General features: G+C 29.0%; 2 protein-coding genes across 3 annotated transcripts; both read right to left on the reverse strand.

Moving 5' to 3' along the window:
• Positions 1–1650: 1650 nt before the first annotated feature.
• LOC113550032 (potassium voltage-gated channel protein Shab) lies at positions 1651–50717 on the reverse strand. 2 transcript variants are annotated; one of them, XM_026951628.1, is made up of 10 exons: positions 50095–50717; positions 29423–29938; positions 26957–27241; positions 18786–19632; positions 17355–17402; positions 16567–16739; positions 13756–13836; positions 8499–9014; positions 6724–6889; positions 1651–2763 (listed from the first exon to the last, which is right to left on the reverse strand). In XM_026951628.1, the coding sequence occupies exons 2-10, from the start codon at positions 29888–29890 to the stop codon at positions 2186–2188; spliced, it is 3162 nt and encodes a 1053-aa protein (XP_026807429.1). In that variant the 5' UTR covers positions 29891–29938; positions 50095–50717; the 3' UTR covers positions 1651–2185. The 2 variants fall into 2 exon arrangements, with proteins under 2 accessions (XP_026807429.1, XP_026807430.1); XM_026951629.1 differs by lacking the exon at positions 13756–13836.
• A 6017-nt stretch (positions 50718–56734) lies between these two features.
• On the reverse strand, positions 56735–61265 carry LOC113550357 (casein kinase II subunit beta-like). The gene is made up of 2 exons (XM_026952114.1): positions 60920–61265; positions 56735–57207 (listed from the first exon to the last, which is right to left on the reverse strand). The coding sequence occupies exons 1-2, from the start codon at positions 61263–61265 to the stop codon at positions 56735–56737; spliced, it is 819 nt and encodes a 272-aa protein (XP_026807915.1).
• Positions 61266–72089: the final 10824 nt, after the last annotated feature.

A 72089-nucleotide genomic window follows, 5' to 3' on the forward strand; every position in this document is an offset into this window, starting at 1 on the left:
GCCCAGGGGCCCCCAGAAATCGGGGGCCAAGTGCAAGTGCTCCATCTGCACTTGCTTAAATCAGGGCCTGGTTCTAATCAGACTGCATAAACGCATTTTGTCGTATGTCGTACGTGTATAAGACGGAGACAACACATGCGGGTGCGACGTCTTCTTAATCTGTGTATTTATTATTTAAAATTTAAATATATTTATTTTACCAAATATTAAACATAAACTCTTTTTTATTTTTAACTAAAATAATCACCATTGTTTAAAATGTCTTATTATTTTATCATATTTTTTTATTTTAACCAGTTTCACTGGACACTTACTTTTAGCCATTAAAGGAACCACAATATTTGATTTGAACAAACATTATTTTCTGTATTCAATATTAATTTTTAAATAATAATAAATAAGGAAAAAGGACATCAAACTAAAAACAAAATGCTCAATAACATTGTTATGTATATTGTTGCACATATACATACACATATTTTATAAACTTAACAAAAGATAAATCACAGGCGAATTAAAAAACGGAAACTATAATTTTGTTCATATATATTAATATTATGTACTTCTATACTAATAAATTACTCGTTTCGACCGAACTATAAAAAAATTGTGCTCAATGCACGTTACAAGTTTTGCGTACCTATATCGATTGGTACGTATACAATGTTTTCGTTTTTAAATCCAATTAAAATTACATGATTAAGTCAACTACGCAATTATATTTAACTACAATATTGCTTTCTTTCTAAAATACTTTCACAAAATATCATTATACATTTTTAATTATCTACCGTCGGTATATCAAATTGAGATCGCGTTAAAAATTAATTTTGCGTAGCGATAAAATTTTTTTTGTGCCAAGTGGGTATAAAGTAAAATTATCAATAATAATTTATAAATAATTAAATTAAAATATAATTATAAAAGGCCAGTGCAAAATGCATGCTTAATTTCCTGTTAATGTTTTAATGAATTCATCATTTGCTTCCCAGTCTTTAATTTTTATTATTAAAAAAAAAAAATCAAATTACAGGTAGGTAACGTTTGATTATTTATTATATATATAAGAAATATTTAGGAAAGAAAATTGACCCGAAGAAATTTTTTTTTTCTTTTTGATTTTTTTTCTTAACAAAACAGTAACATTGTATAATAGTTGAAATTTTTTTTGATAGATTGTTATAATTTGGCAACGTATATTTTGAACGTGAAACGGGTTAAACTCGGGTTAACACGACGATGCGTATGCCGATGTATAGAACAAAATCGTTTCGACACGAAAATATTGTACACCACGTACATAACATATTATAATGACGACGACGACGATGATTTTGATGGCGATGATGATTACGTTGATAACGAATGATAGCGATGATTTAAATAACAGAGTTGACCGATAGGAAGCCTAAAAAGAAGCGTCCTTTACAAATATCTACGTATATACTACGGTAAATGATTATATTTCGTTTTCTTCACTTACTTCGAGACTAAAATATATATAATTATTACAATCTAATGATGATGATAAAATGAGCATTTCTCATATATATATGATTTAAATTTGAAAATTTCTCTTAAAAAAACGAGAGTTGCGTTATAGTTAAAAATCTACATACATACATCATACATATATATATAGTACTTTATAGTAGGTATGCATATAATATATATATATATATATACGTTGTTCTTGAGGTCGTATACATATAGTTATTATCATGTATATTGTATGTTGTACGTAAAATGTATCGTTAAAATAAAACGCCGTACAAAGGCGTGACCACTATATTATTGGAGGTATCCCAGCCAGGACGGGCGGCGGCGTTCTTGCAATACGTTGACTAATATAATTACAGGATGCGCATCATAATACGTTCATTTCGCTGCAATGGCAGCGGCATTTGATGACTGTACACATATATTATATTTTATATCATAATATAATAAAATATACATAATATTACTAGTATACTACATATAGGTAGCTTAATGGCGAGCGAGTAGTTGTAGGTATATATTTTATTATATTATATTATTATTATTATTGTCTTCGTATCATAATAAGATTAAATTCTACGCGCGTGCGTCTGCGAATTTTGCTTGTGAGTGGTGATATACGATTTCACAAATATAATATTTATATCATATAATATACGTATACAAGTACCACGTAGTGCGACGGCTACGAGTACCTCTTGTCGGTGTTGTCGTTCATGGGCGGCGGTGGTGGACATATAAATATTGGTCCGCCCGAGTCTTCGAGAAGATCTTGCAGCAGCGCCACTTCGACCGGCGCTCTTCCGCCGCCGCCATTGGTAGTCCGGCCGTTGTTATTGTTGTGGTGGTGGTTGTTGTTGTGGCGGTGGTGGTTTTGATGCTGTTGCTGTTGAAGGTGGTGGAGGTTGTTGTTGTGTCGTGGCTGTTGCGGATGTGCAGGCTGCGGAAGTGGCAATGGCAGGGGCAGCGGCGATGGCTGCTGCTGAGGTGGTTGATTCTGCTGCTGCTGCTGCGGGGACATCGGACTCTTGCCCGGTGAACAGTCCGATAGATTGTCTGGTATGAGCTTTTCCGTTTCTGGATCCACATGTGCTGTCCGTCGGATACCTATCCTCGCGTGGTTACCGGACAAAGAGTCTTGAGTCACCTGCGACGACCCTTGGTTCTGGTGCCGTTTCAGTATCGACTTTGACCTCCGATGCAGTTCCGGAGAACGGTTTATTGATTCAGCTGACACTGATGGCGAGGACTTGCCGCTTTTCCCTGCAATAAGCAATCAAATTGTAATAATACATAATTTATATTATATAATTATAGATAAAGTTGACCCGAGTAATATTTTCGTCATCATACACGCAATATGCACATTGGCGGCGCAACTAGAAGAAAGGATATCTTTATCCCCTAAACTCAAGGTCTTTTATTTTTTTATTGTTGTTTAGTAAATATTATCGATAATTTGTATGCTATTTTTAGAACAATAAACTTTACCGTAAGCGGTGTGTAATATAGGCTCTTTGTAGCTATGCACGATGCTACAGCAATAACAATCCACCAATTTATAAATATTAAATATAAACATGGATATTATAAATAATTTAAAACGCTTATACATTTTAAACAAATATAATAAACTTTCATGAAAAATTATACTGAATATTAAAATAGTTGTAAAAATTTAATTTTGTTAAGTTGTATTTGTTTTTTCGATATTATTTATATTTAAACATGAGTTTTAAATTATATGTATGCATAAATATAATGTCATGAATATATAATGTCATTATAGGGATTGTGAAAATACTCGGGTGGAGGTGAAAACCTACACAGATTTCGGTGTCTACCAGCGTTTAATAATTTGTGCACCCCCAAAAATATTGATCTAGTCGCGCCTACAAATGTGCATAAATAGTTATGAATGGCGGTTGCATATTATAAATTATATAATTCAGGCAAAACTAAAAGTTTTTAATGGCTTACGCAAAGTTTAAATTATTGTACACATGTAACTATATATTTATATAATGTGTATACAGTTTTACTAGAGTACAATGTACAAGATATACACAAGACGTATGTTGCACTGACGTATATTATGTTTGAGATTAGTCAGTTTAGACCGTACACAGGGGTGGATGCCAGAAGAGGTGATTGCTTAAGGTGAATTATCACATATTATTTGTGCTTATAATTTTTGTGGGAGACATTACAATCATATTGGTTGACTAAGCAATAGAGAAGGGGTGGAAAGGCAAATATTTATATGACTGTTAGAGGTCGTCTCTGCACAGCACTCTTGAAAAAAAATATTCGAAATACGCCTTTGCGCGCATACGTCTATAAAGTTTTATAATTATCTAAAATCGAGAAACCTAGAAGATGCATTACAACTATTGATAAAATAAAATATATATCTAAGATACCACTCTTGTCCATAACGATCTCAATTATTTTAAGATCCTACTTATCTATATAAAATATAATATAATACTAAAATTAATACCTACGTATAAATCTATAGTTAATATATGACCTATATACATATATGTATACCGACATAATGATGCAGGTAATATATTATATTATTCATATTATACATTTATACCTACCAAATGTATTCGCAACGATTTTGACGATAAAATATCAGTAAATCGTCACGATTACATTTTTTGTTACAACCAATCATAGTAGTTTCAATAATAAAAAAAAAATCGACTACAGTCTCTACAAATTTGCTTTACAATTTGTTTATTTTATCAAGCAAATATTATAATATAATAGTATCACCGGGTATAGACATGGTCCCATTGGGTACAATCTAAGTCATCTATGATTACGAACGTTTACGTAAAAGTTTAACAAGCAATGAAAACAGTAGATAAGTGTTTTGATAATTATTGTGTATTTACTATTTAAAAAACATTAAGAATAAAAGAATCATAGAATAATAATATAGTTTTTTTAAGTCGTCCACTATTTGTTTTGATTTGTAATTTATTATACTGTGTATCGTATAATTATATTATGCACTATATAGTCACTATACATACATTATAATATTACTTTTATTTATGTGTAAATAGATAGATAGCATAAATAGTATAATATAATAAGGTAGGTAAGTAGTATAAATAACTAATAAGTAAAATACATCTATTATTTCGATAGTCATCAGCTATATAGTGATCACATCATATACATAAAAAGACTAAATTCCTCAAACTCACCCTAAATTCAGCATCCCCTTCGGTCGTTAACGTAATGTCCAAACATTATGAAGTTTCTACGTCAATATTTATGGCTGTTATCATATTACATATGTTTAGAGCTGTAATTTAATCCTATTATAAGTTACAACTCACAAAGGATAAACGTGTATAACTTCAGTTACAACTCGCAATGGCAAATAGATATGTTAATAGGTACTTACTGCCTACGTTACTTAGTAACCACTTATCTAAAAAGTAAAAACTTGAACAGTGGTACTAAAATATAATAATAATAATTAAGATGCATGTAGGTATGTAAATATGTGAGTTAGGTGGGTATTAGTCAATGTGCTATATAACTTAATGGGAAACTTTAATTCGTAGGTATTTTTAATTTTATAATTTCAAACGTTTTTCATTTCAAAAATTTGAAATCATTATCTATTCTCAGTCTTGTGAAGTCGTGAATAATTAAATGATTAATTTTAATTTAATTATACGAATAAGCGATTAATTCATTATGGTGCAACGATAGTTATGAATGTTATGATATTAAAAAAAATCGTTTATAATATTGTCTCTATTAAAAGAAAATTCACAGCAACCGGTATAATTTAATTTTAATTATTTCGTTAATTATGTATTGTATTCTTACATAGCTATCAAGTTCATACACGACATAAAAAAAATTGCTTGATAATCGTTGGTTTTTAGTTGTTAAAATAAAATATTATTAAAACAAATAATATATTTGGGAAAATTATATTTTAATAATTTAAATAAATATAATAAAAATTTAAAACAAAACACATTTCAGTGAATTAAAAAAACGAATATTTATATGACATTATTTTAAATTTTCAATTGCTGTCAACTCAAATAGGTGTCGTTGAGTTTAATTAAGTACATATTAACTTATTGCATTATCGTTTTTATCACAGTATTACATTTTGATTTGTTTTAGATTATAAGCATAACAATTGAACGAGGTAGATATTACGTTAATGTTTTCTTAAAAATGTATTTGTTTCCGGAACATTTAAAGGGATCAATTTAATACAGCAGTTATTGTAAACCTCTATATTTGGTTGAAAATGTAACCAGCAATCACAATTTAATTGCAAAGTAATGATTTTTTTGAATTTCCTTTTAGTTTTTGAGGAATGCACAGAATACAATATTGAACAATATTGAGAAGAAAAGTAAGTAATCTATGTATTAATACAATATTTTTCAACAATTAATTAATTTAAATCAAAATTTTAAATTATTATAAAAGGTAAATTATTGAGTTTATCAATCGCAAATGGCTAATGAGTATCTAGATCACTACCAGTGCCTAGGTATTTTAGTTATTGTTAGCTGTTGCTCAGTACATTTTGGTATATATTATATAAAATAAATTAATTTTTAAGCATATTTCGCAATATCAAAGTTTCAAGTACATATTTACTATTCCATAAATGACAGACATTAGCCGTGTCGCATCGATCGTTATTATTTTTATAGTAGCTAAAGGTATATACAGATAATAATTGGTTACTTTATAATATAGTATATAATGGTGATTGGTAGATTCTAAATATATATTTTTTTTAGTTACATACATTTTATTGATTATTTGAACTTTTAACATTTAATAATTAAAAAATTAAATTACTATAATAATATAGTAAGCCAAAACTTTTATTATTTATATATGTATCCATTTTTCAAGCCATAGTAAATATCTGTGTTTTTGTTAAATGTCATTAAATAATAACATTTATTACTCAGATATATAGGTAGTAATAGTTTTCTTGGATAGTCTCGTTGATTCTTCGAAAACGAAAAAATAAAATAAAATAATATTTACAAATATTAATATTATTTATTAATTGTTTGAACCTATGCAGATTTATCTTATCAAAATAAACATAATATTATATAAATGTGAAATATACAATACGTACGTTATTTAATTTAATTTTTAAATAACCTAAACGGAAAGTTTCTTTCCATAATAATGTAGTACCTGTTTTATTAGATATTAGTGGTAACCCGAACAAATGTTGATTGATTATTCTTGTAGCATTAGTCAATGTTTTGGATGACAACCCGAACGAAGGTCGTCGTTTCCGTGCACCATCCAAACTTTCTTGAGACGATCGGCCAAATAAACTTTCTCCTATGTTTGATTGCTTGAACAATGGTAAAATAAAACCACTCATATTATACTGTTTTTCAACAAAATGTTGTATTATTACGCTTATACGTTATCAAAATATTATGATGATTGGTGTGGTGCTTAGGTTAACGACAGGAAAAAAATAATTAAATAACCGTCGATAAAATATCACACTACCGTTTAGACTAATATTAATATTAATTTTAGTATTTCAAATAAAATAAAATAAACAAATTAAATTTCACCGGATATTATAATGTATACAATTTCAAGATGTAGAATTTGATATTCGATTATATTGGAACGAATAATTATTAATAATTATTTAGTATACGTATAATACTGCCGTTGTAGCTAAATAATCGAATTGTTATAGTATATAGGTATATATGACATTAGCAACTGGTCATTGTTAAACGTCACAAAGCCTATTTCATGTATTATATGAAACTTCAATTTTCAAATGAAAATAATTGCTCTTAATATATTATTATGTATATATATATCAATAATACTAATAAATTTAACTGCCGGCTTCAGCGGAGGGAATAATACCTACCGGTGGTGATAAATTGACGAAATTACAACTAATACTGCTATTTAATTAATACCATTCGATTTTCTCGGTGATAAAATAATTATCATTGGGGACCATATACATTATATAGTAGGAAAAATTATTGCACTAAAATGTTTTATCCACGGTTCGACCGAACAGTTAACTCTACCGATATTACAGAACATATTTTTGATTCACCAGACATAGGTACTTACCACTCTTTAAATATTACAGTTATTCAAAATCTGATTTTTTAATTTGTATATAAACTTTAAGAAAATATTTGGAAATTTTTGAAATTTTTCGCACTACTTAAAAAGTTGTACTTTTATAAAATAATTTTTAAAGACTTATCCTTGATTTAAATTGAAAAACTACTAATTCAAATTTTAAGTTAGATACATCATATTATTTAAAAATAATATAATAAATTATTTACAGTAAAGTAAAAGTTTGTATTATCACAAGATACTCCTTAAGTAGTACAAAATATCTCTAGAATTTGAAAATATGGCCTTAAGTATATTTAAATATTTCAAGAATTTTAATAAATGAGCAAATGGAAGCCATGCTTGGAAAAGCATTCTATATACTGTTGTTGATCGGTACCTATAGGTAACCCTAACGGGTTTTCAGACTTCCCTATTATTTGGGACTTCAACGAGATAGTATGTAGATAGTAATTCTCATAGTAATTGTATTATTGTAAATTATAGGTTTGTGATTTCAGCGTCAAAATTGCAACTACAGTATCGGAATTTTTAACCGACGGGTAACAAGTTTTCTGATGGTCGACATTCACAGGCCGGATTTAAAAAAAAGTGTTACACAATTTTAAGCACCACTAATGCACATAATATATGATTTACCTTATAATTTTTTTTTAAAGATAGGAAAATTTAAAATTTTGGTCAAACAGTATCGATATCTATATCGTTACTTAAAAATGTTTAGAAAAATGACTATAATTTTTCTCCGCCTATGTCAACATTTGTCCATAGGAACTCATTTTTTCGTTTACTTATTTCTATATAAATTATTACACAACAGCTGTACGACTTACTTGCGAAAATCTTGTCTTTCGCTGTTTGGCCGTCTCGTTGAGACTTCCGCGACTGCCGACTGCCGCAGTTCTGCCCGAGAACTCTTTGCACTCGTCCATCGGCGACGTGCCCAAGCTTCGGGGCGGGCCCCCCTTGCCACCTTTACCACCGGCACTCTCCAGGGGGTTTACATACAGGTTGGAGTCGTTGACGCCAACTCCGCCGCCGCTGCCGTCACTGCCTTTACCGGCGACGGTGACGCCACTGACCGGGACGTGGCCGACCTGCTCGAAAACGGTGTCGTGTAGGTCATCGGCTGTCAGGTCGCCCTGCGAATGGAATGGTTGCGACTTGCAGCTGATGTACGTGTCCGAGCTGTCGACGCTGCCCACCTCGTTGCGCGAACGCCACTGCCCGCCACCCGACGACGACCCATCGGCCTCCTTGAGCGTTCTCATCTCCACGCTGAGCGGCGTCCGCAGATCACTGGTCGGGTACGGTGTTAGGTGTTCCGCGTCCAAGTATTCTTTAACCTCCTGCAGAATCGCACCACAAATGCGCAAACACATATACGTACGCACACGTGTATCGTGTCGGGGAAAACAAACAAAAAACAAATACGAAATTAGAAAACGTTAACGCCAAAACAAGATTGAGTAGATTTCCGTCAATATAGTTAAATGACAGACTATATGAAAGACCGGGGCTAGTTTTCACACGGGTTCATTGTCACAATGTTAATATATAGACAGATTGGTATAACTTAGAAACTCGACGGTATCTATATTCGATATATATGTACTGTATCTATATCATCATCACAATGAAAATAATCATTTTTATATTGGCTATAAGTTGATTGTAGTTGTACAATACATTTAAGGACGACCGAAGTGAACTTTAAGTCTGTGAGTATTTTTTTTTCATGAATGTATTTTAATTTGTCATTTATCTATAGAATAGCAAACGTTGTAACTGTAACTTTTTTTTTTTTGTGTGGTCTCAAGATGATATTTTGAATAAGGTCACTAACAGTGCTTGAAAAAAAAATGAAATAGCAAAAACTGTGACAATTAGCCCCGGCTTCCCTACATATAGCTGCAGGCTACGCACACACATATAATATAGATAATACGCACTAACCACTAGTACTATCATATTATTATTATGTAATATAGTGTAACCCATAAGTGACATAAAGTATTATGACTATAATAGGACTTGACGGCCGACGAGATGTCACTAAATCACTGGTATGATGCATAGTATTATTGCAGTGTAATAATGTAATGGTTGTGTTTATATGTACATATGTTTTCTATTAAGACAGCTTACGTACAATGTTTACCATTAAAAATCACTTCTAAAAAAATAATGATATCGATTGAAAAATAAATAAAACGTTGAAATTTGCTCTAGCAGCTAATGGCCTACAGAAATACATCAGCAAAAGTATTAAGTACTCGTTCGTTCGTTCGTTCATTACTGATTTATCAGTGCGTGATAACTACATTTTTATTTACTCAGGCATTTTGATAAACATGATTTTATATGAATTCATAATATTCAAATGAACGTTTACAACATAATAGTATACATTATAATTGCACGGAAAAATATGAAATATTTGTTGGAACTTATTACTGTGAAAAAATAAAATAAACGATTTTCAAATATTTACAACATTTTTATTATTACCTAATCATCAAAAATAGTAAAATATAATAAAATAAGTATAAAATATATGTAATAAAGATTTATAGAAAATAAAATATAAATAAATAATAAATCATGCGATTCTATATAATATAGGTAACTAATGATCAAAATAGTTCGTGCACGCTATAAAAATGTTTAGATGATTATCTACGGACTTTTTATTGATTAAGTTATTTTAAAAGACGATTAACATCACAAACGGTTACAGTTTATTTAATTCCGTGTTTATTTTATCAAATAATAAGTGATTGCATTATAATATTATAATATAATTTGCTTTATATTTATAGATCCAAAGTTCCGTATCGAGAATTAAATTTAGCAAAATTAAATTAACACACTTAAGTGGTTAAATTTAAATTGGTCACCTACGGTAAATACTATTTAATTCATTTTTCAAGAAAATTTGGAAGGACGGTATGTATCTAGTACCTACAACCTACATTTAAATTCAATATATTTACGTTAAAGTTTTGAACATAATTCGATCAAGTTTTCTTGTTTCGTTGGGAACTATGTAATGTCATAATATAAATATGTATTTATATAATATATAAATCAACTATAGATACCAAATTATTAGAGTCAAAAATCATGTTTATGAGCTATGAGTCATGGCTGTTATGCAGTAGGTACCTACCAATTTAATATATTGACACGCCATCGATATGACTCATGACTCATACATTAATAAACGTTATACTGTTTCAGATAATATTTAAGTAATATGTTAAATTGAATTACACGTGAATTAATCATAATTCATAATAAGACGCATTTTGTGCAGAGTGCAAAATTAATTTTTAATTAGATAAACGATTAACGAAGAGCGCTCTGCTTTGGCACCTCGGTGGCTGGTTTACCAAAATAACTCAAAAAAACACGGAGTCGTTGCACCCGAATAAACAGTGATGGACATCATGCGTCGTGGACTTATCGATTTAGTACTGTTAATTATTCAAGTACGATGCAAGATTTGTACCAACTATTTAGAGTGGCGTATGGTTCATGTACGAGAATTATAGCAATGACAATATATTGATTACCTATTGTAATGTTAATGTACCTAGGAGTAATATATTGTTTGTAATAATAATTAATGTCCAATGAGTGTACTATAGAATTCTGCAAATAATTTTAAAAGCACTTGAAATTATATTTAAACCTAACTATATTAGGGACAGTTATTTAAAAATTTTTTATATTAGAAAATATATTCCCTTAGAAAAAAAAAATATCTTAAATAGAAAGGTAAATATTTTAACCTAGGCATTTTAAATTTTGCATATTATAAAACTCAAGATATTAATACTGCTATATTGAAATAGATGTTTAACCTAAATTATTCTCGTATATGTTACCATTATTAATGAATCCGGACATGTCATCGCTAGGGTTAAAGGTCAAACTATGTCAATAAACTTGGTTTTGAAAAAAAATATTTAAACAATATTAATAATATTATACTAGGATAGCCCTAGCAGCTTTTTATTATTTACCTAATAATATTAATTCAACCATACAATAGAATAAAACGTGAGAACTAGGGATGTAAATTAGCAAAGACTGAATTTTTTCTACATCGTTACACTTAATATTTTTACCACTTATATAATAACAGTCGGTGTCTCATTCAAATTCGAAACTTTATTTATTAATGTTGGTATTTTTAATTGTGTTTATATAATTGGTACATAGCTAGTGGTTATGGCAGTGATTTTTGCAGTGGTTTGCCATCACCGGATTTGTTATTTCAATAATGAAGATATAGTACGTAATTTAATGGGACTGAAATATTCCAATTTTCATAGGATAAATTAATAAATAATAATACAGTTTTAAAATAATATTTTCTCCAAACATGGTCATATTGCTTAGGCATATACAAATAAACAAAAAATTTTAATATAATGAAGCCTATATGCTCTATGTTGTTGTGTCATCATTTAAAATAATACGCAACGATGACAAGATGCAATATATTGTACGAACTTCTTGATAATCGTTATCTCTGTGTCAAAAATAATATTGTATTCTCATTCGTAAACGTGTTTTGTTTGTAACTGAATTAAGGCGTTTCGCTTTATTTATTTTACACACGTCACCGTGATTTTTTTGTCCTCAAAAAGTTAAAATGGATCTAAACGACGAAAACAGGAATCTCGTGCAAAACGTAATTTTATATAATAACACGTACATAATTTTAGTATTATTATCCATTGTAGTTCATGTACACATGATTATTATCGCATATTGCATGTATTATAATACGTTATTTGTTTCACGTTAATAATCTAGGTCAACAGGATGGGTAAACGAAAAGTGTTGCAGAGCTTACAACCGTGTAGTAAGGACAGAACAGTTCTGGTTGGTACCGGTATGCCTCAAACAAGGTATAAGATTTTATTGAATCGATAAAAAAGGGTACTCAATTATTTAGAGGTATTTTTCGTGTTATTGTTAATATATACAGGGTTAGTGGAAATTTGGTCAATAGATATCGAGGGTTCAGCGTGTTCAAAGTTTTCGTTGAAGACAAAGACGGAAATGGTGGATAACCTTATACATCGCCATTATCAAAAACTACGGTATACCTCAAACCAAAAATTCATCTCTCTCAAGACACGGACTTCGATGTAATGTTATATTGTAGAATCGTTGTACAATTAGTGCAATATAATATTAAAATAATTGATTAATAATTATATGATTAAACGCCAGAATAATAGATTGTATGAAAAATGTTTAACGTAAACGACAATCATGTTATTTTCATATTAAAAAAGTGGTAATGTTTTTCATTAGTTTGATCCACGAGACGATAGATATGACGTGTTATTAAATTTAAAACCCTCTCGCACACGTTTGTGTCAGATTATATATATTTTTTTTTATCTAGGTCTGTGATTTACATTGTATCTAGTACATACACTACTATCTACACAATGCGAATCATCTTCATCGCCAACTACGGCATCTATATTATAATCTATGTTATACTACAGTATCAGCTGTTAATAACTGTATAATAATAGAAAATATATTATATATTATAATATTATTTATTGTATAATATCATAATAGGTATAAAAATACTATAGCTTATAATAGTTACTCTGTTTTATTTAATATTTCACTAGACATTTTTCTATAGTGACAAACAATGAAATATATTTATTTTGTATTAGAATGTACAGAATAATATTAAAATTTTGTTATTCAAAATAATTAGTTTTTCAGTAAATATTGGTTAAATAATGATTAAAAAAGTAAAAATCATGATTTTTTTATCCAAAATTATTTTCTTTATGTTATATGTAAACATTGTAACTCGAAAAATGTGGAATTATATTTATTTATATAAGCTATAACGCGTATATATCTAGAGTCTAATAGTCGATATATTATGGTATAATGTAATCAAAACTAAGGACAGTTTTTTTTAAATTCTACTTGCAACTATATAAATATATGAAGTCTACTTTTGGTTAGACTTTTGATATAAGAAATAAAATTTATCACTAAAATAACTTTTCATTTAAACAACTTTCATGGTACCTTTTGTCTACAAGAGCAACATTCGAACTCATTGAAATTTTCGTCTAATTTTTCGTTAAAACAACTCACGGTCATATTCCCCTAAAAGAAAAACAAAACAAAACAAAACAAACATTCATAAAAAAAAAACCACGCAAAAACCAAACAAAAACTAAATAGGTAATCTGCAGTAAGCGTAAAAAGGTTATTTTCTTTGTACATTTAGAATCATATGACATCATTTTTTCATTTTTTATGACTTAAAAGGATTAAAATTTTAATCTCATTTTTATTATAATGAGCAAATCAAAGCCCAGGATCACACTCATATAACTACGTATATTGGTACATATGAAGATTATCATTCATTAGAAAATACAGAATAAATATTAAACAGAGTTTAAACGAATCACAGGTAATATTTAAAGGAATTCTTAGGTTACTCTTGCGTTTGTACCCTCTTAAGTCTTTTTCGTGTAATAATTTATCAAAGAAACTTGATTAAATTTGTTGTTAAAATAATAATAAGCAATACAGTTCCTAAATTTAATTGTTTGTTTAAATTTGTTGATTTGTCGATTTGTTTTTGTAGTGTTTGTCATCAGAGAGATTATTCTATTTGAGTGAACTATTCTATCCCTACTACATGAATTTATGTATAAATAATATATGAATATTAATGTTGATAGTGAATTTTAACAACACTCAATTTGCATATATTTTGATCACTATTTACATTATTTTCAAAAAGTCAATTAGTATTTAAAAATATTTAATTATTATGAAATCTTTATATTATTTCTATCTAATTAGGTAGTTATATCAGTTCATACATTTTTTTTATTGTTATTCATTTCCAAATGAATTGATAATATTATATTATTATCAATACGAAATAAAATAATATTTTTATAAAGTAAATTTCATGAAAAATCAGTTACATTGAAATTAATCAAATCTTGTTAGCCTTGGTTATTTTATAGTATTGTTTTTACTTTTTATTAAAGTAAAATATTTCAGTGTAAGGATTTTAAAAAACTTCATTCTGTTGATTAATGTAAGTATTTTTTTAACAAGTATTTGTATATCTATTTATAAAATAATGCATTGTATGTATTTCTCAAAAAGTAAACACTATTATATAAATGAACGAATTTAATATATGTTTAGTGTTTATGTACCTTTTTAATATATTGAAAACATGCAAGTTTAAGTTGGTTTATCGGTTATTTTGTATCGTAAAATTTTACGTTATAAAGCAGAATAAAATTATTTTATTTTTGGATCATTTTAGAACAATTAGCAAAATATAATATGTTTTTAACCAATTAGCATGGATTAGCGAAAAAAAAAATAATTTAATTTATTTGGTGAATATTTTACTCCAATTATCTCATTTAAATGCAGTAGTTTATTTTATCACATCAATTTTTTTGATTTGGTGCATTTTGTCTACCTTCTGAAAAATTTACTTTTAAATAAATGATTCAAGATAAAGCTTTTTTGGTCTGGGTAAGCTGAAAATATTCACCAAATTGTTTGTTATTCTATTTATTCAATCTTAAATAAACGTAGTTTGTTAAACTAAAAATATAAATTGAACCAAAACAAATGAAAACCATATTGAAAGATTCAAAAAGTGGTATAAATAATTTAGTAGTATATAAAAATCATACAAAATCATGTAAAATAATTTTATTAGGAGAATTAGTTTTTATTTTGCAAGTCATTGTAATATAATATGTTAATACAAATACTTAAAGTGAAATTTAAAAAAAATATAAACGATAAATAATAAAATTATTAACGAAATTATTGAGTTGTCAGGATAATGAAATAAAATACAAAATTTAATGTGTGTAGGTTATTGAAATATTGAGTTTTTTAGAACAAATAGAAATTATTATCAAATTATAAGTCATGAGAATATAAATAGTCTAACGTTGTCGGTATACCCAAAGGAATTCGAGTGAAATAATAATAATAGACAGTAATCCACGTCATAATCTTCCAAGTAAAGTGACTATCATTTTCTTTTATCCTTAAATTTTAATCGTCTTACTTAAAAAATTATTAAGAGCATTCAGGTGGATAACACGATAGGTACTCGTGAAGTTTGAACAGTGAAGCTATTGAAATTCTTAAATCCAGTCACACCGAAAGCTAGTGGGTATAATTGTGGTTTCAAAAATCAGTAGTTTCGTTGAATGTGAGTAACTACTGAAATATTTTTTATTCATTTATTGCTTTGTATCGTAAAATCACAGGAAATATTGAAACGGTACGCGATGGTGTAAGTATGAAGACAGAAAAGTATAAGTTGCTGATTTCCTATATTCCCCAAATAAATTATTTATAGTCATGGGATTTTATTTATTAAACATGCACACACTTTGATTCAAAATAGCGTGTCCACTAGAACGCGTAAATAAGGCATTTTACCGAAGCGTCAAAAAGTTTGCAACTGTTATTTCGTTTAAATTTATATAAATTTACTGTTCTATAGAAAGAGCAATGATAATTGTGTTTCAGCGATATCGTACGTTAATATATATATATATACATCGTATAGGTAGTGCAGTTTGACATTTTTGAAATTGTAACTCGTAAGTAAACAGAATTTTAAAAGTATCTGATATTATAATATTTTAGTGTGATAGCAGAATTACAGTAATAATTTTTTACTAATACGCTCTGTATAATATTTCGTTACATTATAATATTATTATCGTTGCGCAGAAAACTGAAATTTTTAATTTCCAATAGTAGCTCAGTATACAACCGCTGGAAGGCACCTGTAGCGGTGTGCGATTTGCAAGGGCGTATACTCACCGAGCTCTCGAAAGGTTTCCCGAACGAATTGGCATTTTGTTCTGGATTGTCGATGTCCAATAGTGTCTGGTGTTCCGGCTTGGCGGTCGCGGCACCCCGCGCTGGTGCCGGGTTCAACGGGACCGTCTCGCTGCCACTACTCGTCCCGTCGTACTGCGAATAATTGCTGCCCACTGTTTGAACACACATTGCACATAATATATATACACTAACATATGAATGTTGAAACGCAGCGAATACGATTTGTATATTGTGACGGTTTTCGTACAGGCGCTGAAGTCGTATCAAGAGCATAAACAACAAAAATCTATGGTGAATGAATATATAGCTTATTTTGTTTTGAATGACAATCACCTAATATGTATTTGGTCAATAATGCCAGTGACTAGTGAATAATATTATTTTTCATTTAACGTAATTTATCATAATTTTATGAACTTGCACTATTTTTCTAAACTGAACTAAAAAGTAAATCACGACATTCAAGAATATAACTAATAATATGCATAATAAAAACTCCGTTATCTAATATATATATGTATATATATATTCCTCGGCTGGTCACATGATAACTATATAGATTATTTAACATTTACCTCACTAAAATGTCGGGAAATTAATACAATAGTTTCACGTGGTTGAAAATTTGACTCTTTTATTGCTCAATACGAGAGATAAACGAGTACCTAAATAAAATAAACGACATTGACGAATTGTTGCAATCGTCACATCAGACAGTGAGCCGCGAAGTCAACTATAACGTACTTACAAAAACAAAATGAACTTACCGTGTGATCTTAGCGAATTTTGCTTGGACAGCTTCGGGATGTCGCTCTCTGAAAATCAACTTTAGTTATTTACACGTGTTTCATATGTGGTGCATAAATATATATTTTTTTCTTATTCAATATAATAATATCATACTGTTATGAATTGTGATAGATCAATTATTATAGATGTCTGTGCGTTTCCATAATATTATATTATATGATTTAGAAACAGTCGCATGGATGATAAATATATTATATAATATTATAAAAGATTACACGACATCGAATGGTGCGTATTTAGTAGCTGGTACTTACACAGAAAGTACATAAGAAGGCCGTGCATGTATACCATAATTATAAATGACAATAATATAATATATTGTGTACCAGCTGTAGTAACAACGGTTGCAGGACAAGGATTGTAATATTATAGGCTTAAAAATATATATGTAGAGGATTATTACAATTTTGCGTTACAAAATTGGTAACGGTCAAATATTATATAATCTTATGGGATCCCCCGTTGAATGTAACACATATATTAATATATTATATATTTATATGGTATACACTGTAATGATTTTTTTTCGTATTGAGAACCTTTTTTCTACGTTTTATCATATTAATGGAAATTTTAACATAGCAAAGTAATATGATACATCTCGTAGAAAACAAATTATTATTCATTTGGTTATGAATTATATTTTTCCCTTTTAAATCGAACTAAAACAGTAAGTTAGAGTTTCAGAAAATTAAATGTATTCTATGCAGGAGTGATAAATATCATCTGATATAACGAATAAGAGTTGATTGTTGTCTATATGAACTTTTCGGAACAGTACAACAAAGATTAAAGGAGTGTAATCTCACCACTCTTACGGAACTTAAAATGTTTATAAACAATGAATACGTTAAGCATGTGATTCAGAGATGTATAGAAAAATGAGGGTTGCTGTCGAACGAAAGTGGATGAAAAAAAATCATCTCACTAAACGACTATAAAACCAACAAACGGGGGTATATTGGAGCGTATACTCAGAATAATATTTATAAAGAAATGCGTATACGTAAAAAAAAAATTATTAATTTTATAAAAATATGTACGGTAAATGGCGAGCAATGAGTATAATATTTTGTTTTATATTATATTTATTCTTTTTAAATTCTGTGGTTCCCCGTGACACCACATCATCATCACACCACTCGAGAACCATACACGTAATCATAGATATAGCTGATGTGTAAATATTTATGGCGGATAAAAATAAATTTGAGGTTAATAAATAGTAATAAACTAAGTATTTTTTTTTTTTATTAATTTTCAAGACAATTTTTTTTAGAAAAATATGATGTTTACTCAAATCATTTTTTATCAACACATGCCTGACAAGGAGTGAAAACAAGGAATATCGGCGGTAGCAGCGGCAAGTAGCAGGGACGTAGACTTACCGTTGTCGACGATCACGTCGATCAGATCCATGCTCTTTGCAAACGCGTCCCGGAGGTTGACGTGGTGGAAGGACACGATACTTCCTTCGCGCTTGGCGCGCTCCAACGCTTCACGCCGCTTGAGCGCCTTCTCCCGTCGCATTTGGTTTTTATAGAACTCGGCAAAATTGTTGACGATAATCGGAATGGGCAGCGCAATGACCAGCACGCCGCAGATACAACAGACGCCGCCGATGACCTTTCCCAGGGCCGTGGTCGGATATATGTCGCCATAACCGACGGTGGTCATGGTGATGCCGGCCCACCAGAACGTCTCGGGTATGGACAGGAACTTGGTGTTGGGCTCCTCCTTCTCGGCGAAGTACGCCAGGCTGGAGAATATCAGCACGCCCATGGCCAGGAACAACATGAGCAGGCCCAGTTCCTTGTACGAGTTGCGCAACGTGAACCCGAGGCTCTGCAGGCCGGTGGAGTGCCGGGCCAACTTGAGTATGCGAAGTATGCGCATGATGCGGAATATCTGTATGACGCGGCGCACGTCGTCGAACTGGTGTGTGTCCGTCTTGTCCGTCTCGGCCACCAGTATGAGCGACACAAAGTACGGAAGTATGGCCAGCAGATCGATCACGTTTAGACCTCCTTTGAAAAACTTCCACTTGTTGGGCGACGCGCTGAACCGGAGCAGGTATTCGAGCGTAAACCACGTGATACATACTAGCTCCACCATGGCGAAAACCGGATTGTCCTGGATTACACCCTTCGTCTCTACTTGAAGCGACGGTATCGTGTTCAACGTCAGCGCCACCGTCGACATAATGATGAACAGTATCGATATCACGGCTATCACCTGCGGGGTCACATAGAAACAACCGCGTGCGGCTCCGGTCAGACGTCCGTTCACGTAAACACTTAGTACTACATAATATTTTGTTGTTTCGGTTTCGTCCTACCGATATTGCTATAAATATTTACGGTATTATTGACCGCTGCAAACGCTACTATCGTCCATCGAATAAGACCGTTTTCGATCAAAATCGTGTACTTACTTTTTCAACCAAACAGAAAAGTTTAATAATTACTTTAGGTTATATATATATATTATATATACCGCGTGCCTGCGAAAACAGGGTACACTTTATCACTTATTTTCAATCCTGATTGCGGGACGTTTAACTAGTCTATGGATCATAAACTACTATGACATACAAATTTTTTAAACTCGTGTATTTTGAGTATGTGCTACACTACTTCATTTATTTTAACGGCAACCCCCGTTTTGAATATCATTTTCAAGCAATTTTAAACTATCAACAAATTGGAATAATTAAAACTAAGTATACTTTTAAAAATAAATGTGCTAAAATGTATTATATTTTTTTTTTAGTTATACGTATTTTTTCGTTTTAAGCACCATATGATAAGTACATTATACATTTATTATTATTTATCAAAGTAATAAATTGATTACTATTTATGAATTATTATTTTATTTTAGTATTACACATTATGAAATTACTTAATTTATTATAAAAACACGAATTTTTAGAAAATAAAATTCTAAATTTACATTTTTTTTTTAACAAATACTATACATTTTTATTTACAATTTAATTTACAAATGTTATATTATAAATTCATAAATAATTAATAATTTATTACTTAAATAATAAATGTATAATGAAGAAATACGTACAATTAAAAAAAAATAATAAAATTTAACACTTACATTTTTTTAAACATTATACCTAGCTCTAATTTTGCCAATTTTATGTTTAAAATACAAATTGAAAGATCAAAATTGCTTGAAAAAATTGGTTTATCCGAAAATGATATTCAAAATGGGGTTTACCATTAAAAGAAATGAAGTAATGTTGCACATGCGCGAAATACACGAGTAAAAAAAAAATTGTAAGTCATAGTAATTAATGATCCATTAATTTAGTTTAACTACCCGCAATCAGAATTGAAAAATATATACAGGCTAGTGAGTGATAAAGTGTACCTACCTTGTTTCCACAGACACACAATATATTATATAATATGTATAACATAAAGTAAACATTAAAATTTTTGGTTTGGCTGAAAAAGGAAAGGAAAGTTTTTGGATAGAAGTAGAATCTATCTTTTATAAATTTAAATTTGGCCAAAGAGTAAATCAGCCAAAAACGGAAGTATAAGACTTTGGTCAAAAACGGTTACTACATCCAATAGAACGATGCACGTCGGTTTAGGTCGTCAGGTCATGTGTATTGTCTACCTATCCACATTCACATTTTTGCACATATACGTATATTGTTAGGCGTGCAGCGAATAGTTTAGAAATTCAAAAAAATCATCCCATTTTTGTATTCAAATCGTGCGTTTTATTTGAACACCACGATTTTTAACAATTTTTGATTACACATCACGCATGTGGTTATTGTAAATATCGTATTAACAAATCATATTTTGCGATGATTTTGAACATATTTGAATACTATGGGAAACAAATTTTTTGCGAATAAGTATTTCCTTTATTTTTACACGAACAGTAAATGATCTGCCGTACACGATTCGCATCAAACTTAGAGGTACCTATTCGTTTGATGAAAAAAGTTTGTATAGCCACTGACCTTTTAAAATTAGAAAAAAATCCCGAGCTTTTGAAAACATGGACTTTAAGAATCCACCGCGGGATAGTTTCGGGAAGAGTAGATAATTCAATTCAAATCGATCATACATTTTTTCACTCTTTATACGCCACGCCTGATTATGTATGGTACAGACACATTTTTTCTCCTGACGTCCTCTACCCTAACCTTCTCAATCGCGGATTATGAAATCCCGGCTATATCCTGCCAACATCACCACCACTACCTAAAAATACCAAAGTAGAAAGAAATGATGCTCTATTTGTGCTAACATGAAGGTCTTATATGGGTATAAAATATACGTTACATTGGTGTATGTGTGTGTGTGTGTATCGCGTTAGTATATAACATAATATATTATATGGTTTATCGCATCCTTCCGTCTACCATTCGTGAGGTTCGCGTGCCATTGCGGCGTTTTCGAGCTCCGGTAGGTATACGCGGGATCGATAACGACGATAACGATAGTAATAGTAATAATAATAGTAACAATAATAAGCTGCATTCTGTTTCGTATATTATTATATGTAGGTTCGCGATTTGCGTGCGTGCGCGCCGTGTGCCAGCTATATAGTTCACACTGGTCAGTGGTTAACGAACGGTTCGCGGTTCGTTTGATTTTAATTAAAACTCATTTACCTATATATATATATATATATATATATATCACACAAACACACACATATACATATATATTGTGACCTATTACTAATAGTTTTAAGGTGGAAAGCCTACCGTTGTGTTTATAAAGTACTATATAGTCTATGTATTATTGTACGATATAATGCTGCGGGCGCGACGACTCGCGCGCCTGTCGTGTTTCGATTTCATGATTCGTGTTTCGCTGTAATATAATGTAATACCACAACGGTGTCACCTATATATATATACTGTTAAATGTATATAAATATATTATAATAAATTATGCATTGCACACAATATGATATTATATAGATAAACATTAATTATTATTTTTTATTTTAATTATTATCTAACAATTGTGTTTTACAACGCACGCACCGCGAATTCATATATTATTCGTCGCACAAAAATACACCGATTGTGAAATGGAAATCTGATTTTATTTTACACGTCCGTATCGATGAACACTCGCACGCATATATTATTATGTTAGAGAATTAATCAAATTGTCTTAATCAAAAACTTGACATTCTGAAAAAAACAATGGCATACTTTTGATAAATTATATTATTTATGAATAATATTTTGAAGTAAAACTTTATCAACTTAAGATATTTTTTCGAATAATTTACTTTATTTAAAAAAAATCGAAAAATGTTTCGGGAAAGATTCTAAATATATGGAATAATATAAATTATTATACATTATTAGTTATTACTAATATTCATGAGGTACCTGCCAACTCCAGGTTTTTATTTTTATCGAAATCAAGATACTTCAGTACCTTCAGTAGATGTAAATAAATTTTTAGCATAATATATCACTCAACAATATCTTTTAGTTTAAAATTCCTATATAGTATAAGTACTATAACTTAGTATAATTTACAAATAGCTTTAAATTAATTGTTTACATAACATTAAAGCGCAGTGCAATAAATACATAATGTATTACGTGCTTCTGAAGAAATATAAGCGATTTCGATGGAAAGCAGCAGCGTTTAAAATAAATTAACGTAGACCAATATTAAATTGTTTATTTTAGTTATAACTGAAAACGAAGTACCTTGTTAGCTTTATAACCATAAAAGCAAAATGGAACATTTATGGAGTGTTTAAAATTTTAATTTTTTTTTTTTTTTTAATAATGATTACGAGATTATAGTTTGTAAACTATTTTTATATCTTACAAGTAATATAATGGAGATTGGTTTTCGCATACTTCCAAATTTCAAGTCTCATGTTTAATAATGGGCTAAAATGCTAAATGGTTAGGTACTATAGAAATAATTATAAAATGTACGGTGTAGAAAAGTATCTCATTAGCACATGGATAGCTTTATGATATACCTAAGCGATAGTTAGCGATTCTAGTTATTTGATTGTTATTTACGAATTACTTTTTAAAATTAAATATTATAATTTGAAAATAATATTTTGAAATAGGTAACGCTCATAAAATTATTTAAAAAATTATTTTAGTATAATATCTATTACCTGAGACTTAAAATTGTATTAATACAAAAACCAATTTTACTTTACATACGCATATTATTATAGTTAGAGGTTCTACATGTTAATGTGGTTCTTTAATTGTAACATCGTTAACCATGGCAATAATTTTAATGATAGCAAAAAGATGAAGAAAATCTATAGGTAAATATTATCATTTAATACAATTACTTTTAGACTGTTATTATTCTTGTCCAAAAGTAAAGCCAAAATGATATAACTAAAATTAAAATGCGACATATGACTGCAGTCATTAAAAGCATCGACATGATAGTGCAATGTATGATTTCTATAATTTTCATATTTTCAAATGAAATAATTTTCTGGTTTAATTATTTATGCAAACAATTTTTTTTAATCAACCAACCATTACGAGATTCTTATCTTCTCTAAATGTCTTACTTTGTCAATAAATAATATTATCACACTCATATCTCAACAGTAAAATTATAATAATAATTATTATATCGAATGCTGAAAAAGTGTATTATATTAAAAAGAAATTTGGTTTTATGCAATAAGGAGTTTTGTCATTAGTGCCACAAATAATCAAGGTATTTTCTGCATACATTTGAATTTATATTTAATTTAAATCCAAGTCCGATTTGATCTTAAAAATATTCTCAATTCTTTGTAGATAAAGAATAACTTTGAACTTTATACATCAGATAGCAAAGGTAACAATTATTTTTCCAATTCTCGTCAAAGAGAAATTCAATTGGTAACGGCAATACGTATATAACATAAAATATAAGTATGTTTAATATAATATAAGATAAAACTGTTTTATCAATGTCTAAAAAATGTATGATGTATAAAATTTGAGATAAGAAAAATCCAGTTTTTGATGTTATTTTCAATAATATAGTTAATTGGCTATAACTATCATATGTAAAAGTAAGAACATCATCTAAAGAATTTCGTTGTCTATTATTGATATTTTAATTTAAAAATTAGTTTAACTTATAACTATGCAAAATATAACAGTTTTAAAATATAGACATCGATAAAAGCTAACGAGATACCTTCAGTCATATTCATACCTTTAAATTATATTGAAATTAACGTTACAAAATAAATTCTGTTGAACACAAGTCAGAAATGCTATGAGTTTGTGAGACGAAAACAACAATTGCGGATATACAACTTCCTTATAAATAAACTGTTTGAAAAGCTATCCGATGTTATTATGTCTATTTATTATTATTGATATTGGTCAACGATATTACAATACATGGCAAACACCATTGGAACGTGTGGGTACAAGGAAAATACAGATATATAGTTATCGGTAACCGTAAAAATAATATGTTATATATATATTATTTGTGTATAGACACGCACACACACACACACTTTTATATTTGTTATAGAAAAACCAAGCAAAATCCACATAGAAAGCCACAGTGTTGCCAAAATCAAATGCCATAAAACCATTCGCACACAATATACGTATAATATAATATGTATTATAGGTAGGCATGTATATTGCATAGTTGTAATACGCTATTGCAGTAAAGTTTTTAAAAAGTATTTAATTCGTTTATGTATACGTTATTGTAGTTAGGTTTTTCAAAAATATTTAATTCGTTTGAGTGTAGTAGTCGTATAGTAGTCCGGGCCAGGTTCCGGGGCCGGGAAGTCAATCTCGCTCATCGGATGGCTGTCTCGGCGCCGACGCGTGACCCGAAACGTTGGTCGTAAAAAATGTTTCAATATAATCGTGTTTTGGGTCAATCGGAGCCGACTGTCGATTTCTGTGACGAACAGGTTCATTGCGCAAAACACATTCCACACACGCGTAAATATTTTTAGCCGTGTTTTTTTTTTTAAATTATTTGCCGAGTTCTATGCGTATTACAATAATTTTCTCTGTTTCAGCCGCCTTTAGGAGAAAACTGCAGCGTATATGATGCTTTGATAGTACACACGCGGCCAGTGTATATAAAAAACCAAAAAAAATTTTGTTTCGTACATAAAAGAAGCCTCGTGCAACAACAATCCCCTGTTAACACACTCAAAAAGGAAAGAAAACAATAGTAATAATAATAAAAAAAAAAAAAAAAAAAAACATTAAACGTATCAAATAAAATATAATATGATAGAAAAAAAATGAAAATCGTCTCTCTGCGCTCAATTTTTACAGTAGAATCTACGATTCTCGTCTATGTTACTAAGGTGTGGATGTAGGCTAACTGTTTATAAAAAGTATAAAACCCCTTTACTCTTCCCGAGAACCTTTTTATGGTCTTACAGAAATTTGGGAGACCTACGGAAAAGGATACCTGTGATCACATGGCTCGTAAATCCTGTACAATACAACCCACGAATAGATTCCGGCGATTTCATTGCAGAGAGACGATTTCCCTGGCGTTTGTTTGATAAATATTATATATCGTATATTATCCGGTTAGTACATTACTCGTCCACTGAATGTGTCATCTACTTCGTGTCAAGTACCTATAAATTATGTCATCTGAGTAGTCAGATAATATTACTGTCAAGTGTCTACACGTTTTTATTTTTATCACAATCATCATTTTATATCAGATGGAAATGTTTATACTAAGATAAAAGGCACATCCGTGTACTAAAGAATAGAAAAGGATTGCAATCAAAGAAATAATATAATTATTATTAGAGCCAATATTCATGCAACTTAAAATATAGATAGATAGATAATAATTATTATGTGATGAATCTTTTGGCAAAAAAATATATATTTGGCTTTTATTGAATTTTAAATAAGTTGTCGAATTTTTTACTTTAGATGTTTAGTTTGGTTCTAAACTCAAAATATTTAAAAAACTATAATTTATATTCTGTAACTTTAATATTCGTATAGTTCAAAATTACAATTTGTAATTAATTTTAATGTTAACTATGCCATGCATATTTTAAAGTAAACTGTCGCGGTATTTTATATTTTTATTTATTCTGTTCAATTTGCGGTCGGTTTCGTTAAGATAACAAAAAGTTCGTAAAAATAACGGTAAGATAGATGGGAGTTTATTAGGACCAAGCTCTTTGCAGATCTATTTGCTACCAAATATTTAAGCCCCAACCATCCAAAAATAAAAAATATTTTACAGGATATCTGCATATGATGTTAACACATTGGACGAGTGTAGTGTACTCATAACCAGGTTGTACGTATATAATAAGCACAATATAAATCACGATATAGCCGCGAAGTCCAAAAACGGTTCGCGGCCAAAGAAAATGTCGTAAAAAACAAAAAATGCGTGATGATGACGACGACTGTCACCTGCACTCGTCGTGCCGCGGCATGCGGGCCCCGCTGCGGCGTCCGCGTCGGCGGCGGCTGCGGGGACTTACCCGTCGTGCGTGCTGTCGGCGTGTAATGACGACGACGACGATGACTTACCCTTGCCGCGATGCTGGTGGTGGGCTTCTCGAGCAGGTCCCACAGGATCTTCTGGTAGTGCGCGCACTTCCCCTCGCCGAACTCTTCTTCGTCGCGCTGCCGCAGAGACTCGGCCTCCTTGCGCATCTCCTCGTGCACGTGTTCCTTACGCTGGTGGTATTTGTGCTGGCAACACGACTCCAAGTACAGCTCGTCCACGCCCCAGTACTCCAGATCGTCGCTGAACGCCAGCACGCACATCTCGTCGACCAGGTGCAACTTGCCGGTCCTGTAGAAGTTTAACACCTGTGCAACATCGGACACGCGCGTGTATTTAGTATAATAATAATAATACCACGTTTTAATATAATTATAATATAACAGTCACACGATGTACTCTATAAATAGGTCTATCCAGAATTTAAATGTATTATTTTTACCCGCGTTATTGATTGGTATTTTTTTTATATATCTTTTAGTAAATCACTTATATCTGGTGTTTTTCGTTCTGCAATATGCTTATATTTGATTCCGGAAACTCGCATAACGTTATTAATTATCATAGCATTTTAATTTCATGGCACCGTCAAAAAAAATCGGAGTTGTTGTACGAAATTTCATTCACTCAGTGCTCAACCATATTTTATTCGTTGGATATAGGTTCCATTCTGGTAGCTCTAGTATTCTGTATGTCATCGCATTACAACATCTTACATACAGAAGACTTTCTGTGAAAACGAGCCAAGTCAACTCAATTTATAGTAATTTTTTAAAAGTATTTAATCGAGTAAACTATTTATTTCTGATTCAAATACTTACAGTTGGTTTGTAAGGATAAAAGAAATCAGACCCTACAATTATCCGTCAATTGTGAACAACAAACTAAGAAATTTAGAAATTTGTTTTTATTATTTGCAATGATTCAACATTTTAAACACATTGAACAACTTTTTAGAAAAAAAATAGAGCAGCGTTCATAGTTCAAAATGTTTATAATAATGAAATATATGTGTTAATTGTGTGTTTAGTATCAATGCAAAAATAAATTGCAGACTAGTCAGAAATCGAAAAATATCAATTACGGAAGTATACTGTAGCAGGGTTTTGAATACAATAATAATAATATAATGGTTCGTTCGGGTATATACCCACACGTTATGCACACGTTATTGAGGAAAGTTATTGTTATTGTACATTGGCGGAAGACACGCTGTGAATGATATTATAAAAGAACGTTCGGTGTTTTGGACGGAATAAAGGGATAATGGGTCAATGGATGTATATTTAATTTCTTTAATCATTTGACGTGTGCGTCGATTAGACCAGCGTTTGTGTGTACAATATATACGTACAAGTGCGATTGTCGCGTTCTTGGAAAATGGAGACTGTTCGATTCAATGACAATACATGGTACGGTGAAACGATTTGAGTCACACGTCGACTAGCGAACGAGTGGGAGTACAGTATATTTATTTTATTATATTTTATTGATCTTTTTCGTTCGGACCTCATATAAAAGTCGCAATGCGAATATTCGTCTGCGTAGATGATTGGATGACGAGCAATCGGGATTGGCCGTGATTCATATAATATATTAATTTATTCATCCAGGGAACAGGCTATAATATAGGTATGACATGTTAGACGTTTGGGAAACAAATCTATGTAATAAATCCTGCTTCTAAAATTGTACCTCAAAAATCGGTCATGTTTTTCTAAAAAAAACAGACCAAAATATTATTGATTCTAACATACTTTTGAGCGAGTTTACTAAACGTGAATATACAACTATTAGCTTTTGCGTATTGGCCTTGCTGTATCGTTGACACAATGATATTGGCCAAATATTCTCCTCGCGGCCACGTACCCGTGTGAGAATGGCAAGGTGTAGTCTCCGAGAACAAATTTGTTTCAATCTTACGGAAGATACACGCAAATTCGTTATAATGGTTTTTCGGGAATTATTTTTTAAAAATTATTTTTACCGTCTTATATTGTGATACGACTCGGAACAAAAACTATTAAATCAATGTAATAAATAATAAGAATTGTTAAGAAAATCGAGTTAAAAATAGTTTAAATATCGAAATGTATATATATATATTTACTTATAAAATGTATAGAGATTGTTATAAGTTTATGTTTTTATATATAATCACCATTCGTCAATAATCATCGTGTCCAAGATCCGGAACTTATTTAAAAAACATATTGTTATAATTATTTTAAAGTTACGCAAATTACAATTTTTGTACCTAACACACGATTGCGCAGATTACCTGTATATACGACCATGTATTCAACCTGCTCTATTTTCTTGAGTGGCACAAATAACATTAATATTTTTTTTTGTCACAAACTTTATACATTCCATCCGTTATACGCGTAGTAAATGGCAACACACGATACAACTTTCTCAGGATATCATTTTTTTTTTTTTTTGTATTATGACGTAAAACATACAGCACAATATAGTTTTATAGTTACCGAGCTGAAGGATTTCGGGTGCCTGTCGAAAAAGTACTCGTTGTCGGCCAACGAGTAGTCGTCGCACAGCTCGGAGATCGCCTCGTGCGTGTTGCAGTCCCTCAACCGGCCCAACCTGGTGTGCGGTAACCGCTCTAGGGTCCGCCAAAGTATCTCGTGCTTGACGCCGCCCACATTTATGCACACTCTCCGGTTGAGGGCCTTCGACCGCATTATCATGAACGGTTCGGGCGGCAGCGACGACAGCGATCGGCTGTGCAACCGGCGGTACAGCTCCTGCGCCTGCGCCGGCGCGGACGGTGGTGGCTGCTTTGTGAGCGGGAACCTGATCTCCTTCTGACTGTCGGGCTGTGCGGCGGCCGCGGCGGCTGCGGCCGTCCACCGCACCGCCGCACCGATTGGTGGCAGCCGCGGGCCGCCGCAGCCGTTGTTTTCGAATCCGGTGCCCGCATTGCGTTCCGCGGCCATCAACCGGACACCGGACAGTCAGCCGTCAATCTTCTTCCGCCCATTCGTCTGCGCACACAACAAAACACCGAAGGATTACAAACAGTGTCAGCAGTCGACAGGACCTGACCAAAGTCTTGCTATACAACTGTAATTTTTTATTGACCTATGCTGAAGATGACGGGAAGGAGACGTGATCTGGAGGGCAGAGACGTGCAAAAGATTTTTTTTTATCTGAATAATCTTAACATAATTCTGCATGCGTATTGTTGGGACGTTGTTAGTCATAAGCCGGCAGTTCATAGTCATGCGTCGTCGTGACATGTCCATGAGTTCAGTTCAGGCTAATTCTAGATATTTTCCGGTAGATCGTGGTTAGTAAATAATACCGTAATTAAATTATTACGACGACGAATTAGAATACTATAAAAGGCACTCAACACAACATGACACGACGACGTACCTGTGAACCTAGCCATATATATTTGAATGTATAATATTATGATTACTTGTTTTGAAATTATATTGTATTAAAAAATAAAACAAATTAATTCAAATAAATAAATAAAATAATAAAATAAATGATTTATGATTAATGATAAAGAATATCAACAATTTATGATACCTATTCGTAATTGATTATAAGTTTACTCTTGATATCGAAGATTCAATTGTATAACAAAAATCGTAGGATAGTTGTTTAATTTTATTAATTATTAATAGTTGTTATTTACCTATTATTTCGATGTTTAAAATTGTTTTTTTTTTTTTAATTTAATAGAAAATGTATACTCTTCAGAAAAATATTACAAGTATTTATGGACATTTAAGACGATTAAATAACACGAATAGCACGAAGAAAAATTATTCAATGACGAAACCTTTTTAATTTATGATGTTAATAGATCTCTATACCAATTACATTTCAGTTTGAGTGTCGGGTTTTTCAGAAGAGAAATGGTAAGCACATGTGAATGTGAAAATATTGGATTATGATACGTATTTAAATTTTGATAGAAATATTTTTATATATTATTTGAGTAATCTTAAAAACTGCATTTAACCTTATTTCATAATGTAGAACTATATTTGAAACGTATCGTGGAGTGTATTTCACTGAAACAGTGAAACTTATGAACTAAAATATCAAATATTCTTAGTATAATTATGTAGGTAAGTAACTATTGAAATATTATTTGTATGCAGCTTGATTGGGAATTTTTTCCTGTTTGGTATTCCAAATTTATGGGGGGCATCAATATACCTACAATTCTATAATATTAAGGCATTAAAATAAAATAAATATATATTATGTTATTATGGCATAGCCACTTCATAGAATTAATATTTTCATGAAAAATTATTAATTGAAGCGGAAACAGCTTTTTTACACTTAATTACACGAACATATTTCAAGAAATGGTCACTTACTTTGTAAAATAAAACTGTTTACAGCTATTATTTATTTATTATGTATTTAATAATATACAGAATGTACATATTTTCGATTGAGTGGTATTTTAAAGGAATTTAAAGAGCAGTTAAGTTACATATTGTATTATTTATTATTTAACTATTAATTCTACATATTAAAAATGCAAATACATTTTGATATTTTATTTATAAAGGGGTAAAATAAGTTTATTTTAAATAAATATAAAGGTAGTAATTTATTTAGATTTTTAACTATTTAAGCAGAGCCACAAGTATTGATAACGGCTGTAACATTTCACACTCGGTACCTTAAAATGAAGCACACGCTGTGGTTTTACAAGTAATTTTAAATTAACAACTAAGAAACCCCTAAACTCCTGATACAACTTAATAAGACTTGGATAGTTTCACGCAAATAGTTATTGGTCATTAAATAATTTAATAATATCTTTATTAAATTAGCTCGGGTATATGAAGTGTTACATTTTATTGATATTGGTGTAATATAGTTAAGTAAAATATATTTGCTGTATAGATTTGCGTGAAACTGTTCGAGTTGTAATTATGAGGTTAGGGGCTCCTAAGTTGTTTGTGTAAGAGTACATTACAATCCAAACAATATGTTTGTTTTAAAGGTGGGTACTGGGTATAATATGAATTGTAACAACTGTTATCACAGCGCATTGTCCTGCTGAAAATGCCTTAAATAAATACAAGTTAAAAACAAATTACTACAAAGTGTATATACATTTTTTTTCTTTTTGACAATTAGTATATTTGGAAAAATATTTGTTTTATTTTTTGTATATTTAATATGATTTGATATAAATAAACCTTGTATGTATATAAGTGAAAAACTTGTAATAATAAATATTAATAATATAAATAAATAATAATATAATTTTTTTGTGAAATAAATTACATGATATCAAATCAGAGTAATCATTTCGAGAAACATTTTAATAATTCATTAACTGTAAAAAAGCTGTTGCCGTGAAATGGACACTTTTTTAAGGAAAGATCAATTTAAAAAAAAAAGCTATACGCCTATATGATAAATATTATATACCTTTAATAGGCTGAACTATAAGTTAACTAAAATATTTAAGCGATATGGCATATATATTTTACTATATAATACTTTTAATGATATTATAAAATAAATTAAAAAATATTCAAGCCATAATACTATATTTCTGTGATATATTATTTTAATATTTTTCGATTATAATTTACGATGTTGACCCAATTTAAAATTGGCATGCAATCATTATTTGTATTGTTGAAAATTATGTTTCAATAAATGGTGTTCAAACGTACCTATTATAATTTTGTACAAAAACGTGTCGCGTTTTTTGATGAAATGCCCAAACGTGTTTTGGCCTTTTTTTTAAGTTCCTAAAATTGTTATCAGATAGAGATAAGTGGCGTCCTGACAAAAAAATATTTAAAAAGTCACATAGATAATTTAATTCCCAGTGAACCTTTTTTGTCAGTTATAACTACTAGGCATATAGTCAATAACAATAATTTATGGTAACTATTTAAAGCATTTATATTTATTTCTCTAAACGTTTCTGTTTTTAAATATATATTGATTTTATGATTTTATGCTACTCATTAAAACTTACATTCAAGTATTAGTAAGTGATTTTCGATATTGCCTTTTGACTCACAATACATTTCGATATTTCGTACTTTAATAATTACATATACTGTGTATCCGTAAAATTATGTTTTAATTTTTACATTATATCGCAAATAGTTTTAATTTTAGAATAAGAGTATTATGTGTGGTAACATTTCAAATTTCAATACTACATTAATATTATGAACGTTTTATTTTATAAACTTAAATTATACCTAAAGTAGAAGTCAACAGTGAAAACCTTTATTTGATATTTTAGAGAACCGAAATTGAAACTGAAGCTAATTTATTATTTTGACGAACAGAAACCTTCAAAAAATCAGTCCCCTTATCAAATCAAACTTCCAAGCAGTGATGGTGACAATATAGTAGTTTTTACTTTATTACACCTTGTCGTAATTATTCTGCATTTGACGTGTTTAATAATATACTCGCGCGCGCGCACACACACACACACACACACACACACACATAATATATAATACTTATTTATAATCATAACTTATTAGTATACCTACAATGTAAATACAATTATTATTACTATGAGCCAAACTGAAAATGCTATTCGTCATTTTCAGACTGTAATATGGTAATGTGGACGAATTAAATTGTTGGTATACACGTACAATACTACAATATAGCAGAAATGTGTTTAATCCACTATTGATGTAATGGTTTTATCGTGTATTTTCATAATTATCGCTTGAAAATTGCAAGTATGTCATTGTAACAATATTTATATAATACATTACTCACCACTGAGTATATCCATATATAATGGTTGGATAGAGTTGACTCTACTATTCTATAAGCGATCCGCATATACGTGCTATGTCTGCGGGATAATGGAGTCGTGCCGTCAGTCGAAAAAAAAATAGTCGACACACGGTATATAATAATAATAATAATAATATTAAGCGCACGCGAGAATGACGTATTAATACGTGCAGGGGTGATACGTAGGTATGCGTGTTATGATTAAAATATAAGATAGGAAGGTAGTACCTACCGCGCGAAAAAAATCGTTTTGTCGTTAAAATTATCGGTAAACTCTGCGCTGCAGTTATGCGATAAAGTAATTTTCAAATTTTTTATAATATATCGTGGCTATGGTACTGTATAATATTGTGATGGGTGGCGTACAACACGAGTTTCATTATTCATCATTATGCACTTATTGCAGAGCGTCGAGTCGTATAGTCATATAACAATAATATATTAATTATTAATAATTAATAATATTCTTTCGCGTTAATTCATTCAATACTCAAATACGCTGTAATAGTTTGCATCCTTATCGTATTAATAAAGAAATAACCAATAGTTAAGGTAGATAAAACATCGATTATTTTCGTATTCAGAGTATGTTCTCAAAATCGAGCACATTCACCATGATCGTTCCACATTCTATCCTAATAAGTCACAATCATTGAATCCATCGAATGTATTGCATCCTTAACTCTTAATAATGTTTCTATAACTTAATGTCAATTTTTTCCCTTCGCGTATCTATTTTATCACTGTTATAAATTATATAAAAATTATTATTATGCTATGTATATATATTACAAGAAATTTCCATTAGGCGTTAATATGTTTAAATAAAAATAAAAATAATATAACTGTCGAACTTAAATAGTGCCAGAAATAGATTATATTGGTCGTGTGGGTGTATAATATAATAATGTTTTTCCACAATCACTGACAATCTCCACGAATTCCTCGATAGTTCACTGATAAACAAACTCGAAGTGGATAACTACTCAACGAGAATATTGAAGATGCGAGATTAACGTCAATACAACAAGTAAACCACGTATATATATATATATATACATAAATGAATGACTTCTACTGAATTGATATTGATTTTTGCCAAATCGAGTTATCGAATTGTTTGTTCAAACCACTGCTATTAAACTGGGCAAAGTTTGTAATATAATTTCGTATTATAGCCATTGCCAAATAGACGTATATTTAAGAAGTTTTGGGGTAACCACTTCAGAGTACGGTCGCGACAATGACCGCTGTAATAACGCGTTGTGAAAATCAAGTTATAATATTATTTTATAAATTAATCAACACTATTATATTATAGCGTTGAAAATCAAAGGAAAACTCTTCGACTTGCGTTGTTTATTGCGATGAAACAGCGTATGCTACGTGAGACCCGAACAGCTGTTTGCCCATTTAATAATAATTTACTAACGTCATAGTCAGTGTCTGTGACAAGCTACTTAACTACACTGGGTATTTCAAACATCTTACCTGACTATATATTATATATAATATACATGGTGTAATACGTTTAACGTTAGACACTCGTTATTATTTCAGAAATTACTGAAAACATGTTTTTGAAAATATTTTTTTTACATCACAATTGTAAATAAAATTAAAACAATAAGGATTTAAAAAAATTACATTTTATACTATTTCTTTATCGTTATCTTTTTTTTTAACTTGTCTTTGATTAGCAAAATATATTTTTTATTTCAAATTCTGAAGCGGAATATTTTATTATTTTATTCGAAGTATTTCAATTTATAAAAATCAAATTTCAAATAAATAATAAATTACTGAATTATTTATAAATATATTTTAAACTTTAGACAATCAGAATAGTGATTAGGCCGCAATAGCTTATCAAGGGCTCCATTTGTAATAGCACAACAAATTTACACAGAACACAGACAGATAAAAATTAACGTTTAATATTTCTTGGGGGCTCCACGATAAACTTCTACTTAAAAAAAGGCTCCGAGGCTAAGAAAGTTTGGGAACCGCTGGATTACGAAACAAAAATGTACAGTGTTTACCTGTATCGCTATACCTTACTCAACAAAACTTTGAATACTTAAAACTCATGAGCTAGCTACTCGACAAAAATTCTGTTTTTATGTACTAAAATCTCCTAAAATAACTGCCTTCAATGTTCATTAATAAAACGTATTACTACAACTTAGAAAATTACTTATATATTTTTTTTTTATAGGACTCACAAATATGTGATCTCAATTTAATTTGATAGGTTTCAATAAAAAAAAAAAAATACAAATTAAATATTTAAATTTTAAGTTTACGTATTAAAGATAGGCATAACTCATATTTTAATAAAATATACTATAATATATATTATTTCAATGTAGAATTCATTAATAAAAGAAAGTAGGATTTATTTTGTTTATGATCAATATATGAATATTTTCCAATCAAGATTTAAGTACATACTAAAGAGTTAAAGGTAAAGTACATCGATATATTTTGTATTAGCATTTAATTTTAATTTAAATTTAATTTTAGCATTGCATTTAAAACAAATTAAAATTAAATATTAAAATGTATCGTGTAAATTAAATAAAAACATATTTTATATTGATATGTATATTGTGTACATATATGTATATTTTTATGTTTATATTGTATATATACGTTCAATTTAAAATTTTAAGGAATATTCAAGTTTCGCAAAGATGAATTCAATTAAAAAATAAATAAATTTTTATAAAAAGGAGTATATTAAATGCAGAAACTTTTACAAGCACTGGTCGATAATTGAGAGAAGCTCGAAACTAGTGAATTATTAATTCTGTAACAGTATTAGGAATAGTGAAACTTTTAAGCTGTATAGAAATACATACACACACTTACTCACGCTGTTGTACAGGGTAGGTCTGGTGGTTATTTTCTCATTTTGTAGATTAAGATTTATCGGCGAAGACACTTTAGTTTCTCGCCCTAGTATTGTGCTTGAGTTGTTAAGGCAATAGCGTCACAAAAGGCAAAAATGAACTCTTATAAGTCTAATATTTGTTTGCTTTGAGTAATATACGTACATAGAGTGTATACGTTACTAGTTAAGTATAAAATATTTGTGTATCAGTATTGTGTAGAATTTTAGTGGTCGTAGTAAGAACATTTTACCATGTTGCTATAGGAATACCACTGAATTTTTCATATTGATTGTTATAACTAGGAAATGGTGGATTAATTAGGAATTATTCATTTTAATTAAAATATATAGAACATAGATATTTATAAATATATTTAATTACACATATATTATGTTGTAATTAATAATTTATTTTGCTAATAGAAAATAATATTAATGGTTAAAATAATTATTTCTAAAAAAAATCACTTATATGCAATTAACTGTTATTAACTTGATAGTTAATATTAATAACGGTGGGGATATATAGGAAGGTTGTAAGACCAATAACGTGATTTAAATAAATCTTAATATTTTGAAAACATTATTGTAACAATATAGTAGTGAAAATAAGATTCTAGAAAAATATTTTTTGAAGTAAATAATTAAAACCATTATTTTTCGTCTAAATATCCGATTTTGTCAAAATTGAGACTGTATATTTTCGTTATTTTTTATTTGCTGTTAGAAAGACTTATAAACAAGTTTATCAAACTTAGGTGAGTATAGTGGAGTAGTACAGGGATACCCATTAAAATATTGGTCTGCTACTCCCCTTTACAATACTTTAAATATACTTATAACTCATAAACTACTCGTCCGAATTTCGATTTTTATGTATAATACTCTGAAAAATATTCTGCTTTAAAATATAAAATTAAAAATGTATGTCGTTGTTCAAAAAAATAAATAATTTTAAAAATTAAAACGATTAAAAACATATTTTTTTTTTATATTGCTTCAAAAACGTTAATATACATTTTTAAATAATAAGTGTTGTTTGATAAAAGAATCACCCAGTATATTCTTTTTCCTGATATTGTTATTTTCGATTATCTTGTTTACTTTAACGGAAACTAGATCAAATTTTTTATCAGAAAGTACCTTTAAAGTAGAAGATCAAAGCAATTATTTTTACTATAAAACATGTGCACAAACAAAAAAACACATCGTTGTAAAATCAATACATTCTTATCGTTCCACTTCGAGTCTAAAACAAAAACAGTCGTCGCATTGTGTACATAAACTACAGCGCCGCTTACCGCACAACACTTCCCGATTAACCCCTTATTGCTTACTGACGATGTTAAACTTGCAGTAGTGCAGCGAGACAGTGGTATACTGAAGTAGTCCAACTAGAACGTCGAGTTATTACATTTTTACGATTTAAATTATTTTTAAACAATGTCGGAGTCGTGTTATACTCTAAAAAGATGGTACCACTTATATAGGAATACTATTTACCGCATTCCAAGAAAAGAATAAGATTCAAAGTGTTCATTTGACGCTATATATAAGATATATATAGATATATATGCATTTCTCACGGGAGTCTGAGCAAAGCGTATACACATTCTAGTCGGTCATTTCCACCCAATGGCCCTATAGTAGAATTTAACGATTTCCATATTACTGTACACGCTGTGTACATACGTATATATAGAGTGTCACAATTCCGATGGAAAAACGGTCGGGATGGAACGCTCGTCGGGGAAGATATGAGGGAGGTTCCAGAGGGACTTTGGGCACACCACACCGCCGCCTAGGAACGGTGGTGACAAGATGACTACGGTGTGGGTATGCGCGCGTGACACGGGCGACATAGTCGTGTTTCTGTGGGGTGGCTTTGAGCTTTTATAGTGGGGTGGTACGAAGGACGGTGGCTGTTTTATGTAAACACCGGTGGCGTGTTATTTATATGCCTAATTCGGAATACCCGGCCGTTCGAGCTTTTTGCGTTCGACCCTATATATAAGTATATGCGTATGTATATTGTATGTGTGTGTGTGAGTACGTCTATCTGCCATTATTATATAATATATATATATATACGTGTACAATATGCCAAACAGTTGTCGGAAAGCGGAAGTGCTTTCCATTCAAACTGGGTCGTTTGATCGACTTTCCGCCCGCCCGCAGGACCGCATAGCCGTGTCCTCGCAGCCGCACACTCCTCAGATCTTTTTTTCGTTTTTCTTTTTTTATTTTTTATCGCCCTGTTTCGGGTTAGCCACGTACAAGAGTTGTTGGAGACAAATTGGCTTCCTCGTCGAAAAGCCATCGTAAAAAGTCAACTGTATTATATCGACACGATGGCGTACGCGTACTGCCGGTGACGATCCCATACCCATATAAAATATATGACGTATACCGCGTGTGTGTATAAATAATATTATACACACTGTCCATTCACTGCGTCATGTCATAAGATTATGTATTGTAAAAATATCTATAAAGTGATGTACCGACTGATCGCGAGTGACGAAACGTCAATATTAGCTCGTTCGTTTCCACCATACTATACAGAGTGGTTTACTAAGAGTAAGCTAATCCCTTTTTTTCATTTAATAGTTATTTTATTCACATTTTGATTTTTGGCATTTTTAAATATACTTGAAAAATATATTTTTAGCGCTACTTATAAGGAGAATTTTATGAGGATCTTAACTTCTATTTTTAAAATTAGAAGTCTCCTTTTTATGTAAATTATGTAATGGATAATTTTTTTAAAAATTTTGTTGTAAGTACATACATAATTCAAAACTTGAACGAGTAGTTTCTCCGTTTTCTAATTAAGATGCTTACACTAAGGACCATAGTCCTTAAAAGTGGTTTTAGAAAAATATAAAATTTATGCTATATTGAACCTAGTATTTATTATACTTTGACCATTTTTACAAATTATAAATGTTTATATTAATTATTACCATTTTAAAATCAACATACCACCATATCTTACAAACCCATTATAGTGTACCTCAATACTCAAAAATGACTTGTTCAATTTTTGATTTTGTTATGTCAACATTTTCAGAAATAAATATTCGCTAAATAATTAATAAAAAATAATTTAGGTAAAGGGGATTTTTGGTTTGAAAAACAAAAGTTTTTATTTCTATAGGATATCCATTACGTATTAAAATAACCACAACAAATTGAAAATGTGGTCTTTAAGAATATTTAAAATTTAAAAAAAATAGAGCTTGCATAAAATAATTATTAAATTATAAAAATTAGAGAGCATGCCTTGTGAATCACTCTGTATATCCTTACACGTATACGTGGATTTTACGATTTAAAATACCTATACGCTAACACACGTGCATACACACACACACACACACACATGCGCGCGCACACGTATACCCATATATATATATATATATAAGTATTGCCCTGTTTTTATTTTTCCTATTTTGCTTTCTTGCTGTCTAACATTTTTTTTGCTCTTGTCAGATCAGACGGATTTGCTTTCGAAATGTTCGCATATTATAAGACGCGTAGTCGCGTATGTCAATATATATAATACATTATATAACACTCTGTCGTGCGTATCCACTGTTCAATTTTTTTTTTTTTTGTAAAAGGATTTTTGATCACATACATTGTATACATAATATGTGCGTGTACTAAGTCGATCATCGTTTGCAATAGGTTTCTGTAGACCATAAAGTTTATAGAGTCGTTTTATTTCCCCAGAACGTCAGCCGTGAGTCGTTCTCTGTGTTCATTAACCATCATAATTCGTATAGCGTTCGTTTGTCAAAACCACCCTATTGTAGTATATACACACGGAATTTGATATTAATTAATAATTTATCGTATATTTGCGTTTTGTACTATAGCAGTATTAAAAGTACATGCGTTTTGCTTGTACATACAAAACATATTTTACGACTTTAACCACTAACTAGGATGACTATATAGGGTCCATAAAACGTATACGGCTATTATACTTTTGAATTACCTAACATATATTGCCACATTGGTATGGCATACATTTGAATTTAATTTTCTATGCAGATATTAGGTTAAATAATATAATTATACAAGTGCTATTCTATTTAAAACATATATACTATCTATGAACTAAAAATGTCTAATAGTTGATTATTAAATTCAAAATAAATTTATAATTAAATATATCCCAATTTTATTTAGATTTTAAGTAATATATGTTTGTGTAATGGATCACGAATGTGTGACACTATTACAAACCACCAACATAAATAAGTAAGTCATAAAGAATAATGTTGACTAAAAATGTTGTAGTTATTCGTGATTACATATTCGTTTACATATGGTACATATGACTTATGTTAATTCTATACAATACCATGTAAAGTTCAATAGTTCCAGCTGTTCCGGGCTAACAGCAATCTGCACATTAAGTCATCTGAATATGTAATTAATAATAATAAAATATATCAGGTTCTTGAAGTTCTTTAACCACAATGAAAATTATTAAGTTTAAAAACTTTTACCAAATTACCTATATCTAATAGATTTTCTAATTATGAAGGGAATTTCTGCACTATAGAAAACTAGATATTTAAATTGCATTTTCTGTATTTTATCATACGTATAAATTTCTTATTAAAGTTTTTTTTTTTTTTTAAATGGAAATATTTACATAAACCAGTTTTTAACAAAATCGATCTTGTTTTTTTGTGGTTTGATAATGAACATCCAACTCTATGTATTTGCATTTTATACGTATAATAAAATGTTCAATAGATAAATGTTGGACCTTTTTATGGTATCTATTTATAGATTTTTGAAATTTTCAATTTGTTTTACATTTTTTTTTTTTTTGATTTAATATGTATGATAATTGATAACAATGATAGGCTACCTTCCGATACACTTTCTAGTTTCTACCACCCATTGCGATCGGCCAGTGGATACGGAATACAACAATGCGCTCTGCTACGATGATAAAGTTAGTTGAATACCTTTGACCCTTATCCTAAATTAAAAGCTTCAGGGAGAGATTAATTACATTACCCAGTATTTATAATCAATAACACCTACCATATCAGTGGAAAATCCTATTTCAACACAGCGCAATTTATATTACCTTTGTACATTTAGAAACTTGCTGACGTCTGTTTTTATTCGTGGGGTTACTTTGTTTTTAATAAATAACACTTTAACTAAAGAATTTTATACTTAAACTCGCAATAAAGAATAAACTACAAATTGTTTAAACAGTTAAAATCTCTTGGCTAACAATGAAAACATAGTGTACGGTTACTGTTTACATTAAGTAAAAAATATAATATATTATATTAAAAATGAACGCAGTAAAGAAAGAAACATTTTAAGATATAAAAGGAAAGGCTGTCCTAGTGGTCGAACTATCCAAAATATTAGGGTTTTGTTTTATTGTTTTTTTTTTATAATATTATTTTTAAATTAATTGTTCATTTTTATTTTATCATTTTAAAACTTAAACTATATTAAAAAGCTGATATGTTTAAAATTATTGTGTTTTTTTTTTAAAATAACAATATTTTTTTAAAGTATGTCGATGATCAGAATAACACTAGGTTACAGTTAGAGTTTATATTTATTATTACTGCAGGTGTATTTTTTCATATTTTTATATTATACATAATTTTAACTTTTTTTTATGTAAATTTCATCTTACATCTAACCTATTCCAAAGACATTAACAAGAAAATGATGATCCATTAGAAAATATAGCAGATGGCTTAGTGATCTATTTAATTTATTAAGAGATAGCTGGCCAATCGTTTATTTGGATAAATTGTCTTTATATAAAGTGCTTCTAGATTTAGAATATAGATAATATACATGTATATTATACATACAATTTACAGTAAATCATAGTGAGATCTTAAAACCGTTATATCTATTATGTGTAGAAACAAAAGACTTTCGCTGATTTTGTGACAAATACTCAAGATTGACAATTTTTGGTGTTTAAAAATGTTATGTTGTACAGGTGTGAACTAAAGTGTTTACTAATTAATAAAAACTGTGTTCACTTAAGTTCTTATACTATTTTAATAATCTTGACAATTATTACAATTTAGAAGTTTCTAACTGAAACATGATAAAGACATTTTATTGAACCAAACATTTTTTTATGCTTTTTAAGGGTTTTTTTTTAACTGTATAGTATTTTGTTTCAATTAATTTTAATTTTAATTTATTATTATTATTAAATATTGTATATACCTATTGGCTATTATATTAAATTTATAGTAATTAGTAGTTAGTAATATTAGGTGTAAGTCAAAAAACTTAAAAATGTAATATAAGATGACTCATAAATTAGCATTACAGTCATTTAAAAATATTAAAAATACACATTATGCACAAGCGTTTAAAGTTTAAAATGTTGATGAAATTGGATATATATTATTTAAAACAAAATTAAAGATTTTTTCTCTTATGGTTTTATTTATTTTGTTTGGGTTCAAATATTTACCATGCGGACTTGATATTATCCATTGTGTATATTATTGTTTTCTATAAAGACTCTAATTAAAACAAAAATATTTGGATTAATTTTAAACTATTTATTCTACGATTCTATTTATCTTACTAAAGTACCTACCACAGTGTTATTTAATGATTTCATAAAAATAAAACATGATGTAAATTTATAGTATTATAATAAAGGTACCTATGCAATATTTTAGGAAATAATTATTTCATTTTACCATAGAAGGTATTAATAGGAAAATAAATTATAAGTAATCTAATGAATTTATAAAATATTTTTAGAAATAGAGGATTTATCTCTAAAGTTTTTATTTGAAATAGTTTTTTTCATAATATGCAATAATTTATCACTGAATTCAAGATAAAAACACCCACGATAGTGGCCAGATCTTAATAACAAGTTATATTCGAGACCAACTATAGAGCAGGATGACTTCCTAGCAGTTTTTAGTTTTAAAAAACAATAAAATATTTTTGCTGATATTTTCATGAAACTGCAAGAACTTTATTTTTATAATAACTATCTATAATATATTTAAAACATTTTTATTTAGTATTTTTAAAAAAAATTGTGCAAAATAAAAATGTATATTGAAACATGACTGAAAATATTATATAATAACGTACATAATATGTACTACATATATATTTCTATTATTTTTTTAAAAATAAGTATATCGTCTGGAACTATAATCTTTGTTTATAACTAACAACTAGTAAAAAATGTAAATTAATTTTATATTGATATCGGTTGAATTGTCCCAATCAATCATGTGGTTAAGTCGTGATTCATTCCCGTCTGGAGGAAATTACTTTGTCAAACATAATAAATAATAATGAATCATAGTCAAATTTTTTTGAACCTATTTAGGAAATATGACGCCATAAATTAACTATTATAAATATTATAAATTGTTATGCGTCTAAACATTTTTAAGAGAGAGGTACACGTTTTATTATAAAAAATGATATCATACATTCGTACATGTAAAATTTGGACAAGTCACAGTGCCACACAGACCAGTTATTGAGCACTGGGTTAGCTTCACGTTCCCTGGCGCAGAATAGGGGTATATAAATATTAAATATAATATTTTTATTATAAGTTTGCATAATTACCGTTTCTAAAGTTAATTATTTATGAAACTATTATTTTAGTTAACTAAAAACGTAGCAACTACGACCATTAGATATCATAAAATAAATGGATTTTAATAATTACAATATTTACACTATTTTATTCAAATAATCGTATTTTATCTTACACGTTATTACATGGATTTGTAGTATAATAATTATTAAGATTTATTATTTAAATAAAAATTATTGAAACTATATGCAAATTAGAATAACCCAAATTATTATAAGAGCGAAGAGCCTTTAATTGGTAGATTTATTATTATTATAGTGACCCCGGGTTAAATATACATACATAATATTAAGTATTATTTAAAATATTCTATGCTAAATTTTACATTATTCACTTAAAATTTGAATTCACAATTTGTTGATAAATAATAATATTTTTGTATACTATTTAATATTTTTATATTGTAAATACATTCAATGATATATTATATTATTACGTATTTAACAAATTCATATTGTATATAAATATATATTAATGTATAGGGAAGAATTTAATTTTGACCATAATATAATATAATAGCTCAGACGGTCTACTTTTAATTCTTTAATTTTTTTAGTGTAAGGTTCTATAATGGTTAAGTTATTTAAATCCGTTTAAAATAAAATAATTACAAATATAACATTATTTAAAGAGTTTATATATTTTATTTAGATTTGTCTGTATTATTATTGAACATAGTAAATTTAATAGGAAATATAAATTAAATTAAATTAACTAAATTGTTTAATGCCTAGATATATCTGTTAGATTTAGTTTCTTAACGTTTCAAATGAAATTTTCAAAGCAGGGCTGAAATGAAAAATGAATTGAACACATACTGTTATAAAGTTCTTAAGCCTTTTGGACTAGGTATTATAAAGTATTCATCAAATATATTTAATTATACATTTTCAAGGTACATTTTATACTTAGTAATAATAAGTTGAGTTGGTTTAATAGTGTGTTTTTTTTATTTGATCTAATATTATTTATTTGATGGTACATGGAAAACTTTTATAAAATCTTAATTGAAAGAGCTTTACGCATTTATCATGTGCTTTGATAAGGAATTATTAAAATTTCAAGTTACATTTTGATAATATTGCGAATATTGGAAAATATGCTATTAGATATATTGTATAATGAAATGGTATAAAAAGTACGAAAATTTGTTGTATCTAAAATTTATTTTTACTTATATTGATAATATTCTTTTAAAATTTCTTTCAGATTAAATTCTGAAGGTATATTTTCATAAATTATATTTGTTTGTTTTATAAAGATGTGTAATATTTATTTTACTGCACATTATTTTTGTATATTGATTGTTGATATAACTATAAGATTTCATCAAAGTATATGAAAAAATCATAAAAATTGTTATTACTCGAGTATTAATACTCGAGATTTAAAAATGAAATTTAATTATTATAATATAATTATTACGTTACACTTAGAATATTTTTCAGATTTTGATTATTACTTTCAAAAGTAATTTACAACACTACATTGTGCCAAAATGAACATAGTGAAACGAGTATCTTTAGTATTTTAATCCTTAACACTTAGTGTACAGTAAAAATACTTAAAATAAATACGAAATACTTATTTAAAAAAAATATTTTTGATAAAAAAAAATACACGGTTAAAACAGTAATTTAAGTATTTTAGTGATCTTTAGTTTATGGAGTTATATTACAATCTTTATATCATTTCCTTGTTTAATAAATAACTAATATGATTAAAAATGTATGATAGAGTAAAATTGTAGAAATTATGCTTACAATGTTACGATTGAATTAAAATTATAATGACCTATTATTGCATACACTTATAACTTTATTTTTTTGTAGGCGTGTATTTATTTATTTATTATCATATATTAGGTTCATGTAAATCGTATGTTTAAAAATATATTTGATATTTTGTGTTCATTTTAGAGTTAATACCAAGTAATATTAATAATTAATATACCAACCACCAGAATAATTATTTTCTATTTATGATACTATACTATATATTTTAACTTTGGTTTGTACTTATCCATACCTATGAATGTTTTCAAACACAATATAAAATACATAACTGTAGAAACACTAGTTTTAAAGCAATAATTTAGCTTAATTTATTTAAATTAGATACAATGAAAAACATAAAAACTGGAAAAAACACGCAAATTTTGCTCTCGTTTTTTTTTTAATCATGCGATTCTATTATTTTTAACTCATTTTATGGTAACATGGATTTGGTGTGTAAAACATTTTATTTAATATTTTTACTAACATTTTTTCTCCACAAACAAATTAAAATTTATCGATTCCATTATAGTCAAAAGTTCTGTACATGTTATTTAAGATTGTCAGTTATAATTTAGTAAACAATTATTAGTTTCATTTAATGTAATTTATTCGCTTTTATACTTTAAAGTTTTATTCTTGAACTTTTAAATTTTAAGTTTTCTGATAATTCTATTTTATCTTTATTGCAACGTATTGGTATGAAATTTTACTTTACATAAAATTAAAAACAAATTATTTTCAACACAAAATAATAAATAATCCGGTACAGAGTACAAGTTACATCAAATGATTACCATGACAACCAATAAATAAATGTTATTATAATTTATATAATATTTATATTATTTTTCATTTAGATTTATATAAAGTTATAAACTCTCAGTTAGGCAAGTGAAGTGATCATGGGGCAGTGACCCCTAGTAATAATATAAAATACAAATATTTATTTAACAAAATATTGATGAAATAATGAATATAAGTTTTATTTATTCATGCTATTATTATTTCGTTTATATGTTTACTATAAAGAGAGGAATAATGTCAAATTATTGTCTTGTTATCGTAAAAGAATAATAAACGGACTACAAGAATCTAGTGAACCCACAAGTTGTGTCAATAAAATTCTAAAGCTGGTTGCATTCTAAAATAATATTATTTTATCCTATGATGTTGTACACACATTACAAGACAATTTAAAAATGAATTAAAATCTCATACTGTCGCAGTCATTGTATTATAAAAAAGTTGACGATCCATTCTTGTAAAAATCTATCATATTACTAATAAGTCATAATACTTAATACACGCGTTAACAAAATATTATTCAAAACTGGTCACTTTTAATCATGATTCCATGAAGCGTATTTCGTTATATAAAAAAAAGCAGAATTTGTTTTTCAATTGAATAAATTTTTGTAATTTTCTTTAACAAAAGTCAAACGGCCATGATGCTATAGCATTATGACAAGACAAAAGTATATTTTTGACTTAATTAATGTACAAAATATTTCGTCTAGTTTATAAGAAACAAAAGCGCGATTGACCTTTGCCATTTTCGTCGTACCCGTATCGATCCCTGTCGTCTTCTACAGTATAGGCCACGTGTTGACTTTTTAGAACCCCAGGGGCACTTTTACCCTCTTCGTAAAAAAAAGTTAAAACTAGAAATAGTAAAAATCAAAAATGCCAAAATACATACTTAGGTTCTATTGTTATTAAACGCCATTTCACTGTGTTATGCATGGAATGTATGTATAATATATTATATCGTTAAATAAATTATGTTTAGTATGTGTGGGTACCTACTATACATCTGAAGACTGACAGTTCAGCACTAAAAAAGGTAACCTCATCACTGGAAAACACCGGTTGTTCAATGATTATTAATGCTTCGGTTTCAATTTTATTTTATTTATTTATGCAGGACATGCGAACTTATAAAATCGAACAGCCAAAAAAAATAAGAATACATCAGTACTAAAGAAACACATTCGTGTTTTTTCCTATTCACATAAAATTTACTTACGCTTTTTTTGTTATTTAAAGTTCAAATAGGATACGATAACTTATAGTTTTTATAACCCCTTTATAATTCTACAGCTTTTAATTTTTATTTTTAACAATCGTTTAATTATATGCCGTTACAGTAGGTTTTGTCAAATATAACTGTGAAATTAAAACCCTAAATTATTTTGTGCTTATAATGTCTATAACTCTTGTCTACATAATGATTAATGGTTCTCGAAGGCATTATCCTACGAATTTGTTAAAAAAAAAAAAAACCTTGAGATTTACGATTTCAGTGACATTTTAATATTTTTAAACAGCCAAACTCTTTGTAGAAAAAAAAAACTAATAATAATAATAATACGAGAAACTGATACAAATCACGTTTCCGCACGATTTCTTTACCAGACTGCCAGTGTAACTAGTGAAACAAGCTTTTGGTTTAAACACTATATACCACACCACTATTGTTTCGTTTAGCAAATAATATTAGCATAGGGTTTTTGGTTTTATGTTGGTTGGAAACGCAACCGTAATACATATCTAGGTCAAAGGTGTAGACAGAAATCAGTAAGTACCATTCATTTTAAAATATCGTACATACTGAATAGAAATTATTAGTGTTGGTAAGCATTGGAAATGATATAAACTATTTCAGTATAATATTGGAAATATAATAAAAAATTAAGCAACAGATGTTATAACATAATTTTATAAAATTTAACAGGTTTAGCATGTCCAAATAAAACGAGTGGTTTAAAAGGAGCAACTTCTCATTATTATTATTATTATTGTGTCGTTTTTTTTTTTTTTAAGCTACACCAGTCGTAGTAATTCCCGGTGTTTGTTTATGTGCTCACATTCACAGTGACGCGGACACGCCAAAAGCAAGAGATTTGCATAATCCAATGAAGGAAATTTGTCCGTGCATTTACGCGGAACATTTATCCCGGACAAGCTAAGAGTGCATTTCCCGGGAAAAACGGCGTTTGTCGTATTTTCATGCATATTATGCGTCTACAAGTAGTGCTCCGTGTGAAATTACACCGTGAAATCGTTTAACTTGTTATTACAACACCACCGTTGGCCACATCCACCCCATCGCGGTGATCGCAAGTACTGGCGACCATAATGGAATATCCTCTCTTCAATCAACGCACTGCACATCGTACGTCACCATAGCAACGATATTAGAAGCTTGCCAGGTGAAACGGATAAAAAGTAAAAACGAAATCTCGTTACCTGCCTATATTTAATATAAGTCTATAATGTGTAATTTTATACTTGCAAAAATATCGTGAGTACAACAGCAGACCTACAACGTTTATATATGCCATTATATTACTATAATATATGTATATATATAATATACCTACGTACTTTATATACCGTGCACCGACAGGCGGAAAATGAGTACCTTTTCCGTGAGCGATTATCGTGCGTTTAGTGTAAACTTTTGTCGTTTCAACAAAAATCAAAGGTCAAACTACTCGGAGACCACTGTGTTTCGTGACCTTTCCAAAAGAATACTTTCGACATTACACGTTGTCACAGCGATGAATATGCTTACAATAATATATTATAATATTCTATTTTCGCGTATGAGCACAATATAGCGCGGTGGCCGACTCGCGTTTTCGCGTAAATATATATGACAATGATATGGCATTTAACCCGTCCGTTTTGCACTTGTGCCTACAACAGGTATAATAATGCCCGTGCGAAATATTCTATCTTATAAACGTACGTCGCTCGACACCCGGTGGACGGTACGGTGACAAATCGATGGAAACAATGTTTAATAATAATATATTGATATGCGCCACGAAAACCGAATTATCTACAGTGATGACGACAAAAATAAAATACGTAAAAAATACGATAACTGTATATGAAATAATAATATACACAATAATATTATGCATCGCCGTACGAGATTCACCGGGCCGCGAATGCTCGGCGTTCGTCGGCCGAAGCGTTGACGACGGCGTTTATACCTGTCCGTCGTGCGGTTTTTACCTGGCAATCGTCGTTGGACCTTTTGTCTCAGTGCCGCGCCGACGACGGTGCACGCACCGCCCGCACACATCCGTCGCAATCCGTTGCGGGCCGCGGCCGCACCACCATGTCGGCCTGCAATCCGTTTTGTCGACGATGTTCCGAGCACTGTTGTCCAACGGTCGCGGAAGACGGTGATGATAGGCACGGCAGTAAAACGATATTATGCAGGTCGCGTACGTCGAATACGATTTCGTTACGATAACGTGTGCGAATCGTGCGCGAATAAGCAGAACGGACAAAAATAATTATTTAAAAAAACAAAAACTCATACGAAAAAACGACGACGACGGCGACGACGACAACTTGCAGCAGCGGTCAGGTGTTTGTCGTCGGCCGATCGAATTATGATAATACAACAGTATAACGATGACGATAATGATGATAATAATAATAATAATAATAATAATAGAAAAACGACAATAACAACAACTACTACAATAACATCTAAAACAACGACGACGATAAAATAATGGTTATATTAATAATAATAATAATAATAATAACAATAATAAAAAAATTTGAATTAAAAAAAAAACCCGCTACACACTGGCCGTCGCGTCGTCGACAGTAGGCTTGCAGACGGACGCGGCCGCATTACTGGGGCACGTTCGATTTGGGCGAAAACCCGTGTACGCGGACTACGACCGTTTTCCGACAGATGGCGGAATGCGCATGACCAAATATGACCCCGGTCGGCGATGGGGTTTATTGAACAACAAACACGCGCACAACTCACATATTCGCTGGCGGTGGCGGCAGCGGGGAAGTCGTTGCCGTCGTCGTCGTCGTCGTCGTCGTCGGCCGTCATCTGGTGCGGAACTTCCGAGGTGGGCGCGGGTGTACCGCGCGAGGAAATAATAAATAATAATAAAAAAAAAATAAAAAAAAAAAATCGCACGACCATCTATTCTTCTTTCGATGATCGTACACGCATAATACAAAGCGCGTAAGAGTTGGTGAAATAAAAAGGATAAAATAATGTGCGTCCAAAACCGTCAAATTCGTTTAGACCGTGTGATAATATTAACGATCATATAATAATATCGTCGTTGTTCGTCGTCACTATAATGTAGTGTACTCGCGGCTGACAACGGGATTTTCCTACTTTCGCCCGGCCGACCAACACTCCGGCGCCGCCACCTCGCACGTCCACCCGCCCCTACCCGCCGGCTTATAAAAATATTTGAGTACACGGATTTTCTCATTTCGGTTTTACGTAAGCCGGCGCCTCGTGTATGCAACTCGTAGTGCGCCGGTGCGCCGGTGTGTAACACGAAAACCAATTCGAACTAATTGCGTCCGGGCAGTGTTATGCATGCGTTCTTATTTTATTATAACCGTGTCGTATCGGCACAATAAATTATTTGGGTACACCTTAAAATAGCTGTTAGCTATATTTTGCTATATCGCCAAGATATGATATTTTGCCGCGTTACACTCGCCGTATAATATTGTATCGATCGTCGTCGTCCGCGTTATTTATCGTTGTTTTATTTTGTTTGTTTTTTCGTCCCGTCATTGCAGCGTATTACCCGCGCCCGCGTTTTGCTCGAAATACTCCCCGGAGGGTCAAGTCGAGCGAAAAATAATTATCGTTGTCACCCTTAGGCGCCCGTGCGACCCTGCAGCGGCGGTGGTATTGGAATAGTCCAACCGCGGCGGCGGTGGTGGTCGTCTAGGACGATTGCGTGCAAAGAAATAGTGATTTGTATTCTAGCCCGGCGGTGTACCCGCGTAATATAAATGATTTTTTTGCTTTGTTTATGATATAATAATACATTTCACATACATTTTATTTTCACAAATGTACGCGTAATTTTATGTACACATCTCGAGGGCCTTTACAGAGCACGTCTTACGCGATACCGCCGTATTTTTGGATACTACACAATAAACGGCGACGGTTTCGATCTAATCTAACGGTTAATGTAGATAAAATTCTGTAAACTTTCGTTTTAATCTTTATCTAAATAAAAGTTATTTGTGCCGTAAAATATGTGATGCAAAACCAAATTAATACGTGTATAGTATTTAATGTTATTTTTTTATAAAATTAAAATAAATATTTTGCTTTGATAATATTGATACCCTTTAAATATTTTTTGTGAAAAAAAAATCAACAATTATCTATAAAGATTTTTTGAAGATCTTAATGTAGAACGTTCGTGTAGTTATTGAATAAATAATTATCTAGGTTTAAACAAATGTTTAATAGTTAAACAAATGCATTACACTCGTGTATTGCCATTGCTGAACGTGAATACTAATAATTATATACGTTGGTTTACTTAATTTAATATTTTTATAGTGTACATTTTTTTTTTTTTTAAATAATATATTGCTTTACAATGCCATTTATGCCAATACTCAATAGTATAAATTATAGTTGCTTGAAAAATGTACTCTATATCCATTATCATAATATGCTATTCATAAAATATAAATAAAAAATAGATGATAAATAGAATATAAAAATATGATATACACTGTTTATTTAACATATCATTTACATAAATAATTCCATTATTACTAACAGATTATATACTATATAGGATATTTGATTTTTATGAAAATATATATTTAAATCTAAACTGTATTACATTAAAGTTAACAGAAAAATAAAATGATTTAAACATTTTAAAATTTCCATTCTGTTTTCATGTATCGATTTGTGTTTAAAACGGTGACTTTAACTCGTAAGATTCATTAAAAATTGTTCGAGTATAATGTGATTCTCAACGATACGTTATATTAATATTTATTATTATCATATTATTATGCTGTTAATGTTAAGATAACTAATTAAAATGTTATACGAATAAATTAATTTCATTTCTTTTGAAAACTTTAGTATTTCAAAGAAGAAGATCAACAAAATTCATACCTTCGGGCATTAAAGAGGATAATGTGAGTGGAAAACCTTTCCAGTGGGATTTCAAAACTTAATTTCAAACGTTCGTACGTGGAGTAATGTTATTTTTTAATCCCTCGTCACTCGATAACAATGTAATAGAATTGAAATCCAATTTTTATCTTCCAATACGTTATGGTAGCCTACAAAAGTTTCCATAGTACTCAACCTTCAATGAAAATTATGTACTGACATTTTCAAAGAATTCATTATTTTATAGGATTCGTTATGATGTATTGAGACTCAAGTAATTTTTTTTAAATCGTTCCCGATAAACTATTCTCAATATAACGTTATTTCAAAGATATAACGTTCTTTAATGCTACATTACACAATTATTAAAAACAACATTATATTGCTTAACTCATAAGAAAACATTTTTTTAAGAAATGTCTCGCCATTAAAATCATCAATCAACTATTAATTTGTAATTGTCTTCTCTTTCGTGTGTATTGATTTTAGATTCTGGAGGCAAAGAGAAAGCTGTCAGCTTTACAATGATGTATGGATTTTTTTTCCAGTAAATACTTTTCAGCATAGTACGAATAATACCGCAATATTTTATGAAATGTGGACATGTGATCATTAGTTTTATCAGGATATGTTGAAAATGAAAATTCCAATTTTTTACAAAGTTTACGAAATAAATTTGAAAATTTACAATGAAATTCGTAGCAACATCAAATGTTTTTTAGGATAAAGATTAAAAAAAATTATATATTTAATGAATTTCTTACACATCCTTATAAGCTAAATAGTACACGGTTTTTAGAAATATAGATTCCGAACGGTAAAAGTTATTGAAATTATACAGACTTAAGTTTTCACAGAAATAAGAACTACTCAATTATTTTAGATTCTAGGGAAAACGATAAATGTATTAATTTTGTATGATTATATTTTTTTAGTATGCTCATACTTTTATTTTTCATTTGAATTTTTTTATTAAAAAATAGAACTGATTAGTAAGTACTTTGATTGTTCAAAAGTAAAAAAAATGATTTTTCAAAATAGCCAGGAAAAAATAGTTATCTATTTACAGATATATCACAAAATAATGTAAATCGTTATTCGGTTACTCTACATGGTTTAAATATGTGATTTTAAACCAATATGAAATTAAAATGGATATAAAAAATAATTATACTTATATAGTTTTTAGATTTTTAATTTCAGTATGAATAACTTATGAGGAACTTTGAATTAAATTTTAAATCATTATAGCTATACATATTTTCAATCACAAAACAATTTAAAATTTGAACTTTAAATGTTTATAAAAAAAAATTGAGCATATTTATTTTAAATATTTATACATAATTATATAAATAACTAATATGAGATTTTGGATTAAATCTTCATAACTTAAAAGTACAAACTAGATCCAATTTGTGTAAATAGTCACAAAAAATGATTATAATCATAATAAATCTTTCTAAAATCAAACATTCATCACTCCACTCAGAATCTAAAATGAAGAAAAACAGTAATTTTTACAAAATACTCGTTTTTGACAAAATCGATTTCGTTTTTTTTCTTATAATTCATAAAAGAATATTAACATACGAGGACTTAAAATATTCACCAAATATTTATATGAGCATTTACTAGACATTAAGTAATTTGATTTTTTTGTTTTATTTTAATGTGTTTCAAACTCAAACTTTTTTCGTTTTCTTTTGATTGATGTATCGTAAAATTATTTTTTAGTTTAAAAATCTTGAAAATTAAATTATAATGCAAGGTTCCTTTTAACTTGTTAGTGTACAAATTCACTGAAAAATATAGTTACAATATTTTTTTTAAAGTTATGATAATCGTTAAATATCGAAAATTTGCAAGTTATTTTGTAATTAAAAATTTATAAAAAATGTAATTTTTATAATTAAAATTTGAAAATATAAAACAAAGTTTGTCATAAGTTTTTATTGCACAAATTAAAAAAATGTAATTTGACAAATATTTTTTATAAACGTCTGAAATTGAAATTTTACGACATTGATGGATATTAAAATAACGATTTCTCATCAAAAGATTTTCTTTTTTTGTTGTGGTTCAAAAATGAATAACTGTAAATACTTTAGATAAAATCGTATTTAACCAAATGCTTAAAATATAAGGATTTCATATGTATAGACGTATAGTTTATTTTGTAAAGCATTTTAATTCTTTTTTAAGTATTTATATGCATTTGAAATTTTCATTTATTTACTTTTATATTACTCTTATATTGTATATTGTATATTTTATTCTGTTTTTAAATGTTGACAAAAAATATTCTCGGTCATTCCAAATGTTTAAAAATTTAGTACAAAGTTTATCATAAATTGTTATCGTAACTACTTAAGAATATTTAAAATATATAAGAACAATATTTTATAATAATTTATTTTAAGTTCAAATTTTTACAAAATTCATCAAAAGCTTTAACATTTTGAGGTTAAAAATTTTAAAATGTTCAATTTTTATAAAAAAAAAAGACTGGAAAATTTAACAAAAAACGTTTTGCATATATATTAAATAATGAGACCAAAAAATCAGAAAAACATTTAAGTACAATATTTTTTCTAGACATTAGAATTTTAAATTTGTTCAAAATTAAATATATAAATTTAGAATAACGATTTTAGTTTAATGTTGTTATCACGAACTCGAAACTAAGATAAACTATCTTAATTTATTTTAATTCATGGTTGTTATTCAAACATAGGATTTGAGGGACATGAAACTTTCATGTATAAAATTATATTTTAATACACAAAGACATTTTAAAAACATTAGCATAATTCTAGCCATTATACTTATTTATATCATTCTACGACAAGTCGACGTGGACTTGAGTATAGACTCAAAACTCTATTATAATAATAAATATTATACATTTATATTACTATAATAATAATTAAATCATAATATTTGCATCTATGTCATATATTTATATATATATATATATATGTATCTATTACTAACTAATGTAATGCATGGGAAAGATGCTATGAGTGAATAAGATAGAACACCATATCAACCAAACCATACTTAGCGAAATTGATGAACGCAGAGAGATACTCAATAACATCGTAGCAAGTCGATGGAAAATGAATATTGATGTGATTGGTCACATATTGAGTGACGAAAATGAACTAATTTATGAAATAATAGAAGGGGAAGAAGTTAGCTGATATGAGGGAAGTGTTAAGAGTGCATATTCAATTGAAAAACCAATCAAAAGAGTTGAGTACAAAAAGAAGGAGAATTAAATATTAATAATACAATAAAAGCAATATAATTACATCATAAAATTTATTTAATTTTTAGGCTGACTGTTTTCGCTCAGAATCTTTTTCGTATTTAAAATTTATTATATTAACAAGTTTTAACAATAATAGTTTTTTTATTCGAATGTAGCATTATGTTTTGTTATAACGATTTATTATTCAACAGTGAATACAATATACAGTTGTAACTCGTAAATAATTATAAATATGAAAACAGAACATTTTCGCAATACACAAATATATGCACAATGCAGCCCTCGCGGAGTCATGCGAGATAAGTAAAATAGGTATGACAGATAAAAAGTAATATATATTGAAAATGCAATGTATTTCAAAAACGTGAGCATCAATAATAATAATAATAATAATAATAATAGACGATTTTAAGAAAACACGACTTTATTATTTTTTACTATCGTTTTAATAACGGGACATTATTATATGAGTTAATAATGTTTAAAACGCGTAATTTTTGGTCACCTGCGTTGGACGGCACGTCAGCGATAGTGTCGGCGGTCGCGGCGATTGATGAAATTCCGGTAGAGGTTGTGGCGCAGTTGGCAACGGAGGCGGTCACGGCGGCGGCGGAGGTGGAGCCGGTGGACTGTAGTTGCATGGTTCGCCTTAGCTGTTGGGTGGCCGCGTTCCGCTGCACGTCGTACGCAGAATCGTGAATTCGGAACCCGTAAAGCTTGGCCACATGCCGACCACTAGGCCGCTGCGGCATGTACTCCGGTCGTGTCATAAACACCATGTGCGGTAGACCGGTGCCGAAGTATGCGCCGTCGACGGCCGCCCCTCTGGTCCCTGCCGGAGGGACGTACACGTCCATGCACCGCGGACAATAGATCCTCACCGTGTCCGACCCGATCACGTCGCAGAGCCCTATAATATGACGAACGACACTCGGTCAATGTATACGTCCCGAATGTAGGTAATGGCGGTAACCACCGCGGTATAGCCATCACGAGCATTTTCACGGGTCGTGCCCGTCATAATAATAATATGCACAGTCCGGCAACGCGGCCACGAGCTGCGATTTGCGTGCAAATGGGACATCGATAACTATTTTACACTGCAGTTCCTTTTAAATTACTTTGATAATCTTAATTTCTTTTTTTTTTTTTTTCAAAATTTCGGGAGTCATACTCTTTTTATCTCCCCCCCCCCTGCCGCGTGGTCTTATACAGTTCCAAATTCGCGTATGTTGCTGAAAAACGATCTCCAAAAGATGCCTATGATGGTAACCATGTCGTTAAAACCTAACTACTCTTAGATTTTGTACGTATTTTTACAACTCTTCCCCAGCGCTCGCCGACAAAAGAATGCGTTATAATTAGCATAACGAGAAAATTGCGATACATCGTGTTTTTGCGGATAACTATTATTCATATTAGAATTACTTTGACTTATTTTTTTACGTTTTTGTCGTCCGAACAAACGAGCAGATGAATTGTAAAATGTCATACAGGTTATGCACACACGAGATTATTATTTAAATCATACACTCGCGTATTACACACAAGTATTATTGCGTTACACGCGTTTCCGTTGATTTATGCTACGTAAAACTCAACTCATATAGGAACTTTATCTTTTCACATGCATTATTATTATATTTGAATATTTCTTTTAATTATTGAAAAAATTCATTTAAGTTTGAACTACACATTGACACAACGATATACTGTCGAAGACGACACAATGAGTGACGCACTTAGCAAGACCAAAATGTTAATTTATTAGTTAAACAACGCCTAACCAATTGCATTTAAATTTTAAACAACCAACGTAAAAATATTTTTAAATAAAATTGCTTTAAATGTTATTACCAGATCCTACCTAATTTCTGTATTATTATGTATCATAATTATCTAAATGACTATTTCAAACACCGATATGCCGTTTCAATATTGCGACGAAATAAATGAATCATGTTAAAAACGAAGTGGAAACCTAAGAGCTGATTTGAGCCTATCGTAATTCATAATGTCATTGTTGAGTTTAGTAGTGCAAAATGGCGGAAATGTCCTTGCCAATTTTTAGCTAGTGAATATTTATACGGAGTACGTACTCATTAAATAGTTAAAAAAGAGTAAATTCCATTAGTTTCAAGAGTTATTACGTACCTATTTTTGAATATATTTCAATTGGCGTCATATCATTTAGATAATTAAAATGCGTAATGCTAAAGGGTTATACGGGTAAAAATATATCAATATTATTATGTCAAAGACTGAAAGACGTATAAGTACATAATACTGTAGAATGTATAGAAATTAATTACAAATTACACTTGGCTTTGACTTATGTATTGTATTTACGGTGAGTGTTCACAAATTCACCGATTATCTGAAAAACTGATGTATTCGACAACAGTGCGACGAGGGGGGTATATATTATGTATATTATTATATTTCAAGTCGAGTGTAGAATACGAGATTTGCCGACAACAACAGACACGACTCGCCGCACTGTACCGTACATAATAATATTATATAATATGCACGCGTGCAAAACGGAAGCGGATCTAAGACTCTTGGCGAAAACTAAATTAATGTGTGGTGTGAATAATGGTCACAATGTCGACGGCAGTTTAGACACAGCGGTGGGTGGAGGAGTTTAGATCATACAAATACTTTACTCTATGGTACATGTCGTGTATGTTATGTACGAGGGGAATATTTTAAAAGTAAACACTGCTAATATTCTCTATATAAGAGTATTAAAGTTTTGGGAAACATGTATTCATAAAATATGAACTCGTTACCAACAATATTTTTTATTGAAAAAAACTATGCTTTTACTGTTTTTATCATTATCGTTTTACCGAGTTTTTCCTTTTTTGAGTGGCGATTTATATTTTTTAAATTTTTTGAAAATATCAATGTATAATAATCGAATTTAAAATAAGTAGTTAAATATTTTTTGATTAGCTAATTTACTGCTAGTTTTACATTCGATTGTTTTATATTGAAATTGTTAGAATAAATGTTTAGTTTATAATTGAAAACTAGCAAAAACTATAAAAAAAAATACAAATGAAAATTATTAATGTTAGCCCCGCAATACAATTTTGTTTACTTATGATATAATATGTTATTATTTATAGTTTAATAAATAATATATATTATAGTAGGAATATGCGTGAATCATATGTATATATTCCTCGTCCTCACGAACACCTAATTGGTTTAATAATAATTATATTCACAGGTATGTGAGTTACTTTATATTTTTACGATCCGGTTTTATGTGAATTATTTTATATATATTTAATGTTCTACCAGTAAAATGTGCATTTACCATAGCGAGTAGGTACTTAAGACATTGTTTTTATATATTATATTATCTTTATAACATTGTTGGTAAAATCAACAGAGTTATTTAACTCGTATATGGCTATATATATATATTAATAATTATCATATCGTTGAGATATAAAAGGCCTACAAATAAGTTATTAATACTAGCTGTATTTTATCCGTTGTTATGATTTATTTTATATTATTTATTAACAACAGTTATAATAACTATAGCAATTTATACCCATATCTTTTTAATAACATTTTTTCCTAGGTTAAGAGTACTCCCCAAACATTAACATAAACATGAACATAGGTATACACATAGCGCAAATATCTCACAATAGAACAAATTAGTCGCTGACCTCAGTTTAACCCTACACGGTACACAAACACCAATGGTGTATTTACGGGGAAGAGGTCCGTGGCCCATGGGGTACGAACAGCAATTGACCCCCTCAACAATTGACATTCGACCATGTTCATTTGTGTAGTTTTACGTATAGTAATAAAAACGAAAAATAAATATTTTCATAGCATAGTATATTATGCGTAGTTGCCAGTTCTCACAGTTGATATTTTTGAAAACAAAATTTGTTACATAAAAAAAAAAAAGATTTTCCAGAAAAATGATTCTTTTAAACATTAACAACGCTATAGTTTTAAATCTTAAAAATTTACATAAACATACAATTTCGATATTTTTAGAATATATATTTGTATTTATAATAGTATTAAATAATTAATTTTACTGAAAACAATACATATTCTAAATTTATTTTCCTACTTTGACGGGCACCCGTTTTGGGGATTTTTTTTCAGATATTGAATTGTTTAATGTTAAAAACATTGGTCCAATCAGAATTTAATATTCAGCTTTAATTTTTAGTCCGTACTTTATTGGTAATATAATGGATAAATTTAATATAATAGCTAAATTTATTACTACAAATAGTTTATTTTAAAATAACTTTTTTTACTTTGTATATTTTTTATTCTTATTTTTATGATTTTTTTTATTTTCTAAAAAAGTCAGGTTTTTTTTAGAAATATGTTGTTTTAAAATTCTTTAACTCTTTAATGTTTTCCGAGGCTCTGGGAAAAAACTCAATACCCCGTTTTTCGGCATTTTATTCCCTACGGTACTGTGTTACGAAAATAGTCTGTACCTCTCACACGAAAAATTCCTACATTTGCCACTGACATACACACACACACACATACACACGTCAAATGGTTTACATCATACTGCGTAGTGGCACCCTATAGAGTATTTTAATGATATTTTGTACCTATGGGCAAGGCAGCCGAACGTCTGCAGTTTTCTCGCGGACAATGTCCATAACAGCCGACCAAATAGTTCTCGAGTATTTTAGCGATGCCCCGAGGTGTCATTACGTACCGGGCATGTACCAGACCGTAAAACAGCTCGGCCGCCGATTGAGTGTTGAGGTCGGCTGTGACGCGTGAGTACGGAGCGTCGCCCAACACGACGCGGACCGCCGTCTCGTAGTCCGGCAATGTTTTCTCCAGCCCGACGAGATTAAACTTGTCTCGGATGTACGACACGTCCACGGCACACATGAACGCGTTATCCGGCCTGTTCAACAGTCGTCGGATCCACGGCGAAGAATTCATATTCTGCGGGAGATTCATCGACAGTAATTATAACAACGTCGTTGATCGTCACCTTTGAGAGGACGCCACACACCCATAGATTCATATTGTTTGTAAAAACGGTTTTGCGCGATAATGAACCTCTCGAGCTTTAGTCACAGATTTTTTTTCCAAACACAATGTATAAAAAAAACAATATTTTTTGTGTCTGAAATATTTTTATTTTTCCGATATCATTAATTTAAAAACGCGATTTAAATTTTAAAGCCCTAACAATAACGAATTTTAAACCATCTAAATCGTATAAAAAATATAAGAGACCACTATGACAAAATATTTTGTCTACGACCTACATTTTAGTGTTTTCTGTGTATAGATTTTATTTTTCAACTATGACTGTGTGGAAACGTTTTTCAATGTAATCGCATGGTTATATTAGGTACACAGCAATTAACTGTGGAACTGGGGTTAACAACGCGGGACCACTTTTAAAATAGTTCGAGTTAGTATTTAAAATTTTAATTCTTCTCAAAATTTAATTTAAAAGTGACCTACATGAAACCCCTTAAAAGGCGGGTGCGTGTGGCGTCCCCTTAACAATCAAGTACTTCGGATTACGGCCGGCTGCAGTGTGATGATAATATAATATTGTCGGTGTGTATATATACGTATAATATAATGTAGTAGCTGTACTGGAGTCTGCTTCAGTCTATGGCGGACGAACGGACGAGTTTGGCGCCGCTACTCAATTTAACGCACGTTGTAGGTGTATTTGATGTCGGTATTTATACGAATAACGGTAACGATGGCCTGAGCATTTTCAGTTGGTACAACAATATTATTATAGCCAGAATGTACTTGCGCTACGTTTTTGCAGCGTCTGATAGTCGTTTAAATTGATGGTTAGCATAAGAGCCAAAACGAGATGATATTTGGAAATGAATATTATCGTATAAAAGCACCAAACGCACATTCCTAATCCTAAATGCTATTAGCTGATTAATAATATGTACCTATGTTAGTGCTTCTGCAAAAATTTTTTCCAAAAACAGTTTCACGTTTTTTATGAAAATTTTGTAACAAAAGGTTTTTAATAAAATAAATTCATTGACGAAGAAAAATAATGTAAGTTATGTGACGAAAAATACAATATGTAATGGGACCAGATTAATTATTAATGAATTGTATGATTATATTATTAAAGCTAATTATAGCAAAATTAGAACAGTAAACAGTATAAAGTATAATACACGAACAGATTGCGATTGTGGATAGTTAAAGTGTTTATAGATAATAATAAATTAAGGACAGCCAGTACAGTCAGTGCCGTTGGAAATAAGTATATTTAGAATTATTGATAAGAGGGAAATTAGCAAACTTATGTTAGAATTTATTTCAGCATGAATAACCAATAGGTAATAATTGGGATAAAACGTTAGATATTTATTGAGACTATAATTATTTTTGACGCGGTTTTTGGGTGCTTAATTATCCATATCATTCTATGTTACACGTGTGTATATAAAAATAATAAGCGCGACGCCCCGTTGATTGCACAATGGTTACGACATACCAAAATACTCGCTTATTCACGTTTAAGTACGTAATTTTACATAGATAGCGCACATGTTCTAATGTAATGTGTATAATATTTATCTAACATCTATATTATGTTTATCACACATTATATTAAATATGTTATCAAAATAATTTAATAAATAATAATTTTTATTATTATTAACTTCTAGTACGTTTATTCAAAACACCATTGTGTTGATCTTCGTCAAAAAGTTATTTTTGGAGCTTTGCTTTTCCGATCTAAACATATTTTCAAAGTCTTTTATAATGTTATACAATACGGCCGTGTACCTAATAGGTACAATTCGTTCAAAATTGATTGCTGCGATATTTTATGGGCCATATTATAGTATACTCGTATGTAATGTAAATATTAACTTTCGTTAAATCGGAAAATACCATATATTTATACATTTAAGTATTACAGTAATATAACGTACGGAAATGAACTATTTTAAGAAATTCGTTTCCCGTTGCACAAAAAGCATATTCTCGTATAAGCACACAAAGAAAATCGCATTCTTTGTAATATTATGTACATGCAGTGTGTACATAATTTTTCTTTATTGTACATACACTTTACCGTGTAATCGTTTGGTTTATTTCGTTAAATAAAATCTAAGAAAATGTACAGGATCTTCCAAAACGTATGTGACATTGGTTTTCATACAAAACTTGACAAAAAATAAAAAATAAATCGTAAACTCGTATCCAATGTGATTGATATTGATTATATTACCTACAATTTAAGTTATTTTATTAGTTTAAAAAAAAATAAAACTTGGAAGTTTTCCAACTTTGTTTATTTGGGATTTAATTTTCAAAAGTCAACTTCAAAAATCTTCTTTTTTATTCATTATGTATAATATTATAAAACATTGGCTTACGAAGTTACGATCTTATATAGCCTACAAGTTATAACTTTTATTCGTACTGTTTTAATTTTGAATTGCATGTACAAAATGGCGACTGTACCATGAATTTGGAACACCCTTTATAATTGGCTCAGAATTTAACTTCCGGATAATTTACAAGCTATCCACCATAGCGTCTTCTGTCTATATTGCAGACCAATAACAATTATTCTATACAGTATATTTAATTCGGACTAACGTCGAGAATAAAATACTTTTGGAATTTATTACTAAAATGTTACGCTATACTTTACTTACACATGTCTTCTTTATAGTCTAAAAATCATGTATCAACTCTTATATTATACGATGTGATGTTACTCACACTATACGTTATATTTGTTTATGTATAATTTATATTATATACAACTTTGAATACATATTAATACATACCATACATGTAGACTGTGGGTATCTGATATTTCATAGAGTTCATAAGTCAGTGAAATACACAATGGTTATTCACAAGATCTTGTTATATTCAATAATAAATTAACAAATTTGGCTATAATATTATTTGATATTTCTCATTAGAACCAGATACAACTGTTTTTGAAATAAACGGTGATAATACATAAACGTTTAGAGATATCTCATGATTATATACGTCAAAAGAGTTTTATTTTACACGAATAATAAATGTATGTACAAGTTCTATTATTTATGAATACCTATGAAAAATTAATCTAAAACATCGTACAATATTGTTAATTTACAATAACTTAAGTTGATTAATTATTGATTAAAAAATAGGTTAAACTTAAGTCTAAACTAAAAAAACGTGGATATCAACGGTAATACAAAAATACTATAGTTTTTTTTTTTTATTAACCATACATTTAATAAATCGGACGTAACTAATCAATACATATTTAATTATTATAATTAAAAATATAAATTATAAAAATATAGTTCAACGATGATAAATCTTAAAATGTTTATGATTAAGTAATTATTATTTGCGTACACAAAAATATAAATCGTATACTATATGATAATACTTGTATATGTAATATTATGTATAGATTATAACGTAATGTCACGTTAAGACATCATAATATACTCTATAATTATCAAATATCGAGACGACTGCTCACACGTCATTGGGTTATTAATTTATGACATATTTAAAAAGTTCCAAATTATTTATTTATATTAAAAAAAATTGTATTATTGTTATTATTAAATTGGAATTATTACATAATATTCAATGATTTTGTTAATGATTATTTAATTAATTTTAGACTTTTAAAAATTTGAAACTATATTTAGTTACAATGTTTAAATATTTATTAAGTACATATTTGACATATTTGTATGTGCTTATTGTGTTTTGTCATCAGTTTGTAAATTGTTTAGTTAATAGTTACACTCGTATTATAGTTTACATTCATTTTGTTATATATGATCATGAGTTTACTCAAACTTTAGTCGTAAGAATTTGGATTTTTACTCACACATAAATGTCTTATAAGTAATTAGTACTAATAATTTAATTAAAAAAATATTACTTTAAATTTATTATTTCTTAGCTATAATAATATGCATTTACTTATTACGAGTTTCTTGTGAAAACAACAAACGCATATCTATTTATACACTGTTGCAAAAACTTAACTAACAATGAAGGACAAATTAAGCCAAGCCCGACATTGTCTGTTTAATAGGTTTAAATTAAAGACCCTGCTAAAAGAGGGATAACTATAATTTTAGTTTCATAATACATTTAAAAGGAAATAACTGTAAATGAAAATGTATTGTCAAACTATGTTTCAAATGACATTGTGTTAATATATAATATAATATCGCTGAACATAATTTCAAAATTTAATACCTACGTTTTAACATTTAATATTTTTAATTTTGTATTAGAATAAAAATAAATAATGCTACCTACTTATAGTAATACCTTATGATTTCTAGTTAAATATTAAGTGTGTGTAAATATTTAAAATCAAGATCCGATGAAAAACTAATTTATAATTTTTTGTTAATGAATCTTTAAAATAAATGTTACGATTTAATTCCTTACAACTAATAATAAAATCTAAGCACGCGGCACACCTACATGATTTATTGGATATTATATATGAACATATAACATATGTATATGATATATGAACCTGACAGTAACGGTAGATATATTGGTCAATTCTAAACTACCATGTGTGGGTCAGTAAATTACATTTTGACATCAGCACCAAATCTAATATTTGTATGTTCACTAAATTAATCTAAATATTACGTAGTTTAATTCGACAGAGATAAAACCCTTTACATGTCAAAAAATTAGTATTGTTTATCTGCTGTTAATAGGAATATCTATAAATAATAACAACAATATATTATATTGATCATGTCATTTGTTTTAAAACTGTCGATTGCTTCTGAATTATTATTTAAAGTAGGTATTAAAGTATTTATGAATATAATTACTATGTTTTACTACTAAACGTTTCTTAACGAGTAAAAGCATAATAAGAACCAACATACATGGTAATGGGAGTAACAAAAAAAAACAACAACAATTAAACAACAAAAATAACATGATTAAAAGTCAAGTAAATATTTGTTTAAAATTTAAATTATTAAATAATAATTTACAAAAAATGCATTTATTTTTTCAATTAGTTAAAAAATAGTTACCATTTGTTGACATTAGAATTTTTTTTAACTTCTTTTATCACTGTAATATTATATTAGTATTATGGTATAATATAACTATGTAAGGCGCTGTTGGACATTGTTTGCGATATAGAGAACATTTTTGGGTTTTTGGAAATACATTTTTATGTTATTGATATTGTTATAATGATTTTACGGGTAAGGAACTTGGTGAAATAGTTCAAAAAATATGTATACTAAAATTAAATGTTCTCATGATCTACCTTATAATTAACTATTAAGCTTAGTTTTATTAAGACTATTTAATGTAATCGAGAATTTATTTTTCGTGCCAAAACAACATTTTTCTGACAATTATTTTTCCCTTAAATTTTAGATGATAATATATATATCATATTTATTATGCTTAAAAATAAGTCTAAAATTATATTCACTGTTATATTTTATAATTTATAGTTGAACTTGCACTAATATGCACACGCGTGTGTTCTAATTGTACCATTCATACCTATAACATGTACCTATATTATATTTTTTACTAAATTTTATCTTACGAAACTATTACGATTAATATAACAACAATAATGCACTACTTTGAGTGTTTTGGACGTGTAACACGTACTAACCTGCACTCGTAACGTGACAGGAATGTAAGTTCCCTTTTAAGGTACCCCGTAGAGCTTTTAATTAAAGCTTACAAGAGGCCTTTATATTTATATTATAAATCAAATTAAAATCATTCTTTCAACGCGTTCAAACACAACTTTAATATAAATCACAGACTTTGAAAACCAAAAATAAGTATATAGTTATTTTAATGGACAAATAAACATTATTAAGTAACTATATAATATACAAGTACGAGTACACATTTTAAAATTCTTTTATATTTTAGATTCAATGATGAAAGTATGTATATTCAGTTTTACAGTCATGCTTTTCTTATTATATTTCTCAGCGAACTTTAATTGTCTAGTTGGTTACTATTGTACCAATTTGAATAGTAAATTTTTCAATTTTCTCATTCGTTTTTTATAAAATAAAATATAAATTATACGACAGAGATTAAGAATTTTTAGCAAATTAGATATTTACCGATTTCCAATCTATAATATCTAATTTATTATTTTAGAATGAATATAAAATATTGATATTGTAAAATAAATTTATATTATATAAGTATAGTATAATACAGTATAAGCCTACACATTGTTTTCAAAACTTAACAATGGAATGTTCTACATTAAACAGGGTAAACGAGGCCTTCGCCCCAGGTTCGTGTTTTTGTTATTGTTGTAGTATATATAAAGATACACGTTAACACACAAACGCAAAGATTTGTTAAACAATCTCTCTTTCTAAACAATTCATTATTAATTCAACTAATTTGTTTTATTTAAGCATTGTATAAACTGTTTTGGTCACGAAAACATTCAAATAAGGCTCAATTCAACAACTGCAATTTGTTTATTTTATTTTTTTATTAAACACTTTACTTATACATATATATAAGCTGTATAAATATAACAGGGTTATAAATACCAATACATTATACATTTACCTACTTTGATGTTTGATGTTCGACAGTTTATTTATCTATTTAGTATTAATTACTCAAGTTTTTACCTATATGATAATCGATAAGAACCAGACGCTATTATTGTTCTATTTTCAACTTTTAGTTAATTTTTTTCTTCTTAATTTTGCCAGTTGGTTAATTACTTTAAAGGTTTAAATGTACTGCAAACTTTTTTTAATTTCAAAAATTCGTGAGTTTCTATAATTTAACTGTTTAGCACCTATTTTATTTTATTATTATTGTTATTTTTAAAGACAGAAACAATTAACAGTTGTACAATGGACGAAAATGTTTCTCGCGACAGACATCATGATATTCAATCGGAATGGAACTTTTTTCTGACCTAAGTACTTATGTTGACTAACGATGAACGACTTCCTCCAAATCATTCTCATTGTAAATAGTTAAGACGGAATTTAACTGCGATATGTTCGTCACTAATCACCCATAACCATCGTACAACCCATTGGTTTTAGATATGAGCAAGAATACTAAAAATAACTCGAAGTTAAGTATTTTTAATTCAACTAAACCTGAATATAAAAACAAACATTTTAATTAAAAAATATAAATAAAATAAATGTATTTATGTTTAACAATTCAAAACATAATTGCTTATGAACTTGTAAATATATAAGACAAAAGTGTTATATATGTATGTTGAAAATATAATTACAAATTATTTGATTGTGTTGTTTTCACGTATTTTGTATACATTTTAACCTGCTCTTTTTTACATTATGCGTAAAAATAAGTTAATGCTTACTATATCGTTATTTTTCAGTTGTTACAGTTGTGCTCACAACTCTCGAATAAACGACTATCATTACTTTACATCGTTTACCAATGTATCAGTTACTTATTAATATGATTTCGGTACTCTTTCATTGGAAATAAAAAATATACTTAAACTAAAATAAAAAACATCTTGAGGTTAGAACCTTGATAAGAAAGTTAACAACCAACAACTCGTAACCTCTAATATACTCTGATCAGCATTCTAAAAATTGGTATCCATTGTCAGTGGTGGGATCTTTTATAGCGAATATTTCCTATTTTGTACGTATTAAGTAATTTTTTTTTCACTTGGTTTAAATATATTGTACATTTTTTGTAAAAATATAAAATTATGTATATTTTAAATTGTATTTGGGTACTTATTAATTTATCACTAACTGTTAATATTATAAATTATTTGATTATATACCTTATTTTATCATATTATGCACTAAGATCTTATTTTTTTTGGATATGTTTTAGTGAACAGTTGTTGTATCATTAATTATAAGTTAAAAATTTAAAATACCATTTTTTACAACTGCGTTGGATTTTTCAGTAAATAAAATATCAATGTAAAAATAAAATATATATTAGAAATTGCTGACTGGGTTAGTATTCAATCAGAAAACTAAAAAACTGAGTATAAATGTATATCATTTGAGTAAAAAAAGTGAAGTTTTTTTTTACAAATAGACATTTATCAAATCTTCATTGTCCTTATTGACAGTTTTTTTTTATTATTATGACTTTTGCTGTAATGCTGCTTTAAAACGATGGATTTTGCTTATTCGTCTTCTATGAAAAAAACTGGATTAGTATCAGTTAAGCTGTACATAGTGTACATGACTATTACCAATAACAATCTTTCAAAATAATTGGCTAAGATGAAATATTTATATTTTTCCTTTATAAACAGAGTTTCAATTAAAAAATATTATTAGTCCACTTCCCTAAGAGTTTAGTTGAGATGAATAACACCCAATATTTAATATAATAATATAGATATTTAATGTTTTGATTTGCTACACCAATTATGTAGCAAAAACAAAATATAAATCAGACTAAATATTACTACTGGAAACTATAATTTTATCGCACAAAAAATAATTCCATATTTGGTTTTAATATTTATGAAAATTGGTTCGGATATTACAAGTATGATATTCTTTAATTACTAAACATACATTTAAAGATCTTTATTTAGGTTTTTATATAATAATAACTAATAAATACTTATAGAAATAATAATGAGGTGGGAGCTGATAAGTATTACCATAACAATGCAATATGGGTGTGTCTGTTTTCAGATTCATTCGTTAAAAAAATTTAATTTCTATAATAAATTAGATATTTTTATTATATTTCTTATCGAATGTATAAATCGAAGCATTAGATTAGTTTAAAAACTTCATGAGTACAATTTAATATATTATATATTTATCTTAATAAAATTTCTAATAATATTTTATCAATGAACTAAAGATTATAATTTTCATAATTTTTGAGTAGTTTTATATGTTCAGTAAAATCTCGTGTTGTAGATGAGTAGTAATATTATTAATAAAGGATTACGATGCTACTCGCTCACTATTTTTTATCGGATACGAAAAATTAAGTTTACACTTTACATACATAGTTAAGACATACGATTTTCATTCAAGAAAAAAAATATCGATAGATGTGCCCATAACAAAGCTGTTTTCTAATTTTCTATTAGTTATTTAAAATATAGTATTCTTTTTATTCTTTTGAGAACTCTAAAATTATTATATTATTTTAATACTAAAAATAATTTCTGATATGTTACTGATTAATTTGTCATTTTAACTCTGTGGTAAATGCAAGTATACAATATGTCTATACATTTTTAATTTTCAGTTTTTTCCATGTAAAACAACTTAATAATATTATTATAATTTTGTATTTTTATTATAAAATTTAATTTACCTTAGATTTCATTGAAATTGCTTATTTTAAACCCCCTAAAAAGACGATGACGTGTAGATTCCACGTTTTTACATGATAAAGTTTTCATAATTATTAGTACGATTAAAATTGTATTTACATATCACCTGTACATATATTATATATTTTAGAATCTGAGTAGAGCGATGAATACATTGATTTTACAAAGAGGTGTTTTTCTTTTTTACGTGTATATGTCTGTAAACACGATAAACGCTAGTTATTTTAGAGAGATCAGAATTTAAAATTCCTAGTATTTTTCAAAATAATCAGGAAAAACAAACAAAAATTTAAGGTAAAATGGGAAATCTGGTTTTCAACAAAATTGATTTTGTTTTTTGGTATAACTTAAAAATTAATAACTTTACATAATAGAATTTTCACCAAATTATAATGTTTGCATATCCTATATAGTATATATACTATAATGTTCAAAACATTTTGAATCTTTTTAAATTGTATAATATTATAGACATTTATTATTTTTTTCTATTAATGATGATAAAAAAATATTTACTTAATTAAAAATAATGAAAATTTAATACAATATTCAATATGAATTGTTCTTAATCTGTATAAAAATATTTAAAATACATATGCAGAATCATTTTTTTTTATATAAATTTAAAGTTAAAATATGGACATAATTACGAAAATTTGCAGTTGAAAATTTATTAAATATTCGATTTTTATATCTAAGACTTGAAAATGTAAATACAAATTTCCTTATATGTAGTTTGTATTATTGAAACTAAAAAACTAAAATATATATAATCACAGATAATTACTGGTATTTGATGTTCAAACTTACACAAAATTACATAGCTTAATGATTAATAACGATGTGAATTGTTTTGTTATAGTTCAAACATTTTACTTATAGTATGATTATAAATTTTAATAAACGCAATGGCATTTTTAAAATATACAGATTAATCTTGAATTATTACCTATTAATATCATGAACATGAACCTATTCAAACTTTTTCCCGGTTAGGTGGTGTCGATTCAAAAAATAATAACGATAATATATATTATTTTATTGATATTATAATAATTGAATATTAATAATATCATAAATGCAATTTTTTCGGTAAAAATTAATTTAACCCGATTCTATAAAATAAATTATTATTAATAGTTATATAAAAACACATCATGAACGATATATAGTAATATAGGCTAACAGACCGCCTCTGATCAGAATTATTTTTCGTACACAATGACACATCATTGAATTAAAATTTAACACAACCTTTATGATATGTACAGCGACCACCTAACATACAGCAGAGCGCGCGGTTTCCATTTACACATATTTTTTCATGTTCATCTTTTAAATCAATATTATTTACAATCTAAAAATGAAAGTATTAATTATAAAAGTAGGTATACATGTATGCA

The sequence above is a fragment of the Rhopalosiphum maidis genome, chromosome 1 (assembly GCF_003676215.2).
Source record: "Rhopalosiphum maidis isolate BTI-1 chromosome 1, ASM367621v3, whole genome shotgun sequence".
Lineage (NCBI taxonomy): Eukaryota > Metazoa > Arthropoda > Insecta > Hemiptera > Aphididae > Rhopalosiphum > Rhopalosiphum maidis.

Excerpts from the sequence above, each read along its gene's own strand:
- LOC113550032 (XM_026951628.1), bottom strand. The coding sequence starts at position 29,890 with ATGGCCGCGGAACGCAATGCGGGCACCGGATTCGAAAACAACGGCTGC. Across the intron at positions 17,403-18,785 it reads CGACGTGATCGTCGACAACG|AGAGCGACATCCCGAAGCTG; the intron begins GTAAGTCTACGT and ends GTTGATTTTCAG. Across the intron at positions 6,890-8,498 it reads GAAAGACAAGATTTTCGCAA|CAATCAAACATAGGAGAAAG; the intron begins GTAAGTCGTACA and ends CCATTGTTCAAG.
- LOC113550357 (XM_026952114.1), bottom strand. The coding sequence starts at position 61,265 with ATGAATTCTTCGCCGTGGATCCGACGACTGTTGAACAGGCCGGATAAC. Across the intron at positions 57,208-60,919 it reads TTCGGCTGCCTTGCCCATAG|GGCTCTGCGACGTGATCGGG; the intron begins GTACAAAATATC and ends GTCATATTATAG.